Source organism: Solanum lycopersicum, chromosome 10 (genome assembly GCF_036512215.1).
Source record: "Solanum lycopersicum chromosome 10, SLM_r2.1".
NCBI lineage: Eukaryota > Viridiplantae > Streptophyta > Magnoliopsida > Solanales > Solanaceae > Solanum > Solanum lycopersicum.
In genome coordinates this window covers 46,320,220-46,392,308 of record NC_090809.1, presented here as the reverse complement: position 1 = coordinate 46,392,308, position 72,089 = coordinate 46,320,220, and the positions used below count along the sequence as shown (strand labels likewise).

Here is a 72,089-nt window from a genome sequence, read left to right as displayed (position 1 = left end):
AATATTGTAGGTTAGGACTCCCATAACTTAATAAAAAATTGTGGGGTCTAAAATAACCCCCACATTAAACATATTTTTGAGGAGGTTATAGTAATCCCCTCAATGAAACCTCCCAAAACCTGTTTTTTTTTTAGTGAATCTTGAGTACATTTGGTTATCAAGTGTCATTTGCTGAAGAACTTATAGCTAATATCTGAAAAATTCTTAGACATATATAGCTCTTTTTTGAGGATTTTTTCAATAGGGAAGCACCATTCTTCAGGCGATATGGTAATGTTATGATTTACGAGCAACATCTAAAAATGCATAACAATTTTTTAGATGCTTCTCCTATAACATGATCAGTTGAGCATCTTTCGAAGAACTGCAATCAGCCATACTGCAAATACAGTTGATAGAAGTCTCTCGATGATGCGTTCCAAAGTAAATAAGAAATTCTTCTCAATAACTCTTTATGAACTCAGTTGAGTACATATTTTTTTTATTTAAGTCAAACAAGTAATTGATAGTATTACTACTTTTTTCTGAACCACCATGTAGCAAGATTTTAAAAGCTAAGCTTATATATGTCATGTACATGCAGATATGGTAGAAATTAAAGGAGATAATGTTACTAACTTTTGATTTTTTTTTAATTTATACCCTTTAACGCTATGACCCTGAATTTTACAATTAGGATGGGAAATGGAGATGATCGCCGCTTGAAAGTTGTTATTGAATGAATTTACTGCTAACGAATACCCTTGATGTCTAAACCAACTATGATGCATCTTATATTTTTACTTTTTTTCTTTATACATACAAGTAATTCCCTGCTTTGGCTATGTCATGGTACAAGTTCTACTGCTCATTGTGTTGTGAATGCGAGAGAAACACTATTTCTACCTGATATTTGAAGTTGTTGGAAGCGGTTGAGTTGAAACATCAAAAGGTCATATATATTTTACATTTACAGTTTTAGAAATACATGTTTTAAGAGAGAACTTTTAATGAGATTATATGCTAGATGTCCACAAATGTATTTTAGGATGGATAAGATAGTTAACATATATTGTTGGTCAATGGATAAGCTATTACATATCATATATATATATATATATATATATATATATATATATATATATATATATATATATATATATATATATATGGGTTACATTTTTGTTTTAAGATTAGAGTTGGAATGTCTTACTCCTTCTCGAGATGTTGCATTTAATATGTCGGGTCTATGCTTCAAACATGCTTCTCCTTTGCGTCACCACCAAATAAAATGTTTAATTATTTCATTCCCTACTTATTAGATTTCTTTAGTTTTTTGGAAACTATGCACTTGGAGCATCTATAAGTGAGCTCCTAGAAATATAAAATATTGGACCATTAGAGTATGCTGATATACAGTTCGAACTTAAAGCACAAACAGCAAGGAGGTTCTCTCATATATGAATCGTCAAAGATTGTATTATGCATTTTCTCTTGATTCTTGAGTCACAATTTTGGCTTAACACTTTTTGTATGTCAAATGATAATTTGTATCAATGCAGGAGAAAAACCATGTCTGATGGTTCTAAGAATCGACTGAACAATGTTGAACCCTAGCAAAGAACAAGGTTAACATTTAAACATTTCGTCATTTTTTTTTCAATTTTTATATTTTGTTCTTTTACTTAGATTTTGTAGTTTTTTTTTAAAAGAAACTTTTCATGAAAAGTAAGGTTGCACAATATAGATCAATGGTAACCTGAAGCAGGTTTATCTCTATTGAATGAATTTTATGATTATTATTATCTTCATTTCTGATATTGTAGCTAAACTTACTGAAATACATATCTTGCATTTTGATATTTCAAAACTAGAACGGGAACTTGGTTAATCTTGAGTTCTATTTATTTGATCCACCAATCTTGCTTTATGTTAGAGTACTACATGTCGTTGCGATAAATTATGAGGATCTTTTCATAGATCAGCTACACGACATCAATTAAGTTCAAATGTTGCAAATTATTATGGTACTGAAATTTTGTGAACATGCATATATTATGGTTGCTTAAAAGATCCTATACGTTTCAAACCCATCAATTTGAATAGTTAATCTTTTTTTATGTCATTATTTATTCACGATTTGAAACAAAGTTTCGGTGGCAGCTTAACTAGGTCATTATTAATGCTTATTCATATTGTGCAGTTTGAATGAGACACAACAGTTAAAATAAAGCTGAAGTTGTATTCTGACAGCAATCTATTTTATTTGTTTGATTTATTCTTATCAATCAAATGTTGTAAACAGTTTTAGTTTCTTATTTTAGTTAAACTTTCGACAAATAGGAAAGGGCTGTTGATGTTCCTCTATATCTGAGGCCCTTTTGTAGCATCTTTGTAATTATAAATTTGCAGTTCTTACAATTTTGTAATACAAATAATTAACCTTAGATATTTCGTAATAATTGAAATTTATCAAAATTTTCAGTAAGCAATTTGTTGGGCAAATTTGTCATTTCATAAATATTCTAGAATGTTGTTTTTAAGCTATGGCATCAAAAGAAATGGTACTCCCCACGTTTCAAAAAGAATGTCCCTATTTCCTTTTTAGTTTGTTCCAAAAAGAATGACCCCTATCCTTTTTTTGGCAACACTTTAACTTTAACTTTCCACGTGACATGTTTAAATCCACAAGATTAAAGGGAATTTTGCTACTTTTTGACATAACTTTAATTTAGATCCACAAGATTAAAAAGTCTTCTTTCTTTTCTTAAACTCCGTTCCAAGTTAAACTAGGTCATCCTTTTTAAAACGGAAGGAGAAGTAGATTTATAATGACAATACAACCAAAAATCTTTTCTTAAATGTCATGTTTATCCTAATGATGTGACATTTAATATGGACCCACATTTTCATTAGATTTCATTAATGTAATTTAGAATATAACATTATGTCAATGGTTATTGTATATAAAAATGTAATTACTTTTATTATTGTTTTTATTTTTGTGGAGTTAGAAACTAATATTTTAATAAATACATTCAATATTGGGATAATGCCCAAGTACCCCCTCAACCTATGGCTGAAATCTCAGAGACACACTTATACTGTACTAAGGTCCTATTACCCCCCTGAACTTATTTTATTAATAATTTTTTACCCCTTTTTAGCTTAATTTTTCCATTATAAGTGTGTCTCTGGGTAATAGGACCTTAGTATAGTATAAGTGTGTCTCTGGGTAATAGGACCTTAGTATAGTATAAGTGTGAAAGTTTTTCTTAAAATTTTCCTCATATTTTAAGTAAGTACTAAAAAAGAGTAAAAACTCAAATAATGCTGACAAACAGATCATGTGTGAAGAATTATATATACCCCCAGATGAAATTATTTTAAACAATTAAATATTAAGAAATTAACTTCAAATTAATTTTTTTACTTCCGTTAGATGAAAAGTTATTTGTGAGGCATTTTTATAATGTAAATGGTATATGTGATCCACTATAGTAAAAACCTTTTCCGTAGTTATTTACAAGTCAAATAATGTACAATTCACAAAGAGTTATCTTCTCATTAGTCAATGGGGAACTCTTGTCTTAAGCAACTAAATTAACAAGTTACAATTTTGATTATAGCTACTAGAATATAGCTAATTACAACTCATAACATTAGACGACGAAGAGAAACAAGGTTTCAAAGAGAGTGGGAGAGAAAGGAGAGATGTCAGGTACTCATAGCTGATAATAATCGATTTTGATATCACTTGGAGAGAGAAGAGAGAAGAACAAAAAAAATTATAGACACACATTTTCTTAAGATATATTTAAGATTATAAGAGCTATTCATTTATAGAATGATCAGATATATCAGATTGATTTTTTGATAAAGTTTAAATTTGAAAAACTCATTTTCTTTTCAAGTTAAAAATTTCATGTATTAACTCAAAAAGTTTAATTCTTTATCTTTTAAAGTTAGATACATGTTTCAAACTCAATATAAATTTTCAAATACGACTAATTATTCTTTTAAAATTTCACATTATTTATATCTCACCGTGAAAATTTTTTAATATTCTCGTTTACATAGAGCATGTTAAGCGTTACTGTTAAAAATAATTTATTTTTAGAAACAGTTTTTTTTTTTTTTAAAAAAAGGCCTTTTAGAAAAGTGTTTTTGAAAAAAAAAATTATTTTTGGTCAATTCATTCAAAAAGTATTTTTGACAAGCAAATTACATTTGTTGGTGAGCATCATTCGCACCTATTTCATGCTCGTAGACCATAAATATTTCATTACTCTTTTGCATTCTCTCAAATAATTATGTAACACTGTAAAAGTTATAACAAGTTTCATTTGTATGTCAATATCATATGGTTCATGCCTTGTTCCACTTGTGTGTCATTACAAATTTTTAGTGCATTAATTTCGTGCTAAAATCAAACATATTGGAAGTAGTGATGATCAAATATACATCACCTTTTCTTAATTTTGTCTTTTTTTTTTCATATTAAATTGCTTTAAACATTTTCATATGTAGTCGAAAGAAAAGTTTTTGTATTAGGAATAAATAAAAAAAGTATTGATCTCTCCCTTTTTATTAATATTCGGCAAATCAATTCCTACTTTATCATTTATATTTACCTATTTAAAGCAATACAAATTTCATGTTGGTGAAAATAAGAAATTTCAAAAAGTAATGACGTGATTATTAATTTTATTTACATATAAAATAAATGGTTAGTAGATATAAATATGGAATCGATTTAACAAAATATAAATGTGTGAGTCAATTTTTGTATTTAAAAAATCTCAATGATTTTTGGAGAAAAATGATTTCATCTCATGGTTTATATTGTGATATGATATAGTATGACTAAACTCCTACTAAGTGCTTTCCCCCCCCCCCCCCCACAAGTGCAATGTCAATCATGCTCTTACACACATTAATTAATTCTTTAGTTTAAGATATCTCCATTGCTAAAGACGTCGGAAAAGCCTTCGGCATCTTCGCCGGCTTAGCCTCCGACTGATTACCTACTCCGGCCATTCTGCTCATTGGCTCAATAAAAGTGTTCAATAGGCAATGAAAGTACTTGATTTTACCCATTTAAAATAGTAGTCGAGTTAAGTGTTTTATTCATTTTTTTAACTAATTTGTCGATCTACTCATATTCAACTCGACTAGCTCATTTGTCACCCATAGCACTTATAATTGCATTGTCTAAGAGTTTCATAACCCACTCCTATTAATTGCATGTGCAGTGTCTGAGATGCCTAATTTTGAGGCCTACAATGTGTATTATCTTTAGACATCTAATATCCCACTCCATATTGAAAGTATATATAGATTCATTCAGAATTGATTATTAATTAGGATCACCAGCTATTTTGCATCCTATAATATTTACAATTTGTTCATACTAACTGTTAAATGATTTTGTCATATAATAAGGTGATGGCAACAAAACTTCTTCAACTTTTTAGCTTACTCATGTGATGTTGACCATTATAATAACCAAATGTGAAAATTATAAGCCAAGATCCAAATGGTATTATGTCAGAAAAATAATTTTCTACAATGAGGAGCAGGTTACATTTCTCACATAATACTCATCTGGGTCTTGGCTTATTTTATTTTTTTTCACATTTGGTTATCATAATGGTCAAACACCACAAGACTAAGGTTAAAATAATTGTCACCAATGTTGTGGAAAAAGGAGCAGGTTAAATTTCTTTTATTAAATGTAGATTACGTAAGAGTAAATTTTGTATATAAAATTATATGTAGTATTATTATCAAGTTATAAATTAGAGATTTAATTTTATTTTGTAGTATTTAATATCTCACTTTACAGTATTTTATTAGTAATTATATTGTTAACTATAATTTATCAAAAAGAGTTGTTATTACAAATTAAGTAGATAAATTGATAATGAGTAATTAATTTAATGATTAAGAATTTATAACAATATAAATTAAGTAGCTTTGTCAGTCATAATTACTGCATTTATTCAATGTTGTACAACTGAGAATTTAAAGAGTTTAACTTTTTATTGAGTTAAAATTAAAGATAAATAAATTATTAGCATTACTTTGTTTCTTTATTAATTGTTATATTTAATGCAGGTAGCATATTTTTTAATATGAATAGTTGTACTTTTTAGGGAGTTTAATTAAATTTAAATATATGATTAGAATATTTTTAGGGATATTAAACATTTTCAAATTATCATCATTCCCTTAAATATCTCTAGTTAGTTAAAATAATATTTTTTTTTTGAATTAATTCCTTAAAAAACTCAACCAGATAATAACAAATATTTTTGGATTTTCAGAATACTTTCAGATTGTCATTTTAAAACATATTTGGATCAACGTTACAAGTAGTCTTCTTTCCAAAATTTCACGATTATTTTCAAATTGCTTTCAACGTATAAGTCATTTTTTCTAAAAATTCAAGAATATTTACATAGCTGCATATTTGACTTCTTTTTTTTTTAGTAAGTACAATATATGTTTCTATTAAATTATAATATATGTTTTTATATTAATTTTGTATTGAAAATGTATTGCGTTTGTTTAATTTGAGTATTGTATAGGACAGTGAATGATATATTAACTGTATATGAAGTGTGTATGAATTATATGAACTATTATAAATTTGTGTAACGTTGAAGTATTAATTTTTTTTAATAGTGTATGAAGATTATATGAAACGTGTATCATTTGTGTATGAAAGTCCACTTATTTTTTTTCAAAATTACAGTATATTTTTCTAATGAAATTATAATGTATGTTTTGTATTAATTTTGTACAGCGAGTATACCAAAATTTGAAAGATGGAAGGGGTTTGCTGACGTGAAATTCAGAAGGACAAAAATGACTTGCAGTAGATGCCGTCAAGTTGGACAGTATAGAAAGACATGTTCAAAATATCCTGTGCAAAAACAATGATTTCGTAATGTTACATTTGTTATTGTGTTGTTTTGAATGTTAGAAACAAGTTTTGTCTTATTGAGTGCAGTTGTTCTCATTGACATTTATTAAGTTTGGTTTCGTAAAAAATTGTCATATATATATCATTTGTTTATGTTACATATGTCAAAGTTCAATATGACATTCATAATTCATGCAATGTTTATACATTATAAATATACAATGAACTATACTGTCATTCATAAAATGTTCATATAGTATTCATACAATGTTCATATAATATTCATAGAATGTTCATATATGTATCATTTGTTTCTGTTACATATATCCAAGTTGAATATGATATTCATAATTCATACAATGTTTATACATTTTTCATACAATGTTTATATATTTTTGCATATTGCAATCGAAATTTATACAAAAATCATACACATTTAATAAAGTGCAAATATTCATTAAGCATAGTACCATTAAATACAACAGTTAATATATTATGATATATAGAGTTAAATATATGTTATACAACATGCACACATGAGTGTTACAAGATCTCTACTGCTGGATTTTTGTGACAAGTCAAAATCATCTCTTGGTTTCACACACCAAGAAGAGAAGAAGAAGAAGAAGAAGAAGAAGAAGAAGAAGAAGAAATTGATGAACTATGTGATTCTTCACTCACTTCGTCTTGTTCTTCATTAACATTGTATTCAACAACCCAGATCCTAAAAATTTATAGACAAATAAATATTAAAGAATTTGACATAAACAAATATTAAAAAATTTGAAGAAACCTGCATTATCTATACAACGTAAATTTCTCCTAAAATCAAGCAATAACATATAAAAATTAAATAATTTGACAAAAGAATCAAAGAAAAAATAAAAACTTTAAAAAATAAAACTGTTTGATGATCTATACAACACGACTTTTTCCGATAAACATGCAATATTACGAATTTGATGGTCGAAAAATAAAAAACATAATTTTGTGGAAGATTTATAGCGATGTAGTTGAATAAGAATTTTAAGCTTAATCTGATTTTGGGAAATAAGTTTAAAGCTTGAAAGGGTTTCTATCTTTAATTAATTAATAGAGAGAGAAACATGTGCTGCCTTTAATTGATTAATAGAGAAAGAAACGTGAAAAAAGGCGTGCAAAATTAATATGGTAGAAAAAGAAGCATGTAAATAGGAGAGAGGTTGAGTGTATTGGGGGAAGATAAAAGAGTATTGATTGATATGGGGGTGGGTAGTTATTGGGTAACCATATAATATGAAATTAATTAAAATCAAATCCCTAATTTTTATATTTTGTTTTTTAAAAGGTAACTATATAGTATGAAGTTTAATTAATATCTAATAAATAATAATTTATTATTTATATTAAAAACATTAAAAGATAATTGATTAATATTCGATAATTTATTATTTATATTAAAAACTTTAAAAGGTAATTGATTAATCAGTAATAATTTTAAAGGTTTTGTTGATAAAAGGTAAGTGAATAAAAGAAACTGATTATTTAAACATAATAATTATTAGTTAAATAATAAAATAATTTTTTATTAATATATTATTAGTTAATATGCTATAACTTGATAATAATATGCTATAAATAGTTTATTTTTAAATATTTTTTAATTAATATATTATTAATGGTTGTGCTATAAGATAATAATAATATGTTATAAGTAGTTTATTTTTAAAGAGTATGACTAATAACTTGATATTTATCCTCTTAAATGTGTGTGGGATGTTAATTTTTCATTACATTATGAGATTAACAGAAAATGTTTGAAATATTGCATAAAATAATTTTTTTTCTTTCACTAAACTTATTTTAAATACTTACTAAAATAGTGAATTATTTAAATAATTTTTATCTTTTTGTGACTTATTTAGATTTGAAACACGCAATAAATACACATGCTATTAAATGAAGTGTAACGACCTGTTTAGTCGTTTTGAGCAGCAAATTTATTTCTGGAAAAACTGGCTAAGTCGACGGACCCCACGACGAACCGTCATGGGCACGACGGACCGTCGTGGGGGTCTCGTTCCAAAACACTTGGAATTCTGAAACTTGGGTACTGAAATCGACTCTCTGAACTTCGTAACGGAATGGCAGGACGGACCGTCGTGGGCACGACGGACCGTCACACATCTTCCAAAGAAATTTAGTCTCTGAACTCTGTGATGACTCAGCAGGACGGACCATCGTAGGCACGACGGCCCGTCACAGACTGCGTAATCCCAGGCTGAGTCAGATTTCTTTAAATGTTTTAAGGGGCGTTTTGGACTAGTCCTGCTTATAATTATAAAGTTGGTGGTTGAATATTAATAATCCAATTTCTTGAGGGTTAAAGGAGATAACCTTAAATTAATTAGTAGGTTATTTTGTCATCTTTTATACTTAATTATATGTTAATTGGGGTAAAAGAAAGAGGGTTTGAATAAGAAAAATAGAAAGAACAAGGAGAGGGAAAGAGAATCGATCGAGAGAGAGAGGAACGAAAAGGACAACAGAGCTTTGGGGAATTAGCTTGTTTGATCGCAATTCTTCGGTGGAGGTAGGTTATGGTTTTTATGTTATTCGTAGTAAACTCTTAATAGCGAATAATATGTATTGGGTAGTGTTGTAAACTCTTCTATATGCTTAATTATGTGTTTGCATGTTGTGATGATATAATTGTGATGAAATAAGCATGATGAAGCTATTGAATCCTAAATCTTGAAAACCTCTTGTTAATGATGATGCCTTAGTATAAAAGAAGGCTTGATGAACTAAAGTAATGAGATTGATGATGCCCTTGTATAAAAGAAGGATTGATGAATTAACCGAATGAGAATAGTGGAGCGGGTGTCACGAACCGACACGTAGAATTAGGGGATCGGGTGTCACGAACCGACACGTAGAATTAGGGGATCGGGTGTCACGAACCGACACGTAAAATTAGGGGATCGGGTGTCACGAACCGACACGTAGAATTAGGGGATCGGGTGTCACGAACCGACACGTAGAATTAGGGGATCGGGTGTCACGAACCAACACGTAAAATTAGGGGATCGGAGTGTCACGTTCCGACACATAGTAGTAGGGGAGTGGAGTGTCACGTGCCGACACAAGAGGAATAAAGATGATGAATCTTGAAATTATGGTAATAAATTTGAATGAATAAAACCTATTTCCCCAAAATGAGTATGATATGGGGGCTTGAGTCCTCATGAGTGTACTTGACGTTACTTATCAAAGATTCTTGTACATGATGTTGCTATAGATTGAGTATTGTAGTTGATTTATGATATTATCTGATATATATTGTCTTCTATTTTGAGTTGGCCGATGATATCTACTCAGTACCCGTGTTTTGTACTGACCCCTACTTGTATGTTTCTTTTTGTTAAATTGTGGAGTGCAGCAAACGTGTCGTCATCTTCAACTCAACCGCAACTCTAGCCAGTCTTCATTACACCGGATTTCAGGGTGAGCTAATGCTTCTAGCTTGGACTGGATCTTCCTCTTCATGTCGTGATGCCTTGAACTTCCGGCATGGATTAGCTTTTTACTTATTTTAGCTTCTTCGATACTCTTAGATTAGTAATTTGAGGATAGATGTTCTTGTGATGATGACTTCCAGATTTTGGGGATAATAATAAGTGTTTGAGTTTTTAGAAGTTATTTGATTGATTTTGTTAATGAGTTTTAAGTCTTCCGTATTGTTTTCTATTATTATGTTTGAAATGTTGGGGTTTAGATTGGTTGGTTCGCTCACATAGGAGAATAAATGTGGGTGCCACTCACGGCCCGTTTTGGGTCGTGACATGAAGAGGCACCAAATTAGGCAAAGCAGTAGATGGTTCCTTCTTATAATATATTTTAAAAAATTATAGAGAAAAAAAAATAGTCATTAGGCAAATCTCAGACTATTTTTAAAGATAAAATAGCATTATTTTTGCCCAATTATTATTTACTATTAAATGTGGTTACATGTAGATAAAATAAATTTTAGGAAAACATTATTTATTGTATTTCTATTTTGCCCTTGTAAATAATTTTGTGTTTTTAAAAAGTGACTAGGTGATTTTACAAAAAACATATATAATAATAGAAATGCAAATTGTGAAAAACTGAAATTATATCATTATGAGTTAATTCTGAATTGAATATTTTCTGAATTATTGATTTGATGAAAATGATAATAACTTTGTCAAATGCCAGCTTTTAGTACGATATCTTGAAAAAATTACACTGAGTTAGATTGATATTTGTTGTCTCTGTCTTCTTTCAAATTTACATGCGTGTAAAATGTGGCTCAAATATTCTTGACTATTCTGTGTTAAAAGAGAAAATAGTTTACTACTACAATTTTACTTCACTCATACATAATACTAGACGTGAGCAATTGCATTATTTGGTTTAAATTTTTTATTTTTTGGTTTTGTAAAAGTGTAACCCAATTCTATTCAAAATAAATTTGGTTGGTTTGATTTTCCTCTATTCAATTTGACTTTTTCGATTTGGTTATTTGGTTATGTCAATAATTAATAACATAACCAAAGTAATAATATTAAATCCCTTAAATATGCTTTCTAATATAAATTATAAGAAAAACTTAAAACACAATACTTATAAGTATACAGATTATAGATGTTCAAGCGTAATATATATATATATATATATATACACACACACACATATACATATGCAGACGCTACAATACAGTAACAGGCATATACACGTAATTGCAACAAAAGCGCATCGAAACAAACACGTACAGAAAAAGGCATAAGTGTGTCGCATCTAGAAGTCAAAACAAACAAGGAAATTTGAAGCTTGCGTACATATCAAGGTTAATTTAAAAAGGAAAGTTATGTATAAAAAAGTTTGTACAAGTTGTATTCCTTTTTGTACTATACTTATAATTCTTCTCCTTGTACGATAAGGACTTAAGTTCTCACAAGTCTTTAAAAGAGATCAAACGCAGAAGAGATATTCAAGACTTTTACATCGATCCTGAATCAAGAAAGCGAAAGCAAATCAATACGTAAAAGCATGCGAGTTCGAAAGAAAATAATTACAGATTTCGAGAAGTTCTAGACTTAGAAGTTTTCGAGTAAGAAAATTGCTTTGATTCATAGTTTAGAGTCATTGTTTTAGTTTTGTTGTACAAGAAGTAGGTTTGGATTCTTGTAGAGTTAAGTTTGGAGAGGTTTGTAACAAGAGGTGGATTTGGCTTCTTGGAGAGTAGAGTTAGTCGATTATAGTTAATTGATAGTTGTCTTTGTGGTGAGGTTATCGGTTATTGAGTTGTAATCGTAAAAGTCATATTTGAATAAATAAAATGAGGTTTTTCCTTCCTTGATTGAGGAAGGTTTTAGCTTGAAGGTTCGTGCTGTGTTGTAGGAAAATTTATAAGAACCTGGTTCTTGTACCAGGGGTTAGGTTTTTTCAATTGGTACCATAGCAGGTCTTTTCGTTAAAAGATTTACATCTTGAAAAGACTCAATGGCAGCACCACCTACACCACAGAGGAAGCATCACAGACACGACCACCACAGTTTAATGGAAAATACTATGGATGGTGAAAAAATCGCATGATGGATCATCTTATCGGTGGAACCCTGACCTATGGGGAGTCATCCTGGATAGAACGACTATACCTATGAAAACTTTCACTTATTGAATCACCAAAATCCCAAAGGAGAGGAAGGAATGGGATGCTGCAAGGCAACTCACAATCCAGAACAATGCCAAAGCCAAGAAAATCCTAGTGGTATAGGAACAAATGAATACAATCGAATTGCATCATGTCAAGATGCTAAAGCTATATAGGAAACATTACAAACAACTCACGAAGGGACAACACAAGTTAAGAAGTCCAAAATCGATAACTTAAATAGACAATATAAATTGCTTGGAATGGCAGACGGCTCAACTATACAAGACATGCACACTAGGTTCACTTCAATCATTAATGAGATGTATTCCTTGGGAAAGATAGTTTCCAACGGAAAGGCAATAAGGAAACTCTTAAGTGTCCTTCCTGAGTTATGGGAAATCAAAGTTGAAGCTATTACTGAAGCTCGTGCGTTAGATGCACTAGCCATGGATGAACTAACTGGAAATATCATTACATACGAACTCAAGAAAAATCAAGAAAAGGAAATCGGAGGAAAGAGAAAGGAAAGGAACCTGGTTCTAAAGGCTACAGTACCAGAAGACTTCGAGGATGAAATATTGCGCTTATGACCAAAAGGTTCACTAGAATGCTAAAAAGAGGACAGACATTCCAAAAGAAAAGTCCTTAGAAAACCAATGAAAACACTAAAGATCAAGTCTGTCATAAGTATGGAAGCCCAGATCACTTTATCAAATTTTGTCCACTCTGGGCTTTGGAGCAGAAAAGAACAACTTCAGAGAAGGCAAGGGATATCAAGAAACATAAGTTCATTCCTTCAAACAGAAGAATGATGACTCAAGAGGCAGATCTTTCAATGAAGAAAGCCTTCGCAGCAATGGGAAACTCATCCGACGAAGAATCTGATGATGGTGAGATAGAAAATAAATCACTTCTTGCATTAGAACAATCTGATGAATATGACTTTCTTGCCTTAGTGTCCATGAAGATAAAATAAAATAAATGGACACTTACAGATCTCAAGAAACCATCCTAGCCTTTATGGCAGGATCAGATTCAAATGAAGAAGAAGACATGTATGAAAAGGTTAGTCTTCATCACATACAAGACAATCTAAATTCTTACTCAAAAAGGGAGCTAGAATATTTACTTCACACGCTTATTGATGTATATAAATCAACAGACTGAAAAAGAGAACTGATAATGGAACACTATGCATCACTAAGAGAAGAAAATGATAGGCTAGAAAAACAAAACCATCACCTGTTGACTAAAATCACCGAATTAAGCAATAACCTAGAATCAGTTACTAAGATAAATGAAGAGCTAACCAAAGAACTTCACATCACTAAGGCTGAAGTTGAGAATGGAATGAGATGGACCAGATCCTCCATACTACTCGATAATATTCACAAGAGTCGAACTTCTGAGAAACATGGAATAGGTTTTGATAAAAATAATTTTCAAGTAAAAAATCCTAACATTGATTGTCTATGTATGCAATGTGGATTGGTAGGGCATAAGAGTTATAATTGTCACAAAAAATTGGTTGCTCATAAATATAGTCTAACTCTCTAAGAAAACCTCATTCTAAGAATGTCACTGAACAAATCCCAACAACCAAACCACTCCCCAGCTGGGCTAGGAAAAATCTTATTTATCCATTTTTTAAAAAAGCAAAGATCAAAGTGGATTTAGGTACTCAAAACTAACCTTTGAATTTGACTGCAGGGATCAGTGAGAAGGAAGCAAAAGTAATGGTACTTGGATAGTGCATGCTCCAGACACATGACTGGAGATAAAAGCAACTTCCTCTCACTCAGAAACTTTGAAGGAGGAAACGTGGCTTTTGGTAATGGAAAAAGTGGTGAAATTCAGGGAATTGGACAGGTTGGGTATATGCATACTCATGCAATTGACATCGTATACTATGTGAATGGTCTGCAACACAACTTACTTAGTGTGTCTCAAATATGTGAGAAAGGAAAACATGCACTCTTCACAAATAAAGAATGTAGGGTGACAAACACAGAGTCAGGGAAACTAGTTCTACTGGATAGGAGACATAAGAATGTGTATAAAAGAAATATTGTGGAGTCTAAGGAAAATACTCTCAAGTGTCTGAGTGCAGTCTCCGATTTCTCTATTCTCTGGCACAATAGAATGGGACATATAATCATGTTAACAATAAACAAACTCATATCTAAGGACCTGGTTAGGGGACTACCAACAAAAAATTACAGCAATGGTAAAGTATATGGAGCCTGCATTCAAGGAAAACAAGGTCATCCTTCAAACCAAAGTTGACAGTCAGTACTACCAGGCCACTAGAGTTACTTCACATGGATTTATGTGGACCAATGCGTGTACAAAGCAGAGGTGGTAAAAGGTATGTGTTTGTAATAGTCGATGATTATTCAAGATTCACATGGACACTGTTTCTTGCAACAAAGGATGAAACATTCACCATGTTTGAAACCTTTGCAAAGCTGGTCGAGAAGAAATTCAACAAGGAAATAGTGAGCATCTGATCAGATCATGGACTAGAGTTTGAAAATTCACAATTCTTGCAATTATGCGTCTCAAACGGGAGTCAAGCATAACTTTTTTCAGCACCTAGAACACCATAACAAAATGGTGTAGTTGAACAAAAAAATAGAACACTAGAAGATATCGCAAGAACAATAATGATTTCAAGTAAACTTCCAAAACTTATTGGGCTGAAGCAGTAAACACAGGGTGCTATCTCATAAATAGATGCATGATTAGATCAGTATTAAACAAAACATCATATGGATTATTAAAGGGCAGAAAACCAAATTTAGCACATCTTAGGGTCTTTGGATGTGTATGCTTTGTACACAACAATTGCAAGGATAACCTATTGATGCCAAGAGTGATGAAGGAATTTTTCTTGGTTACTCTTCACAAAGCAAAACATACAAGGTACTTAATAAAAGGACAAATCGTGTTGAGGAAAGTGTTCATGTTGTTTTTTATGAAGGTAATAGTGAAATCAAAGGTAATTCAGAAGATGAACAGAATGAATTCATCAGTTCAAAGTCGTCAGAACCAAAAATATAGGAGGAAGAATCCATATCCCCTCATAAAACACCTGGAACAGAAGATCAGTATACTACAGAAACAGGTCCTCCTGTGTCTGAAGAATTTGCCAACATGCAATCTCACAGTCGGAAGCACCAAAGTTCACATCCTCTACAAAATTTTCTTACTCCTCTAAATTAAGGTATTTCTACGAGATCCAAATTACGCAATATGTTGCCTTTTCTGCCTATGTATCTCTGATTGAGCCAAAAAATTTAAAAGAGGCATTATCAGATCCTGACTGGATTAGTGCTATGCAAGAGGAACTAAATCAGTTTGAACGAAGCAGAGTATGGAACCTGGTCCCTAAACCCCAAAATAGAATAGTGGTAGGAACAAGGTGGGTCTTTACGAATAAGCTTGATGAACAAGGACAAATCATACATAACAAAGCCATGCTAGTTGTACAGGGATATAACCACGAAGAGGGGATAGACGATGATTAGAAACCTTCGCACCCGTGGCAAGAATAAAAGGAATTAGAATATTGATAGCATATGTCGCTCATAGGGAATTCAAACTCTATCAGATGGATGTCAAAAGTGCTTTTCTAAATGGTTACCTACAAGAAGAGGTATATGTGAAACAACCTCCCCGTTTTGAAAACAACGAGTACCCTGAGTATGTATACAAATTAGATAAAGCACTTTATGGGCTGAAGCAAGCACCAAGAGCATGGTATGATCGATTGTCCACTTTCTTCTCACACATGGGTACTCTAGAGGGAAAATTAATAATGCACTGTTTCTTCGAAAACAAGGTGAAGATTTATACATAGTTCAGGTTTATGTCGATGATATTATATTTGGAGGAACTAATGATGCACTTGGGGTGGATTTTGCCCAACTAATGAGTAGCGAATTTGAGATGAGTATGATGGGACAACTAAACTTCTTTTTAGGACTCCAAATTAAATATACCCCAGCAAGTACATCAATTCATCAACAGAAATACATGAAAGAACTACTGAAGAAATACGATATGAATGAAGCCAAAACAAATGACACACCCATTGGCACAACAACAAAGTTTGATAAAGATGAACTAGGTTCTCCAGTAAATGACACAAGATACAGAGGGATGATTGGATCACTCCTATATCTCACTGCTAGCAGACCTGATATTGTGTTCAGCGTTGGCTTATATGCAAGTTTTTCAGTCTTGTCTTAAAGAATCTCACCTAAAGGCTGTCAAAATAATTCTGGGATATCTGAAAGGAATAATGAACCTGGTCCTCTGGTATCCAACCGGAGACTCATTCAATCTAGTAGGATTCGCTGATGCAGATTACGCAGGTCATATGGTAGATAGAAAAATCACCTCGGGAATGGCACACTTCTTAGGACCTTGCTTTATATCCTAGGAAACTAGAAAGCAAAATTTAATCGTCTTATCCACCGCTGAGGCAAAATACGTGGCAGCTGCTTCTTGTTGTGCCCAATTTCTTTGGATAAAGTAGCAACTTGAGGATTTTGGTATAACAACTGGTTGTATCCCCATCCGATGTGACAATACTAGTGCTATGAATATGGTTAAGAACCCGGTTCAACACAATCATACCAAACACATAGATATCAGACATCACTTTCTTCGGGATAATGTTGAAAAGGAGTTCATAATGATGACATTCTGCAAAACTGAGGACCAAGTTGCTGATATTTTCACTAAAGTGCTAGAAAGAGAACCATTCCAGAAAAATCAACTCTCTCTAGGACACATTTTTCTAGACTTATTTGTCCAACAAGACTATGACACAGGAGCATTGACTTACTAAGACCATCAGAATATCAGGTATACATTTTCTCCCACATGATATGCTTTTCATGCAATACATTACATAGTTGACTTTGTCTATGAACTAAATTTACATAAGAACCTGGTCCATACAATTTCTCTTAAATACCATTCACTAGCGCAGCAAAACATCACTTAAAAGAACTACCTCTCTCCTCACCTTTCCCGTACGTCATCTCTCTATAGAGAGCTTCAACCGTCACTTCAAAATTCCTCTCAAGTGTCAGAACACCATAATTACTAACCGACTCAAAACCCCAATCCTTCACAAAAGAACACTCTATTCTCGATCCATCTACCAAGAAACCCCAGAAATTCACTTATGGCTAATATCCTCATCGCATATTCCGACGATAAAAACTCATCAATGATGTATCGTCTCAGAGGGAAGAAAATCCCTCCACAGACACATCCCTCACTTTGCCCCCTCAAGATACACCCTCCGTTTATCTTTGCGGCCCGTCACCATGCGCCGTCGGTGAACCTTTCACCCCCTCTTCGTCACCCCCTCTTTCATTAAACCTAAATTTTCAACATCCCCTCTCACCTCCACCATCATCTCAGAAACACATCTCACAAATTATATCTACTTCTCCTCCACCACCATCTCAAAAACCCATCTCCCCAATCACATCTACTTCTCCTCTATAACCATACACACACTGAACTGAACAAGACATTAATGATGTTCCTCTTAATGTCTTGTGTCCCCAGAAACCAAAACGATCTCGCAAACACATTTCCATAAAAAAAAACCTCCTCTCAAGCCCTTCATATAAGTGATAGTATGGCAAAGATGATGGATGGTGCATCATTCAGTGTGAAACATCATCGTCGTCTGGGTAAGTCTTATGTTCATTCGTATATCTCTCCTATAATTCTTGAATCTGAGTCTGATGATCGCTCTAATCTGAACCTTGTGAAACCCAGTCTAAGTCAAAATAAGTCAAAAGAAACATGGAGAAATTCCTAAAAATTGGGAAGGAAAAGTACTTTAAGACTAAATTTGTGCTTAGGGGCGGAACTTTTCATCCTGACATTCTTTCAACAAATATAGTCAAACGTGTGTGTGAATTACTACGATTTTAGTGGTAGGAAGAGTTACTTCTTAATAATAAAATGATCTATGAACACGAGGTTGTAGAATTCACATAAATTTAAGGATGTTGAATGGGTATGTGGTAACATCGACTGTGAAAGGGGTGGAGATAATTTTTGATCCTACTAGGCTTGGTGAGATTTTGCAAATGCCATCTGTGGGTATTAATGATTATCATTGGATTTCTGATGAACACTGTTCTTCCGGCCATGTTTTTCCAAGGACTGGTTACATTGAGAGCTCGAACAATGTTAAAAGGGGTCATGGGACCATTTCACAAGCTTTTATTTGAAATAGTGCATAGAGGAGTGTTATCTAGGGGTCATAAGTGTCACATTGCTTCTTTACGCGACATGGGACTCATGAATGCTCTTGAGTGCAAAGAACATATCGATTGGCCAACACTTATCATTACACACTTAGCTCGAATCATTAATCCTCAATTTGGTTCTCATCATATGAAATTCGATAATCTTCTTACTAAAGTGTTTACTGCATTTGAGGTGCCGCTGGGAGAAGGACGAAATTTAACTTGGGCATACATGTTTACTCAATCAATTCTTGCTGATTTTGGCTTTCCTACTGAACTAGAGATGGTTTCCAATGTCTCTCAACATCCATCTGGTCCTGTTACTCAACTGCTTCGAAGGCTCAAAATTTCAACAGATAAGTGTGCTACTCTAGAAATTGAGAATCAAAATCTACGTGATGAGCTTCGCACTTCTCAAGTGTAGGTTGGTCGTCTATAGGATCAATTAGTGCAACAACAGATTGCCAACAATGCACGAGTGGATAGGGTTCTTGATATGCTTGCCTCTGCTTCAACCAATCCTTTAAAACCTAGGCAGTCTTCGTCTTAATCGTGCCTCCTGTATTTTTGGTTCTTATGTTTTTTTGGATATTGACTATGTCTTGTTATTGTTGTTTTGCTTGAACTGTATATTTTTTGTGGCTCAGTATGATCTTGAAGATGTTGATATCTTTGATTTTCTATTTTGGATTTTGTCTATTACCTATGATTGTCATTTGTCTGTGGCACATACTTGAGTGTTTGTTTATTTTTGATATGTCAAAAATGGGAAATGATTATGATTGTACGGTGGTATTAGTAATCAACATATTCCATAGGTTTGTATGATTATGATTGCACGCTGGTATTAATAATCAACATATTGCATAGGTTTGTCATCATAAAAAACGGGGAATATGATGGCGACTTAGGATAACAATTAGCAAGTTTTGATGATAGACATATTGTACACCAATGCAGAAGCAACAACACACTAATCAACATATTCGATCTAGAAGATACAATACAATAACATCCATATACACGTAATTGCAGCAAAAGCGCGTCGAAATAAAAACGTACAGAAAAAGGCATAAGTGTGTCGCATCTAGAAGTCGAAACAAACAAGGAAACTTGAGGCTTGTGTACATGTCAAGGTTAATTAAAAAAGAAAAGTTATGTATAAAAAGGTTTGTACAAGTTGTATTCCTTTTTATACTATACTTATAATTCTTCTCCTTGTACGATAAGGACTTAAGTTCTCACAAGTCTATAAAAAGAGATCAAACGCAGAAGAGATATTCAAGACTTTTACATTGATCCAGAATCAAGAAAGCGAAAGCGAATCAATACGTAAAAGCAGGCGAGTTCGAAAGCAAATAATTACAGATTTTGAGAAGTTCTAGAGTTAGAAGTTTTCGAGTAAGAAAATTGCTTTGATTCGTATTTAGTCATTGTTTTAGTTTTGTTGTACAATAAATGGGTTTGGCTTCTTGTAGAGTTAAGTTTGGAGAGGTTTGTAACAAGAGATGGGTTTGACCTCTTGGAGAGTAGAGTTAATCGATTATAGTTAATTCAAAGTTGTCTTTGTGGTGAGGTTATCGTTATTGAGTTGTAATTGTAATGTCATATTTGAATAAATAAAATGAGTTTTTTCCTTCCTTGATTGAGGAAGGTTTTAGGTTGAAGGTTCGTGCTCTTTTGTAGGCTCATTTACAAGAACTTGGCTCTTGTTCTAGGAGGAAGGTTTTTTCATGGTCAATTATTATTAATGTCTTAATGATATTGTAATGTGGCGTTGAGAGGAAAAGTGATCAAATTTCATAAACTTTGAATGGCAATTCCTTTTTGTTGTTCGTAGTCTTTTATGCCCAGGGGGACAAACTTTTAATACTTATATTGGTATGGTGACTATAATTTGCATATTGTTAGTCATCAATTTGAACTCCTACACATAAAATTCGAATGCTCACTGGTATCCCTAGAGAATGTAGGAAATATAGAAGGAGAATACTATCTTTATAGAATGCCTTTTCGAAGATGACAAAACTTTTCTTTTTGAAGTGTTGTAGTGAAGATGTCAGCAAGTTATTTTCCTGTCTGACAACAATTGCAACTAAATTTTACATCTTACATTTTTGAATATCTCCTTTTTTATTGAGTTTGGTTTTGTAAATCCACTTTAGAATTACAACTTCTCTTTCTTTGGGTATACTCACACACTCCCAAGTATTATAATTCGCAATCTTCCGATTTTTTCTGTTAAGGCTTTCTTACAAACATCATGTTTTATTGTCTCATCATAATTTTCTTGCTTAACACCAACAAATTTGCATCTTTGACTGTTTTACAAAAAAAAATGTATTGTAAAAGTAAAAATGACTGAGTATCGAAAAATCAATTAATCTTATAATTCAAAAGAAATCAGATATTCAATTTAACAGAGTCGCCACTTGATTTTTTAATAGAATAAAAAAAACTTAAAATTATTTTCAAAATGTTTGACATAGATAAAAATCAGTTGAAAAGGGTTCGAAGTTCAAATGCACATCCCGAGAAGGTGTTAGGCCCTCGGAATGTCCGCTAACCGGGGTTGACCGACAATTTGACTAAAAATGACTTTGAATCTTAAAATAACTTTTTAAATTTTTTTAATTGATTTAAATAAATTCAAATATTTTACTTACTCATTTATTATTATATTTTCCTAAAATTAATTATCTTAAAGAGGAAATTAAACTGAAGAATTATTCTAAAGAGAATAATTTAAACATTTGACAGAACTAATAAATAGAATAAATACTAAGCAAAATTTATATATATAAGTATCTGTATATTATTAAGGGTAAATTTTATGTATAGCAAAAATAAAATTAAGAATTTTGTGCGCTGGCAAAGTTTTCAAAATTCCACTCCGTAGCAAAATTGTAGTTTGCTACGGATGTGCTTTTTCTATAATTTATACATTATAATTATTAAAGATAAAAAGGGTTATAATTTCCGTTGGATGAAAAAGAAAAAAAATCCCTGCAATCAGGTGGATTCTGTTTCAATATAATTTGGATCCTTCTTCGTCTCCTTCAACCGAAAGAATTTCATTTTAGTCTGTTCAAAAAATCGGTCAAGCTATTGAAACTGTCAGTTTATACGAATTGTATAAGTATATGAAACTGTTGAATGGTTATACGAATCTGTCAGTTATATAGATATACCTATTTAGTGTTTTTGGTGAATTGTATAAGTGTATGAAATTGTTGTATATTTATACGAATTCGTCAGTTATATACATATACCTATTTCGTGCTTTTTCGTGAATTGTATATTTGTATAAAGCTTTACTTTGTGTATGTAAAGACTGAAACTGTTGTAAAAGTGTATGAAACTGTTATACGTTTATACAAATTTCCCAGTTCTGTACATATATATCTATTTAGTTATATACAAATACCTAAGATAGATTATACATTTGTACAACCACAACTGTATAAGCAGACAACACAAACACAAAAACAGATACTAAGATAGATTATATATTTATAAAACCACAATTACATAAAACATGAATCAACACAAAAAATATGAATATAATATAAAATTGAAACATATAGACAATGATTATACAGATACCTTATGATGTTCGAATAACCCAGAACCAACAACTTCATTTTTAACTTTTATTTTCTTACTTAACCCACCAACAACATCGGCATGATCTTTCACACCTTCATCTACATATCTAGTTGGGTCATTCCTCAATTTGGATTTGATTTTTTGCATGGTGTTCGATTTAGTCATTGAACCTGAAATCTTCCCAAATACTTGAGTTAGATCCAAGGAAAACGATGGGTATTTAACATATTTTCAACATGCAATGGTATACGTCATGTGAATCTCTTCTATGGAGATTGGACATCCATTGTTTGATCCAAAAATCTGAAGGGATTATGAAGTGAAGTGAAAAATAAGTTTGAAGAAATTGAAAAAAAATAAACAACAATTGATAAAGTGAGATGAGTTTTTTGGCAGTACCTAAAGTTTTTGAAATACTTTAGTAAACCGCAAAGACGTGCTAGAGAAGTTGGAAATTTGAAATTGAATTTGTGGAGGTAATTAAGGAGAAATTGAAGAAAAAAAGAAGAGGTTGTATAATATAAAGGGGAAAGAGAAAAAAGAGGGTTTTGTTTTGGGGGGAAATTTTTGATACAATTCGATGGGCCCTACTATAGCAAATTGAGTGATACTTTGCCCTTTAAAGGGAATAACTGAAAGGAAAGTTAGTGCATATAATTACCTTCATTAGTTTGTTATTCCCCACACTTATCCCTATTATTAAATATGTAAAAATAAAGAGAAACAACTATCATTTGAGAATTAGTTAAACTGGAATCAAAATGCTAGTCAATAACAATATATAAATAATGAGGGAAGAGGAGAGTAGTATTTGAACTTGGCCCAATTTGCCCAAATTCCAAGAGATTGGGCTTTCGGCCCACCTGTCTTATACTAAAATGCCCACAAAATGAACTTGGCCCAAGTTTGTTGGACCTGTGGGAATCTTTGGGCTTTTGGCTCCTCTTTTCCCTTATTTTCCATGATATACACCAAGTGTATATTTGACGTATACATCATGTATACAGATGATTTTTGAACCCCTGGGCATGTATTTCATGAAGATTTTATTTCCTGCGCTTTTACCCTGCAGTAGAAATGTTTTGACCTGTATAATGTATATTCCGACTGTATATCAGTATACACATCCAGTATATCAACCTGTTCTTCAAATTTTGAGGGCCTTAAAAATTAACGTTCAGCGAGCAAATGCTGCTTTTTGACCTATTCGTCAGTTTTCCAGGGGCTGGGTGAAATAAAAAATGGGTCGGGTCAAAATGGTGGAGGCTAGACAATTGGGTAAAAGTGTTTGGGGTGGGGCGGCTTACTTGGGATGGAAAAGGGAATGGGCTGCTGAAAATTTGAATAAAATGGGCTGAATTTTAAGGAAAGTGGGCTCACTATTGGAGAATAGGCTCGAATTGAGTTAAGTTGGAAGTTAAAGAAGCATTAAATTTAATAAATAGTCAAATTGAGTTAAGATAACAAATTCGGCTAAACCTTAAATAAAACGAATTAGTATTAATTAATCAACGAGCTTCCTAATTTTAGCAAAAAAATAAAATAATTATTTTAATTGTAAGAGTGATTCAAAATTTAACAATAATTTAAACTTAACTAGTTTAATAGAATACTTACTAAAAAATAAAATATTTTGAGATGGTTTTTTGAATAATCATAAAATATACTAATTATATACATAATTATGTAATATATATGTGTGTGTGTGTGTGTGTACATATACATATATATATATATGTGTGTGTGTGTGTGTGTGTGTGTGTGTGTGTGTGTGTGTGTGTGTATTCTAAAAATTATAAGAAAATGATAGAAGTATTCAAAATAACGCAAAATTTATATTTTTTCGTAAAATTTATAAAACTAATTATTTTAAATTGTTTGGAAAATTTAAGAAGCTTGAGAACTAATTTATACCGAGGAGGCTCGAAATTTGGTGTCAACAACTGTCCCTCATTTTACTTGGATTGATGCAAGAAGTTCGAGGAAAATAATTGACCAACCACACCTTTATCTTTACTTTAAAGGATTTGATACGGACTTATGGATGACCCTGAATAATGGCTTTCCTATATATCTCAGGCTATATAAGAATTCATACCACTTGTAGTTCGATACGCTTGATTTAACGCATGATTTTGAAAGAATTCAAAGTCACCCCGTCACTGAATTATGAAGGTATCGTGATGCTCAAGAATAAGATTTAAGAGTGAATGTTGGAATACAGCCGAATTTTCAACATTTAGCTCGCCTACATATCCTTGACACTTACGAATCATACTGTTTGTAGTTCGACTCAATCGGTTGGAAAGGAAATCTTATATGCCAAATAACCTTTGTTTAGATGAGTGATAAATGAACTCGAATAAGAAAAAGAGGCTTGCAACCTCTTAGCCATGAATGTGGCGTGCTTCACACCCATAATTAAGAACTTACACAAACATAATTTTCAAAACTCTTGGTGTATTTTCACTCATATTGGAAACTCGCTTCCGGCATATCGAAATTTCCGAATGCGAACTGAAACTAACAAATGGAAGAAAAACTTGCATGCCTTCTGATAGGGGTGTGGTTTGATTGTGGTGGGAGTCGCTCCTTTGCTCGCGTCCTAAGAGTTTGACAATCCTCTTTAGACTATGTACCAGTTCGCTGCTAAGAAAAGCTCCACGTTGTGCTGCATTCTTGTTGATGTCGTCCGCACCTGTGGTTTAATTTGAGAATTCATCCTCTTGGATGCTCTCGACAAAGACTGAAACAACTTGTTAGTAGAAAGTGTAACTAGAAAAGTGGTAGTATCTCTTACTATGCTTTTCATTTACTCTTGATGTGGAAGATGTCTCATAAGTATGTTCAGTATATGTCTCTTTCGAACGCAGTATGTCCGTTACAACTCATCATTTGCTGAGAATTTAGAGATGTCATTTCTTGTTTTCTGCATGGCAAACTCCGGTGATCTCTGCAACGAGCTAGCCAACTCAATAATTATCCAACTGTAATGAGGTGGATGACTCGATGATTATGGCTCGATGATTATGGCTCGATAATAGTCCAACTATAATGAGGTGGATGCTTGATAATATTCCATCTGTAACGAGGTGCATGGCTCAATAATATTCCATCTGTAACGATGTGGATGGATCGATAATAGTCCAACTGTAATGAGGTGGATGGGTTGATAATATTCCAACTATAACAAGTTGGATAGCTAGATAATATTCCTATTGTAATGAGGTGGATAGCTAGATAATAGTCCAAGTAACGAGGTGGATTACTCGATAATATTCTAATTCTAACGAGGTGGATAGCTCGATGATATTCCAACTATAACGAGGTGGATAACTTGATACTGTAACGAGGTGGATAGCTCGATAATAGTCCAACTGTAACGAAGTGGATAGCTTAATAATATTCCAACTGTAACGAGGTGGATGGCTTGATAATATTCCAACTGTAACAAGGTGGATGCTCGATAATATTTCAATATTAATCATAACTAGGAACCTGAAATGGAAAAACAAATATACGAACCACTTATGGGGTGGATCACCCAATAAACTATATGCAAAAGTCATTTATTAGCCAATCAAAACATATAATACACTTATGGGGTGAATACCCAAGAAATTAAAATTCTGACTCTGGCATTGTCAAGAAACATGTACACCTAAATTGCTATGCGACAAACGCACTAAAAAACTAAATTGATGTATATGCACGTCGCGAGTATGATTCTGTTTTTTAAAAGATAGAATTATCGAGGTGAATAACTTAATTCATTCACATTAAAATTAAATTCACTCTCGTCTTCTGTGACAAACTCAACAGAATTAGAGTTTGTTGCAGTCATATTTAATCGTCATCTAAAACTTATAACAATTCGATAATTTTACTATCAAAGAGATACTACGGTCACCATCATCTTTTTAATGTGATGGATAAGTGATTTTCCCCTGCAACACTTCTAAGTTAGTGTCACTTTTGATCATCTTCAAATTTGATGTCGATTTCATATATAATTTTGACTTTATCAATACTATCACCTGCAAAGCTCAACACCAAACATTAGTATAGATGATGAAGTAAAGAATAAAAGTAAAGTTTAAGAGTTGGATTGAGTCATTTGGCTTATCCAGATTTGTCTATGATGAGCCTAATTGTAACTTTGATCATGACTGGCCACTAGTGATCCTCATACACATTGTTTCTTAAAACTTTGAAATAATCCATCAGCGTTTGTCTTCAATATTCCTGCAAAATAGGATTAAAAAATTGTTTAAAAAATCACTTGAGGCAACATAATGAAATAGGGATAAAATGAGAGGGAATGCTTTCTAAGTTTTGTTGATGAGGCCACGATGGGTGCAAATGACGCCTTTTGTCACTCTTGACAGCTTTATATAGCCATTTTTGTGACTTCAATGTTCCTGCATCCAAAGAAAAATTCTTAGTTTGAAAGACTGATTTGTGTTGGTCTTGTCTCCATGCTCCTTCATGCGGTTGGCTTACACGCCCATCCCTCCTTTGTAAGACAATGTGGATGGAATTTTTTAGGACCCTTCTCAAAAATTTCGTCCCGATATGAAATATATTTAACTCTTGTAACTTGCTTTGTTAATTTTGAGGTTGCTCATTATGGAATTTTGAGGCCCCTCCTCAAAATTCAGTCCCAGTTTGCCTCGATAGTATAAGACTTTTAACAAAGGACATTGTTGTGTGGAATTTTTGAGATCATCTCACAAATTTGTCCCAGTTGCACATTTCAATATGATTCTCCATAAAATATCATCTTGGAATTTTGAGATCCACCCAAAAAATCAACCAGTTGCATTTTGATATTTCAGTCTTGACTAGTTGAAGAAGTCCATTTCAAATGAATTTTTGAGATCCTCTCAGAAATTTTGTCCCATTTTCCATTATAAAGAGAAATGGAAATCTTGTTGGGAATATGATCGAGCCTCTATGGCGCCTATATATCTCGTTGAAGTAGAAATCAGGTCAAACGTAGTTTACCCTCAAAGGTTACAGTAATAGGAAATTTATAAAAAAAACATCAACGAGACCCGACATAGGCCGCCTTCGTATTTCATTCATGAGAATTCAGGTCGAACGTAGTTCATTACAAGGGAAGGTGAGACAAAATGGACAAAAGAGATTAAATGTGCATTTTCAAAAGAAAGATAACAATAACTTTATAGGCAGAATTCTAGCCGACGTTAAGCATACTTCTTTCAATCATTTGATGACGAATATCTTCAAATGAATCTATTCAAAGATGTTTGGAAATGCTTAATCAATATTGATCAAATTGTTGTTGATCATGTTTTGAATCTTAGGCTTGAGGGTTGAACAATTTTCAGTTTCGTGTCCAATAACTCTAGAATGATAAGCACATCTGCGGTAAGCCATGTAAAAAATTTCCCCAAAGGGTTGGCTGGTCTTCCTTTAATAGGGTAGAGTATACCCCTTGCTTTCAACCTTTCATAAATTTGAGTTTAAGATTCCCTTAAGAGTGTAAATACTTTAGGAGTCTTCTTAAAGTTTTGACGGAGAAATTTTCCATGATTGACATTATGGTTTTGATATTTCTTTTGGGAAGTTGACCACATATGGGTAGCCCTGACCAAACCTACCTCCTCTGCGTTCCCTTTTGATGTATAGATATCACTAATTATGGTAGTTTTTCCATTAACTCGCAATGCGGTGAAGTTTGTGACCCTTCCATTCTTGAAACTATCTTCCAAAGCTTCTCCCACTTTGACGATCTCGACAAACTTTTGTCCCATCATACAGAACATTCTTTCATAATACTCAGGCTCTTGAATTCGAATGAACATTTCAATGATCTCACGTTCGGACATGGGAGGTTGAACTTTTGCGGCCTCTTTTCTCCAACAAAGAGCGTATTCTAGATAATTTTCTATAGACTTCTGTTTGATCTACTCCAAGTAATAGCGATCTGGGGCATCTTCTACATTATGTTCAAATCTTTCCGTGAAATCTTTTGCAAGTGCATTTTAACTTGTCCAGTGTTTCAATTCTTGTGATGTAAGCTACTCCAGAGCTTCTCCTCTTAGATGCATCAACAATACTTCATTTTTGCCAACTCCCACGAGTTGATCAGAATAAACTTTTAGATGTGTTAGAGGATTTTTAGTTACATTAAAAGTGACAAACTTAGACACTTTAAATCCATCCGGAAGGTCCAAATTCGGATGAATGCATAGATTTTCGTAATTCAGCCCCACCTCTTCTGAAGCACAATCAAGTTCTTTTATCGCTTTCGCAATCTCTTCCTTCATGATCTACTTAGCCTTTTCATCTTTGGCCCTCCACTCCTTCTCCTTCTCTTCGTAGTGGTCAAGTTTGGAATGTGCAGTATAGTGAAGATGTAGTTTTGTTTAGACTTGGATATTAAAAGTGACTTTCGGAAGTAAGGGTTGAGAGTTTGCAAATTTTGAATGTCTATAGAAGAGGTTGTTTGAAGACTGTTAACATTTAAGCTTTGAAGCGGAGGAAGAATTTGAGAGTTATTTGTGTTTTGGTTTTGAAATATAGGGAAAACTTGAGAATTTGTATTCAGTTTCTGGAAAGGGTATAGTGTTTGGTATGGAGTTCTGGCGTGATGAAGATTTGAGGCTGTTAGGTCGATGGTGGAAGCATTTTGAGTAGGGTTGGGGTGGGTTATTCAGGTTATGCTCTGAGTTTGAAGTCAGAGGAGGAAAATGGAGTGGAAGTCTTCCATCGCTTGGAGTGTTGACATCGACCCTCGGAATTGAAAAATTTTGATTTTTATGGAGTTCAACCCTCAACTCAGCAATTTGTTGCATGCAATTAACTCATTTTGTTCAACGGCAGTCGGTTGAGCTATAGCAACTTCAGCCAGGACAGTATTCTCACTATTCAGGGTCATTTTTCTTCTCTCTTTCAACAAATCTTTGAGAACTTTGAATACTCAACAATAAACACAAATCAGTTTTAAGTACCTTACAAAGAAAAATAACTCAAACAACAAACGTGTTAATTTGTGTAGATAGTAGGTAATACAAGATATCACACACAAAGTTTAAGCACAAAAGAGTCGCTTCAGTTGAAGAAAGATTAGCCCACATATATAAAGAAATGATTAGTTAGAGAGGAATTTTTCTATATGATTTTTAGCTTTGTGAATAAAAATGTCGATCTGAGTCAGGACTCAGTCGATTGAATATTTTATCGTCGTACTTCTGGTTTTTGACTGAGACGTAACTCTAATTTCCTTGTAAGAGTTGAAAAAGATAAAATTTCTCAAAATAGGGATCGTACCTTGAAAGGTTGCCTACGAAGCTCACAAAAGAGAATTCAGGTCCTACGTAGTTCGACCCCCTTAAATTTCTTTTGATATTAAATGATGAATCTTTTTCTGATGTGAGAGTAGTATTAAAGAAAATGAAGTTCGATGTTTTTTTTTTTGGAAAACTAAAGATTCAAAGAGTATTTGGACACACTTTTGACAATGACTTGATATTTGTGCTTAGGGGTTCTAAAAAGTATTTAAATAAGAGCGACCTAGAATATCTCCAGATAAAACAACATATTCACATAAGCAGTTATAGCACATAAACAAATATTGCGCGTTCCAAATAAATATTTGATATTTTTGTGCCAAGGGTAGGCCTAGCGATTTGAGGGATGTATACGTCATTGAAACATCTCATTGCCCAAAACACAAATTTATACAAATTTTATTAATAAAGATGAATGGGGATACACATCGGGGAAAATGGGGTACAAAAAAATCAATCTCACGTAGGGGTACAATCATATACTATGCTTCTATGAAAGTACCTTCGCTGTTGAATTTTTTATCGTCTCCGGGTGCCAACGTCTTCGGATAGTAGCTTGTGTAACTCTTTCTTCAACTAGTATAAACTATGATCTAATTCCTACCCCATTAGACAATAATTTTTCAAACAATGTATACATCCTTCAAATTTAAACACATAAGTATGAACGTCTGTTTAGATCGTATGTCATTTTGGACTCATGGTGGTCTTCTAATGGGCCCAACACGCCTTGGGTGTTAGGTCATCTTAGTTCGAAATGCTCTAACTTTTGGATTTGGTTTAGCTCGATCCTAGTTGACTAAGAGTGGCTTTGAGAGACCGGGAGCTCAAGTGGACAACTTAGGGTGGAATTCACGACAACCATTGGACCCGTGACGAATCAATAAATTATTGATCATTCCTGAAAAGGGTTGAGTATAAAAAAATCTGGCTACGGTTTCGCAAACCGTCATTTAATATACTATACATATATATCGAAAGATGCCATGAAATGCAATGACAATTTATCATGATTAAAACTTATTTAATCCCTAGCAGAGTCGTCATTTCTGTTGTACAAAAAAAATATATTGTAAAAGTAAAAATGACTGACTATCGCAAAATCAATTAATCTTACAATTGAAGATAAATAAATTTTTCAATTTAACAGAGTCGCAACTTGATTTTTTAGTAAAATCAAGAAAACTTAAAATTATTTTCAAAAGATTTGAAACAGATAAAAATTAGTTAAAAGGGTTTGAAGTTCAAATGTACATTCCGAGAAGGTGTTAGGCCCTCGGAATGTCCGTTAACTCGCGGTTGACCGGCGATTTGACTAAAAATGACTTTGACACTTTTTTAAAAAAAATTTAACTAAGTTAAATAAATTCAAATTTTTTACTTAATCATTTATTATTATATTTTTCTAAAATTAATTATCTTAAAGAGGAAATTAAACTAAAGAGTTATTCTAAAGAGAATAATTTAAACATTTGACATAACTAATAAATAGAATAAAGACTAAGCAAAATCTATATGTATAAGTATCAGTATATTATTAAATATGTAAATATAAAGAGAAATGGCTATCATTTGAGAATTAATTAAATTGCAATCAAAATGTTAGTCAATAACAATATATAAATAATGAGGAAAGAGGAGAGTAGTATTTGACTTGGGCCAATTTGCCTAAATTCCACGAAAGTGGGCTTTTTGCCCACCTGTCTTATACTAAAATGCCCACAACATGAACTTGGGCCCAAGTTTGCTGGACCTGTGGAAATCATTGGGCTTTTGGCTCCTCTTTTTCCCTATTTTTCATGATATACACCAAGTGTATATCATGAAATTCATGAAGATTTTATTTCCTGCGCTTTTACCCTGCAATAGAAATGTTTTGACCTGTATACTGTATATTTCAACTGTATATCAATGTATACAGATAGTATATCGACTTATTCTTCAACTTTTAGGGGGCCTTAAAAATTAACTTTCAGCGAGAAAATGCTGCTTTTCGACCTGTTCGTCAGTTTTCCAGGGGCTGGGTGAAATAAAAAATGGATCGGGTCAAAGGGGTGGAGGCTGGACAATTGGGTAAAAAATGTTTGGGCTGGGGCGGCTTACTTGGAATGGGGAAGGAAATTGGTTGCTGAAAATTTAAAGTAAAAATTTAAGGAATGCCATAGTGTAATTCAATAATTACACTCTGTCCCGACAAATTTAGTATTTACTAAAAATCCCTTAAAATAGTTGTGTCGTGATACTTTAGACTCTAGTGATACATGGTAAATGATACATGGTAAGTTTAAACTGTTAAGAAAAAAATAGGGAAAAAACAGTGCATTTAAACTTGTTAACTAAAACAGCTTAATTTACGGTAACAGATCATTAATCAGCACTAAATCAGCATGTAATTGGATATTAATTTCAAATTTTGAAAATCAAAGATTATATCATCTATTTTTAATACATTTTTTATAAATAATATGTTAAATTTCGAACTGCAATAATTTTATTGTTGTTATTGTGGATGTTTCAAGATGAATATATCAATTTTGATGAGACATTCCGGAATTTGGGTGAACGAATTGCAGTGTGGAAGTTACAAAATCGACGGAATCGTTGTTGGAGATTCAATTTTATTTTCTAATCTCAAAGCAGCAATTGCAGCCGAGTTGGATATTGATGTATCAAAGATAGAAATTGAAATTCGATACATTGTACAAGGTAACTCCTGTCCGATGAAGCTTAAGAACGATATTAGTGTTAAACTACATTTTGAACTGAAAAAAACGATCCTGGATTTTCAATGTATCCATTATGTATTGACACAATTGAAAAGAATGGTGGTACTGTACATAACTTTGATGGAACAAGTGGAGAAATTACGTGTGTAGAAGGCACAACACATGATACACAGGCTTTGGCAATGGTTGAAACTAGATTATTTGATTCATATGAAAATGCAGAAGTTGGAGTTACAAATGTTATAATCAATTCAGATTTTGTTGATGTGAAGACAGGTCAGATATATAAGGACAAAAGCAACACTTGTAGATGTGATGACGAAATATAAGATAAAGAACAACTTCAATTGCAAAGTAAAGAGGTCTGATCAACAAAGGTATGATAGTGTTTGATATTTTAATGTATCATTTGTTCTTTGATATTGTAATTAGTACATGAAACATTACTATTTTAAATGAAAACCTACATGTATCATTTGTTCTTTGATATTTTAATGTATCATCATTTCAGTAATTTGTTTTGATACATTGAAATAACTATTTTGATACTTTAATATACTACTGCTAATATAGTAAGGACTATATCAATTTAAACAATCATATCACAACTAGTGGATACTTTTTATTAATGTATCACCATTTAATTAATTTCTTAAAAATTGGTTGATACTTTTTGTGTAATTCATTTTTTGATTACTTTAAACATTATTGGTTAATATATTATATGATGCAATTACTATATGTAGTAATATGCTTAAAAATGTACGCAGCTATGTGTTGGTATGTTTTTCAGACAAATGTGGTTGGACTATGAAGTCGTCCTGCAGGAAAAAATCTGATATATTCATTGTTAGAAGTTTCAATAGTGAACATACTTGTCCGATGAGGGAGAGGGTATTAACCAAAGTCCAAGCAATAGTCGGATTTGTAAGTGGAGTGACTGCTCCAAAATTGGTCAATCATAAACGAATTTATACTCCAAGAGATATAATTGATGATATTAGAGAATATTATGGGGTTGAAATATCTTACCAGCAAGCATGGCGTGCTAAATAACGTGCACTCTCCATGATTAGGGGAAAACCATCTGCAGAATATAGACGGATACCGCGATACATACACATGTTAAAAACTGTGTATCCAAATTCTTATATAAGAATGCATAAGACCGAAGAGGATGAATTTATGTATTTGTTCATCGCCTTAAGACCATTCATTAGGGGATTTAAATACTGCAGACCAGTAGTTGTTGTGGATGGTGCACATCTAAGTGGAGCTTACAAAGGGACATTTGTATCAGCAAGCACACTTGATGGCGCATGCATTTTTTTTATAGTAATGATGTGTTTTTATATATTACATATCAAATAATATAATTTGTGTGTAATCAGGTTGCATATTTCCATTAGCATATGGTGTTGTTGATACCAAAAATGATTGTTCGTGGACATGGTTTTTCAAACAGTTCAAACATGCATTTGGCGGTAGAAAAGATATGTGTGTTGTTTCAGATAGAAATGAGAGTATCATGAAAAGTGTGAGGATTGTGTTCCCAAATGTACCTCATTATGCATGCATCTAGCAACTTTGGAAGAATGTATGTGCAAACTTCAAAAGGAGCAGAAAGGCCATAAGTGATCTATTCTACTCTATGGCCAAGGCATATAGAAAAGAAAATTTTGATAAGTTGATGGCTAAGGTTGATAGAATTGATCACAGGGTTAAGGAGTACCTTGAATATGCAGGTTATGAAAAGAGGTCAAAAGTTCATGCAACAGTAAACAGAGGTAGAATGATGACTTCAAACATTGCAAAATGTATCAATGGTTGTCTTGTTGAAGCATGCCAATTAACTATATTAGAATTCTCGGAAGAGGTTAGAATTCTTTTTGGATCTTTGCATTTCAAAAACAGAGAAAAATCCTCATACACAAAGGACACATTGGGGAGAAAATTTGAGGAATTGTTGATTATAAACGCCGCTAAAAGTTCAAAAATGGAGGTATGTATCATTATATAATACTTTATATTATATATATCTAATTCAGTGTATCATTCTGCATTTTTGAACATGATTTGTTTTTTAAAAATTATATATTTAAAATTTTTAATGTACACAGTTTGTTCCATCATCTGAATTTATTTTCTCAGCTTATGAAAATGGAAGAAGATATATTGTTTGTCTTGAGCGGAAAATATGTTCTTGTGGTAGATTTCAACTAGATGAGATACCTTGTTCACATGCAATCGCTGTATTGAAAAAAAATAATGTAACATATATGAATCCGTTGCTCTGATTATTACAAGCCTGATGCATTGGCAAAAACATATGAAATTCCAATGGTACCAATGCCAGATAAGGAAGATTGGTCAGATCCTAATAATGTGGTAGCTGAAACTGTGTATCCACCTAGATACAGAAGATCATCTGGACGACCAAGAAAAAGAAGAAGAAAGAATGCAGATGAAAAGATTTTGGTGAACACAAACTGTTGTGGACAATGTGGACAAGAAGGACACAACAAAAGAACTTGTACTTTCTACCCAAAAGAGAAGTGAATTAGTCGTAATGTTTCTATGATATCAAGAATAATTTATAACGTAAACATTTTAATGATTTTCAGTTTTCATTACAGTTGCAAATTAAACACTTTTGGTTTAGATAAATAAACTTAATAACCTGTGTTAATTAAATTTGAAGTCATGCTTTTGATTATAAATACTTTGTTATTATTGGTGTTGATAAATATATTTGTGTCAATATTTCTTTTTCATATAAAATTTTATAAATCTTATGTTACACTAAGATATATAAATTTAAGAATTATTAGGTAACATATTGTACATGATACATATGGTTTATCCAATGTATCATGTACTTTTAGTGTGTGTTTGGTACATGTGTATCATTTGCTTTGCACAAAGTATCATCTCCATTAGATAAAAAATAAAAAATCTTATTGAGGTTAGTGTGTACTTTATAATGACTATAAATCATTTATCATGTGATTTTATATAATTTAACTTGTGTAATGCTTTTTTTTATATGCTTTTCTTGAAATATACAGTAAATAACTTTACTTTTAAAAAATAATACCAATTCATATAACTATGCTATTCATTGTACCTAAATATCATGTAAAATTTAAGGATTATAGGGTAACATATTGTACATGATACATATGGTTTAGCCAATATATCAGTTATTTTTAGTGTGTGTTTGGTATATATGTATCATTTGGTTTTGCCCAATGTATCATCTCCATTAAATAAAAAATTTAAAAATCTTTATTTCTATGTTTAATTATAAATACTTTGACTATACTTTATCAAAAGAAATTAAACCTGTGTGACGCTATAATTTGTCTGATATTTATATTTTCAAGATAAAAATATTTGTTACGTAATGTTAAAAAAAATACTCATGGAAATTGACAAACCCAAAAAAAATAACATTAAAAAGGATCAAAATACTTGTTCAATAACATATAAAAACAATAAATATAACATTAAAATATTGTTTTATCATAAAATACTACACTATGTGAACTAAATCTTCTTCTGGTGGTGGTGTGACTATGCCCCTGGATTTTGGTGGATCATCATTATCGCTAACATATCCGCACTTAGCCTTCTCACTTCCATAACTCCACAGCAATGCTCCATATCTTTGACGTAGGTAATCAGGACTAAAATCAACATATGATATATTGATTTGGTCACTCATATACTCGGCAAATGCAGTAACATACAACCCACAGTCTCTACAAAAAATACAGAATAAATTAAAAACTTAATGATACATTAAAAGGGACAAAGGAAAAATTCTTGATACTTACAGGCTATCGCAGTCCTCTTTAGGGATGTCTTGTGAAAATTCAATCATGAAAGGAACTTGAGGCTCCAGAAGTGAACCAGTAATGTTGTCTTTGTATGCATGACAATCAGCAAATTTTGTGCGTTCATTTTCTTCAAAAATCCAGTGTCCAGTAGGTAAGAAGGAAGCATTTAGACAACATTTTTATCTCATGAGGAATTGCTTTTTTCCTTGTGCTAATTGATGAGTCAAAAACTCTTATCACCCTGTTTTTCAAATCAACAACAGCCAGCACCCAATGGAATTCTTGATCAAAGTTAATTGGGATGTAGACCTCATCTACAAGATGCCATGGTAAAGCAGCTGGTATTCCAAAACCTTTGATGATGTTAATTATTGACCTCTCATGTACAGATACAACTGAAGCGCGATTAATATGTTCTAGTGTAGTAAGACTATCATCATCATCGTCCATGTAATATCTATCATAACAGTTTTGTACATGTGACATGAACAAGCAGTGGGTTGTTGTGTATCTGTATTGATCCATGCTGCAAAGTTTAATTTTTTACGAAGATAGTAAAAATCACATCGATGTGCTATAAACAAAATGAAAACATAGTAAGAAATGATATACATCTAAACAATATAAAAAAATATAATTATTAAAAAATAGTATGATACTTTTGCTAATTAAATAGTATTATACTTCAATAGAATGTATCATTGCTAATTAAATAGTATGATACTTCTACAGAATGTATCATGTTATTATAATATAATTATGACTGATACATATTTGATAAATAGTTTAAGATTTTTACCTCATCAGACCAACATTTGTTTGGCTGTGACATGGCATAAAACCAATTCTTGTTCATTGTAAAAGCAACAACAAAGTCCATCATCGTAAATCCAAAAGAAGAAGATTTTGATCTGTATTTATCGTCCGATGGGTTCCTGCATATATGATACATAAGTTTGAATATATATACATGATACATAACACTCACTTAATTACAATTTTTATATAACAAAGTATCATGAATTAGTTATATAAAAATGATTATGCCTAAAACTTGCAAAAATAATGTACAAAACTTACTTATTGTTATGATTTTTTAGAAGCCCCCTTGACAACCAATTCATGTTATCCTCAGTAAGTTTCGGCGAAACTTGATCTGTAATGCCACATCCTTCGAACGGGAAATGGAGTCGAGTCATATCCTTTAATTTCTCTTTTCCCTTCTCGCTTGACCCAAAAAAAGTACAATATGGAGATTGAATCCTTCTCGAAGGCATTCTATTTCTATGCGCAGGAGTGACTGAATCGGTTCTAACACCAATCTCCATTGTTGGAATATCAGTGGGTAATTTATTGTCGGTCAACAAGTACTGGCTGCTAGTTATATTCTGTGGATTGTAAGAATATAATAGTCTAGCATTAGTAGGATCTTTACTCAAATCTTTGATAAGCGCATCTATTGCTGCTTGAGTTGATGGCGATATTGTTGTTGAAGTGGAAGGTTCCTGTATAATATGATGTAATGATTTTTAAAATAAATTTGTGTGTAATGAAATTGTGTGTCTTAAATCAAAATTGAAAAATCTACCGATACATCCATTGTTGTTTTTTCGGGCAAAACATGAGGGATGTTGTGTTGAACATTGTCATCAACATCTTGCTCCATGATATGTTCATTTAAATCTTGGTTCGACTGATGTGCGCCACCATCCTGAATATGCAGTTTTGAAATAAAAAATTGTTAATATTATTTGTGCTGATACGTAACATTGATTATAATCACATGATACATAGTCTTGAGTAAATGTGCATGATACATGACAGCAATTAAAATGAATAAGAAAGTGTCCATGATATGTTTATTTAAATCTTGGTGCAGGGGATGTGCGTCACCATCCTGAATATGCAGTTTAGAAATAAAAATTGTTAATATAATTTGTGTTGATAAGTAATAGTGATTATGTTCACATGATACATAGCATTGACTATATGTGCATGATACACGACATATATTAAAATGGAAAAATAAAGTGTCCAATGTATCATAAACATTACCTTTGGAGTATCACTGACTAGTTGTTCACCCTCATTTACAGCAACACCAACACCATCCTCAGCAACATCCCCTGCATCTTCGACGATTTGATGTTCACCATTTTTACCAGAAAAACCAACACCATCCTCAGCTACACCACCCATATCAGAAAGATCAATTGGTATTTGCTGAGATGTTTGTTTGTCAGACTGAAATGTGATTGTATTAGCCTGAAAAATGATGTTTTCCTTGCCTATAGATTGCTTCAACTGGGAGTGATTTTCTTTTATCAATATAATCAGTTCCTCAAATTTCTTGTCAACCTACAAATTGTAGATACATTTAGGATAAAAAAATTTGTTCTAAAATATCAAAATAATTTACTTACGTAAGTTTTCAAATGTCCTTTCAACTCTTCAAAATATGGAATTATATTGTTGAAATTTTGTAAATCTGCAGACCCATGAACATCAGCAACCGGGTTCGGAGACACGTCTGGAACAGAACCATGTACATCAGCAGCCAATTTTGGTCACACGTCTGGAACAGAATCATGTACATCATCGGCATTCGAATTTGCAGGGAGATTTGACATGGAAACATGTACATCATCATCCGGTGTCAGAGACACATTTGATTGATCAGGCTGGTTCTGTTCTGACACCTTATTTTTTTGTATAATCACTTTTTTTCTTCTTTTTGGCGGTGGTGGAGGAGATGTATCAGACACTCTAGAATATGTCATCAATAACTGTTCGGGAGGTTTTGTGGAGAAATTATCAAAATCATCTTTCTCATTTGGTTGTACTAATGGTAATGATGAAGAATGAGCATGTTCAACTTGAGCAAGGTCAAAAGCTTCAATTTCCTCTGCTGTTGGGACAATGTTTGAACATGCATTCTGAATGTATCACAACACATAAGATAATTTAACTGTTAATACAATAATATTTCACAATGTATCACAAGACATAAATAACTATATTTCATAGACAAAAATAAAATTTTACCTCTTGGAAAATGGTAGACATAAGCATTTCAAACTTTACCTTATCAAACATAACTCTCCAATTGCACATTCTTGGGATGACATTTCGTTCTTTCACAGCTATTTCAGAATTTAAATTGGATGCACATTCGTATATCCAAACGTTAAGTGCATAGGGCATCCCATATAATTGATACAACTTTTTACTAACATCAAAATCCTGTCTAAGTGAACCAATTAGTTTTGAAAATGATAGATGACCCCAAGGAAAATGTTGATATCTACCATCTTCAACCATTAGAAAGTCCACAATAGATATAGTTGTATTATCAAGAGTAGCTAATACAAATGTATGAATAAAGAACAGTATAGACATTTGGAGTGCATCCTGATTGTTCTCTCAATTACCCATCTTAAACCGTTAAACTAGTTAATGCTTTGTAACACTATTCACTGCATCAGGAAAATACTTTTGAAAAAGCATACAATTAGTTGGTTCTGGGTATTTGAAATCATTGGTATTTCCTCTGACCATAAGTCCTGTTAATAATGCAAATTCATCTATACCAAATTTTAGGACACACCCGTTTGAATGTCTAATATGCAACACATTAGGGTTGCTTTGTTCCAACTCTAAAAGCAATAAGCACTTAGTTATTTGGCCCTGAAAATTACATTTAAAAATATCTAAAAAGGGTCCAAAAATTGTATCCTTAAACATTTGGATAACATTCTCCCCTATGTATTTTTCAAAGTCCTTTAGGAAATTGTTATTAAAATTGACAGCAAAGCTTATGGGATGTGTTGGTATCTTTTTTATCTTGTACTTCAGTGGCTGCAATTTGAAAAAAAAATTATAACGATATTGAAATATAAATACTAAATAAAACAACTAATACCTTAATGATACATGATATCAGTTTTCAGAAATTCATACTACATGAAAAACATGTGATACATATCTAATACATGTATCAGTGCATCGACTAAACATTATAACATGTGATACATATCTAATACATGTATCAGTGCATCGACTAAACACTATACACACTTATTCTATATGTATCATCAAGCACAGTTGATGACGCAGTTATTAAACTTAGTGAATGATACATTATAACAATTTTCAAAACCTCATGATACATAGAAAATATTATGATACACAACAAATTCATGTATCAATGCATCATCTTAAACACTATACACACTGATTCAAAATGTATCAGCAAGCACACTTGATGGCAGTTATTGAAATTAATCACTGATACATGATAAAAAATTTAAAAAACCCTTGATACATAGGAAATCATATGATACACATCTAATTCATGTGTCAAAGCATAGACTAAACGTTATAATCCACTTAGTACTCATGTATTAAACCTATTGTCTGATACATGATAATAATTTTCATGATTTTTTATACATATTGGATTCCTTAAATTTTTTACTAATTTCAACAACAGTTTTAAGTACAAAAATACAAACCCAAAACAATGTAGGCCTAACAACAATGTTTGCTGCTTCTTTTCTCTTTTTTTTGTTGTATTTTGACAACCTTTGATTTTGATGTTTCACCAGAGTCATTGTTTGAATCCTTCTGAAGATTCATAGGATCATGCAAAGACTTTTTTCTATTTTCTTTCAAAATTTTCATCGTCGGAATCATATATCCTTCTATTAATTAACGGATCCATAACTATGATGTAATAGAACAATTAACCAAAACAAAAAAAGGAAGAAAAGAAGAACTGATGATGGAGTAAGAAGAAAAAAAAGAAACCAATAAAGGATGCTGGGTTAAGAAGAAGAAAGACGGTGATGGATTAAGAAGAAAAATAAGAAACCAATAAAAGATGTTGGGTTAAGAAGAAGAAAAACGATGATGGAGAAAGAAGAACTGAAGATGTGATGGAGTAAGAAAAACAATAAGAACGGGAGAGAAATTGTCCAGTTTTTTGAAATTTCAAATTTTTTGAATTTTGAAATTCAAAATTTCAAAATTGGGTGTTTTAATTAAAATTAATAATTCAAAATTCAAAAACTGATTTAGAAGATTGAGTGTTTTAATGGAGAAAAAATAGGCATTACATTGGGTAATTGTATATTATAGGAGAGAGAATGTTATGTATCTATACACTTCTACTAAAATTAAAAAAAAGAATTATGTAATATTTAAAAAAAGAAGGGAAAATTAGTAAATATAAAACTTATAGTTGTGTATTTAAGTTATTTTTCCAAATTTAAATAAAATGGGCTGAATTTTAAGAAAAATGGGCTCACTATTGGAGAATAGGCCCAAAATTGAGTTAAGTTGAAAGCTAAAGATGGATTAAATTTAATAAATAGTCAAATTGAGTTAAGATAAGAAATTCGGCTAAACCTTAAATAAAACGAATTAGTATTAATTAATTAAAGAGCTTCCTAATTTTAGCAAAAAATAAAATAATTATTTTAATTGTAAAATAGTGATTCAAAATATATCTATAATTTAAACTAAACTAGTTTAATAGAATATTTACTAAAAAATTAAAATATTTTGAGATGTTTTTTTGAATAATCATAAAATATACTAATTATATACATAATTATGTAAAATATATATATTATCTAAAAATTATAAGAAATGGCAAAAGTATTCTAAATAACGTAAAATTTATATTTTTTTGTAAAATTTATAAAACTAATTATTTTAAATTGTTTGGAAAATTTATGAAGCTCGAGAACTAATTTATACCGAGGAGAGTCGAAATTGAGTCTCAACATTGACAAATGTCAGACAACATTTTTATTCCCCTTGGAGGTGGTTCTTCATCATCTGAATATGAGATTTCTCTTCCTTGAAGGACATGCATCTTCCTCTTTTTGATTTGACACATATAAAGATATGGTATAAATATTATTTACCTTATTCTTAGTATGTATCTCAGAAAGGTCTTGCACCATGTCTTTTTGCTTGAAAAGTTTCAAATCATGAAAATTCAAGTGACAAAAATTTTCATTTCAAAGCCATGAATTATATAGAACTTCATTTTTTAATGGATCGTAATGAAATTGTAAAGGAAATTTTCTTTTTATCATCTCTACTTCAATAATGACTTGATTTGACTCAATTTAATCATAAATCTAGCAATAATTATCTCTAAACGTAAGAGAATAACCATTTTCCTTGAATTGACCAATACTAAGCAAATTTTCTTCTCATTCAAGAACATAAAGCACATCATGAATTTGCTTACTGCTTTCTTTTATATTGATTGAAATGGTAGCTTTACCTTTTGCATCAATTAAGCCTCCATTCTCCATTCTCACTTTAGTAGTGATGCTACTATTAATTGAGAGGAAAACTTTCAATTAAATATCACTAATTTGTATTCATCCCAGAGGTATGTCAGCTAGTTATGTATTTTATTTATAGAAACAATAACTTTCTATTAGTTTATTTTGTTTTTATAGTTTTTTTTTCAATTTTTTGTATTCATTCTCAATTCAAATTCAAACTACTATGTATGCTATTAATATTTGTATTCATTCAAAATCTCATGTTGCATAGTTTATGAATCTTTATTTGTTCCTATTTATATTCATCTCAAAGGTAAGCCAACTAGATATGTATTTTATTTAAGAATAATTGCAACAAATTTTCTCGTATTCTTTTTTAATTTTATATTTCATTCTCAGTTTTTCATCATATTATTTTTATTTTTTATACACTAATATACAAAATACAATATAAAAATAGAAAGAATACAAATACAAATAATATACATATTGGCATGAATACGACTTTTGAAAGGAAACGACTCTGAAGAGAAAAATAAATACACAGTGAAATAATATACGAATACAAATATATTTCTTAAATAGCTACACATTTATTTGACATGCATGTTGGAATGAATATAAACTTATCAAGAAATACAAGTTTCATTATACAATATACAACAAGAAAACTAGAATGAATACATATACAAATGATATACAATATTGGAATGAATACAATTTAAGCAAGAATACAAAATTTTGAAAAATAAAATAAATATAATGTGAGAAAAGTATGTCAACTATAGGTGTACAAATTTCTAAATTTAAAAATTTAAATTTAATAGATAAAACTATAATGTATTATCATAAAGTTTCATAACAATAATTAGTGAAAATTGGATGTTGAATTTTTTGATTTCGTGATTTTCATAACAACAATTAGTGAAATTTGTATATTGAAAATTTAATAGATGTGATATTTCTTTAATTTTGTAATTTTGAAAACAATAATTAGTGAAAATTGGATATTTATTTTGATAAATAAAAGTGTTTAGAGACAAAAAAAATATTTAATTTTTTTAGAATAATGGTGAAAGACAAGTTTTTTAGAACAATAGTGAAAGAAGAAGAAAAAGGAGAACTTGGTGTATTTTGATATATTGTAACTGATGATATTTTTAAGTATTTGTTGCCCCTAAGTTCCTCCAATATGTTATATAAAAATTGCATTATTTAAATAACAATAAATAATAAAAACATAAATAAGATACAAAACTAACTAAAATTTTTACATTTTTACTAAATATTAAAAATATTGCTAATGAACCCTTTTAAAAAAAAATTCTATTATTATTTAAATAGAAGGGTTCATAATATAAACTCGTACGAGGGTCGCGCGACCCTTTTGGCTTTTTTTATTATACTTTCAACACAATATGCATCAACAAAGATAAAAAGGAAATTAAACTTGGCAAATTTACATTTACTGCTGCCATACTTCAATCTGCAAACATGGGGAAAAAAACATAGCATTTACAACGAATGCGGTTTCAAAGCACCGTAAGTTCTTGGCGCTGGCGCATTCTCATTTTCGTTCTGTTGATTCTGCTTATAACTGCCAACGCTACAAGGAACAAATCCCAATGACTTTTCGTCAGGACAAGATCTTGGCTTACAGAAAAATGCAGCACATTCCTCTGCTGATCTTTGCATTGGCAAGCCTGGAATGCAATTCATCTTGATATCAAGTACTCTTTTCTCAATTAACTTCTTGCATTCCGGTCCAACTTCATTGAAGTAATTGTAACTCAACGTCAAATTTTTCAAGTTACAGAGCTTGCACACTAGTTCAGGTACAGCTCCGTAGAACTGATTTTGTGCCAAATTAAGTATCTCTATCTTAGCTAAACATCCGAATGAATGAGGTATTTTTCCTGTTAGCTGATTTTTGCTAACATCGAAAACTGTGGCTTTACTTAAAAGCCCAATTTCATAAGGCAAGCATCCTGTAAGCTGGTTGTTTAAGAACAGTACTTCACGTAATGATTTACAAGCTTGACCAATGCTACGAGGAATTGGACCGGTGAATTTGTTGTTTGCTAAAGTTAAGTAAAGAACTGGTGTTGATCCCAAGTTATCAGGAAGTTTTTGGATTAAATTGTTGTTGTTGATGAATAAAACATCGAGATTTAACATGAACAGTTGAGGGGAAACCAACCCGGAAAATGAATTGAACCTTAGGTCTAAGAAATACAATTTTTTGGCACCAAAAACAATGTTATTTGGAAATTCACCATTATATTTGTTGTTGCTAAGGTCTAACTCATAGAGATAACGAAGATTCGCAATTTTCTTGGGGATTGTACCTTTAAAATTGTTGGTGTTTGCGTGAAAGATTGTTATGTCTGGTAATTCGTCAATAAAGCCGTCAATAGTAAGGTCAGGGCCATCGAATTTGTACTGATTGAAGTCCACAGCAGCTAATGCTTTAACCTTTAAGTCAGGAACCGTGGCACAACGAAAACCTTTGTACTTGTTGCAAACATCAGAGCCATTCCATGTTTTTGTAATACCTAAAGGGTCATGTGTGATTTTGGACTTCAGCTTTTGGATGACATGATAGGCAATCTCGACACGTTTACTTTCAAAGAGGAGTGATGGTGGTGGAGGACAAGGAGGTTCTGGTGGCGGAGGAGGTGGTGGACAATCTTGATTATCCGGTGGTGGTGGACTACCACCACCTCCGCCGATAATTATCTCCAAAGCTTGTCTAGTTTGGCCAAGAGTTGGAGTAGCAAGGACTAGACAATTTTGGAAAAATAATTGAAGGATAAAAATAATAGAGATAATAATGGTAGCCATTTGGTTAAGGCAATGAATTATGGAGTTGTACAAAGATCAATTATATTAGTATTGATTCATAGTCACGAGAACAATAACAGTACATATTATTTTATCCTCAAATAACCAAGTTGTTGCCCTCTCACTTTCAATTATGAAAATTTTTGTCCATTTTTGACTTGTCAATGATTCTATCAATTATTATTTTTATTGTATGGAAATAGTGGATAAAAAAAATAAAAATTTAAATAATGAACATATTTAATTATCTATAGCTAGGAGCAGACATATCTGACGGATAGCAGCTATTATTATTATTCAGCTTCCATTGTATCGATCACATGAATTATCAACTTTATGGTAAACTGCAACTTGAACTTACTAGCTGCCTGTTTGACACTTTATCTCCTTTTAACCAATTTGTTTGAATGATGATAATTTTGATACATAAATCAATTAACACAAATATTGGTCCATATATTGAACTTTTTTTAAGCCACTATATTTCTAGTATCTTTTGTTTTGTTTTGAAATAGGATCACTATTGGGCACGTGTCTCTTTTGTTCCTTTTTATTGGAAACATGATGTAATTATGCTATTTAAAATACATAATCTCTAAAAAATATTTACAATTTAAATTAATTATAAAATCTCTTTTATCCTTTTTTTACTATCCGGATACATCACTCTCCCTCTTAATATTTGGATACATTATTCTAACTCTATCAGATACAAAACAATTTTGTTTGTGTACAACATATTTGAATGATAATTTTGAAAGAATTAGAATTGTCCGAAAATTGAAAATGTTTAAGTGAAATTTTGATTAAAAAAATAAATAATATCTATTAATCATCTTAAAATTTAGTGGTTTATCAAATTATTCGAAATGTAAAAAAATATTTAAATATAGTTTAAGTGTGTCTCTGAGATTTCGATAATATCTAGGGGTACTTATGCATTTTTCCTTTTAAAATCGAAGAGAGTTAAACTAATAACAGTAAAAAGGGAGGTGGAGTTGTGGTAAAAATGACATTAAAAGTGAGAAGTTACAATGAAAATGACAATGAATTTTTGAAGAAGAAGGAAGAAAGAAAAAGATAAAATTTTAATAATGAGAAAAGTTAAAATAATAAGAAAAACAAGAAATATATTTTATAGCAAAATACTTGTAAAAATAAATTATATTCGTTTTTTAGTTTATTCACGCTCTTTAAGAGAGTACATACACTCTTCATACCATGTGGACAAAAAATGATGTAATAATATAAGTATAGGATCATTTAGGGGGTTACAGGATGCTCGCATAGTTTAAGTGTCTTTTTGAATATTCGCGACATCTCCAGATGTCACTTTATGTCTTTTCTCAATTTTCAAATAATATATGTTATCCCTCTTATTCCCATTCATGTGACATGAATGAAATTTTGAGAGTTATTCAAATTGTTAATATATTTTTAAATATTTGAAGTTGTTAATTGTTGTGATTTATAGTATTACTATTCAAAATGTACAAGTACATCTTCAACCTATGTCCCAGAGACACACTTATACTATACTAAGGTCCTATTACCCCCTTAACTTATTTTATAAGTAGTTTTCTATCCCTTTTCGACCTATGCTAGCTTGAAAAAAGAAAGTTAACCAGCGTTGGGCCCACAAGATAGTGTCACGTAGGTTAAAAAGGGTAGAAAATTATTAGTAAAATAAGTTCAGGGGGTAATAGGACCTTAGTAAGTATAAGTGTGTCTCTGAAATTTTGAGCATATGTTGAGAGGATACTTGTGCATTATCCCTATTTTTTAAATGCATAATATACTAAAAAAATTATGTTAAAAGAAAAATAATAGAGAAATTCAAAGCTTTGAGGCATGAAAAATCAATATTTTTCAAGAGTCATTGCATGTATATTATTTTAGGAATGAAAAACAATTATCTATCACGATACAACAAAGCCAAAACATATATGCAATTGAATTCGCTACTTATGGGAATGCTAGATATTTATAGAACTTAAGATATGAGTTTTCATAATAATCATATTCTATCATGAATATAAATGACTTTTTCATAATAATTATGTTCTTTCATTAACAGAGACTTTTATAACAGTTATCTTATTTCGTAAACAAATTATTTTTTCTAAAATAGACACTTATAATCTGAACAATCAAAACTTTAAGTTCTCCTTTTTTTAAAGGAAATTTTTTTGTTACTTCCTATCTAAACATAAAAAAAATTTCATTTAAAATTTAAATATTAAATAAATTACTAGTTCCTAATAAATTACGAAAAAATAAATTTTTAAATTTAACCAAAAAAAAATACTACAAAGTTACTATTAAAATTTATATAAGTTAATTATTACCTTATATAGGCATGACTTTCAAAAGTTAGTAAATTTTCTTTTTAAATGTGAATGAAATAACGTTAAAACTTTGACTATATTTTAGAACATTGAATTAAACTACATGGAATTTATTATCTACCAATAAAAATTTGAAAACAAAAATCAAGGTATTATATTATAACAAATGACTTAACATTTTATGATTTTGTAATGAATTGAAGAGATTAAGGTGCAAAACATTAAAATAAAATTAAATAGCATAGCATGTATGGTATATAGACAATTGTCAAAGATGTTAAATAAATTATTATCTTGCAAATAACTCAAAAAAAATAATGAGTTATATATATTAAATGTTTGAATAGTATATTGTGTATTTCATAACATAACAATTCCTCACAACCTTGTATTCATATTTACTCCATATAATGATTTTTAAATCGTCGATCTCACTTAAATTAAATGTTCCTTTAAAAAGAATTCCTCTTTTTTGGCTAAGTTGATTGGAAAACAATAATTAACAAAAAAAGTATAAATAAGAAGTTACTTAGCCTTAAGCATGTATCAATTTTTTAAATTTGCTAATAGCAATCAGATTAAAAGTGTTAAATTTAGTAATCATCTATGTATTCTAATTTTGAATGTGCGAAATTAAAAGTAATAAGAAAATGGGATAGGTGCAATTTGAAAAAGATGGAATATTTTATCTGTTTCAAATTTTATAAATATACATAAATCGCATCATAGATTTAGTTTGAAGCCATGATATGATCTCAGATATTATTTCTTCATGACCAATCTTCTCCATGATTGTGCACTAAAAGAGAGCCGTAGGAAAATTTGCTCCATGATTGTGCACAAAAAGAGAGCTATAGGAAAATTTGCCCTATTACTTAAATATTCCCATAAAGTTAAATAGAATTCAAATTTTCAAATATTTGTATTGTTAGATTACCATTCCATAAGTAATTATTTTTTATAAAAAAATTAATCCTATTAAGTTTTATCTAAATTGAAAAAGAAACATGATATATTAGTATTTCCTTATTCACATGGAAACTTTTAAACGGACAAAACTACAAACCCAAAAAGAAAAGTTACTGCCCAAGGAACTTAAAAAATAGTGAAACTAAAAATAATAGTCAAAATATGATAAATTTTTCAATTTTAATATTCTATATATGAATAGTTTAAAAATTGTGACTAGAATATTAAATAACTACATATATTTTTAATTTGAGATCATAAATTTATTTTTTTTTAAAAAAATTCATATAAATTAAACTAAAAATTAAATTGAAAGGGAGGAACTACTAATTAGCACTTTTACCGTCCCTGCTCAATTATTGTAGCAAGGTATACTTGTAATGGCTGATTCAAATATGACATATTAATTTTGGTAGAGCTGTCAATATCATCTCATATGCTTTGAAATTTGATGGGATATGTCGAGCTAGCTCTTTTTTATGTTGATTTGAAAATGGTCGGCTCAGTCCACAAGCACATGAGCTATAGTTTTTTTGCAGTCAATCCTCTTTAAAAATATTATCGTAAATATCGATAAAACAATATTACATAGTGTTAGAGTTATTACCTGTTAATTGAATACGCAAATAAAATTATCTTTATAGTATTTATTAAGTTTGATTGGAAGTAAATGCATAAATAACTAAATAGAAATATTAACCTATCAATAATCATAATAAAACACAAAAACTATCACAATATTTCATAGTTTATGTGTGACTATGACCTATATATGGATTCCGTAGAAATTTTAGGAAATTTTTATTTTATGTAACATATATTTTATAAATATAATTTATATTCAAATTATAATATTTTAAACTTTAAACAGATTTTGAGTTAAAACTTTTGTTATTTTTAATACTCTATTTTATTTTTATTTTTTCATTAATTTTATTTTAGTCCACGGTTAGCCCTATTCATATTTGTGAAGCCATTTTCGGTGGTTGGATAAGAGTCAATTATTAGTAGATCAAAATCTGACGCTGTACTACTGTTACTGCAACTATGTTACTACTGTTACTGCAACTATGTGTGCTGCTTTCACTTTTTAATTTCTGCATTGTGTTTACGAGACGAAACAATGAGGTGTTTGTGTTGAATCTGGTTAGATAAGTTTCAGTTTCATTTTGGCGTAACTTTGTTTTGGATACGAAGACTGGATTCCCAAATTGTACAAAAAGTAACGTGAGTGCTACTTTTAGCTTGGTGTATTGTTTACATGTATTGCTTCCACTATCCATTACCAAAACCTTTTTCCCTTTCGGTGGTTGGTACATGAGTCCAATTATTTCAAATCCAAATCAATATAAATACGATTTATAGCTATGAATTTAATATATGACTCATATATCTAATACCTAACTTATGTATTGTTTACTATGTATTAACCAGATAACTTGAAAAAATTATTAACACGCGCTAGGCCTAAAAGATAGTGTTACCTAGGTCGAAAAGGAGTAGAAAATTATTTATGAAATAAATTTGGGGGCTAATAAGACATTAGTACAGTATAAGTGTATCAAATTTCGCACATAGATTGGGAGATACTTATGCATTTTCTCTAAAACTTTCCGTCACTATATTTACTGTGTATAAAACTTTAAAATTCACCATTTTAGCTTAGAAAGATTAGACAGTGACTTTTCTAGTCATATCAAGAATTATCATGGACACCCATATACATGAAACCAGTAAAATGATTGTTTTCAGCTTGTACATATTTGATTTCATAAATAAATTTAAAATAAAATTTGATAAAAACTTATAAAATCATACCCAAATAAACCGTGAACACTCCTACTCTAAGTTCTCTACAACTCTTTGACTATTCTAGGTCTTCATGAAAATTTTTAAATATTAATTTAGAGTTTGTTTGACACTGTGAATGAAAACTATCTATTTCTATAAGCATCTTTAAAAAAAGTTTTTAAAAATGTGATATTGGATTAAAATAATTTGTGTTTAACTAATTCATTTGAAAAGTGTTTTTGATAATGACTGATTTTAAAAAAAAGTATTTTTGAGAATCAAATAATTAAACATGTTGAAGCAGACACGTCAACATAGAACTAAAAGTCAGAGTTAAAAACTCTATAATTTCAAAAAGATTATACACTAATTATATTAAAGTAGAACAAAAGAAATAAGTTTAACAAAAAATTTTCTGAAACACGCTGAAGCAGGTACGTTACGTTGATTTTAAATTTTTTAGCTTTGTAGGATTTCATAATTTCGAAAAATATTATACACTAATTAAATTAAAGTAAAACAAAAATTAAAGTAAAACAAAAGTGATCGATTTTTTTTCCAGAAAAACGTTGAAGCAGACACACTGATAAGAACATGCCTGCTTGAGCACTAACTCCTTCATATATTTATACTACAAAAAATAGCTCGTGTCAGCGCGAACCCAACATTTATATATATTACTAATGTTTAAAAATAAATCTAAATCCCTAATTATTTAGAAGTATAGTATGCATTTGCAAAAGATTTTATTCAAATAGTCAAATTCCAATATTTAAAATAATAACCACATCAAATTGAACCGAATCAACTATCATGTTTCTTTAATTAAAACTATAGGTCGGATACATTTTTATTTTATAAAAATAAATTTAAAATAAAATTAATTATTAGTATTTCATATAATTATTTAATAAACACGATATATTATACATAAATATTTTTTTACTTAATTTGCTAATATGAACAAGTGTAAGAGCAAATATTTTAATATAAGATTTGAATTAAAAAACAATTAAATATGTAGGTTATTATAATTAATTGATATGAATTGATTTCACAAGAAATCCCAATAAATTGGAGAATAACACTTTTATCGTATTATTGATTTTTCTCATTATTTATTTATTTCCACAAATTACTTTCTCAATATAACATTGAAGTGTATATATATATATTCTCTTTTTTCAATTTTATTTGTCACATTCATCTACTAAGAAATTTAATGATTAACATAACTATTTTTTTTTTCATAAAATGCTTCTATTAATTAATATATAATTCTTGAAAATAATTTTTAAAAATGAATAATTAAAAATAAAAATAAAATATAAAAAAATTATTTTCGTTCACTTGAATAATAACAAGTAAAAATAAAATCTACATTTTCATAATGAATAAATAACACAAAATAATATTTAATTTATGCCCAATACATAAAAATATTGTGCTTCTATTCACCAAACAAATTTAAAAATACTATATAAAATACTATATAAAGAAGGGAAGACTAAAAATTAATGGGACCCATCCTATATTCAGCTTCCATGAGGGTATGCTTTGTGATTTGGTGGTAAAAGGATGGGTTTTTTTAGAGCTTTTGATGGAGTCTAATTAACAAAGCATAAAAGATAATTATGCTAAGCAACTTTATCTAATAAAACCTTTTGAAGAATTGAATATCCTCAAACTTTTATTTAATATCCAACAATTGACATGTTGCAAGTTACAAACTCTTTTTTCTAATATTTTCATATATATATATATATATATATATATATATATATATATATACTATTATTATAGAAAAGGCTAGTTCAACATGTGTGGTTGTCGTCAATTTTAAAAAAGTTAAAAGTTAAATTAGTCATTACATATAATATCATACATAGGTGGCATGAGATGGACATACAATATCAAACGTGTGCTCTGCACATTACTCCATCTATCTACCTTGAAAATTGCAGTACCAGTTACTTTGAGGTTATTTACTAAGGCATATTATTCTATATGTTAATATAAACATGTTATTTTTCCATCTGTGTATCAAAGAACTATTGAGCTGTAAACTGTGTCTTGCACATGATATTATGTTGAGCAAGTTATGTTGCCAATAACGGATATGAGATATTTTGCCAATGTAGGTTAGAAGAAATTGGAGCACTTCAGAAGACATTGTTGACTAATAATCAACAGCTCAGGCGTATCTTCACAAGCCCTTGGTTGCATGCAGGGCTTTTCCATCTGATCATTAACCTGTCCTCAGTAATCTTTGTGGGACTTCACTTAGAGCAAGAATTCGGATCATGTAAGAATATTCTTGTAATATGTTCTTTCATTGAGAAAGTTGTTAATTGAATCTTTGATTGAAGCTCCTAGCTCTTGTGGGTTTGTTTTGGAGTTTTTGTGGGTTTATTTTGGAGCTTTTTTGGAGCTTGTTGGCAATGACATTAAAAATTTTCCCAATAGATTCTGATACTACTCCACCGACTTGTGTATATAACTAGCGTTGCGATACTGTATTGGTTTGGTTTTAGTATATCTTTTATCTCTTTATGATCTTTTAAATAAAAGAAATTGCAACAACTGAATTTTAGTTGAGTGAAGATTCTATGTAGTTGTAACTGTGTTAGTGGAGTTAAGGAAAATTCTTATAAAGCAGAATAGGACAGGAGATTGATTCAGTTCCTTATGGGATTGAATGAGGTGTATACTGCGATTCGAGGAAGCATTCTCATGATGAATCCTTTGCAATAACTTGCACAAGCATTCTCATTATTAGTGCAGGACGAAAAACAACGAGAAATCAAGCCTAACAATCAGTTGTTCATGGAGTCGACTTCTCTTAATGTGCATGGTTCAGGAGGAGCAAGTACCTCCAAACAACCTCGATAGACTCAACAAAGTTATCCTCCTTCAGCAGGCATTTCTTCTTCAGCAGGAAATAACAGTTTCAGAACCAATTATTCTCAGACCTCCAACACTTACAATAACAATCGGGGTCGTGTGGTGTGTGACTACTGCAACAAGATAGGACACACCATAAATAAGTGCTATAAACTCCATGGATACCCACAAACAAATAATCAGAATTCTTACAATAATAACTAGAATTTTCAGAATGGATATCGCAACAATTACAATCAGAATACCAGGTTTAACAAAGGCAAAGGACTCATGGCTGATGTGCATGGTCCTTCATTTGATGTGATGTCAAGTGGAGCTGAGGAACAAGGGGGTAGACATGATACACATTCCAAATTGACTAGGCAACAGTATGAACAATGCATGAGTCTGTTGCAACAATTTCAAGCTGAAAATCATGGAGAATCTGTTAAAGGCATGGACCTTATGTGCGGCAACGTGAACCTTGCAGGTATGATAGTCTGTACTTCCTCTGTTGATTTTGGAATATTATCCTGCAGGTGTTTCAAAAACAAGTCTAACTCTTGGAATTGTCCAAGCAAAAAACTCATGATGAAAGAGTACTTTTGTGGGTCTTGAAGGTTGGGTGTTTGTTAATGAGGAAGGGAATAAGCAACAGTATATCAAAGATTGTACTTTTGGTGTGTATTGAAGTTCAGGTTGAAAAAAACATACTTTTAATGGATTTGAGGGAATCAAAACGTTGTTAGTTGTGTGTTGGTGGGGAAAGTTAAGCTACAGTCATCAAAGATTGTTCTTTTGGTGTCTTTTTTGAGGTTTAGATTGGAAAGAAACATACTTCTTGTGAAATCTTGTTAATTCAATTCTTGATTGAAATTAGATACTTATTAGATTATCACTAGACTTTCCAACCTTGAAATTTTATTGTTAATTCAATTCTTGATTGAAGTTGGAGAATTATAAGATTAGCAGTTCACTTTCCAACCTTGAATTTTTTCTTGTTAATTCGATTATTGATTGAAGATAGTGAATTATTAGCTTTGTAGTGTTATTTTCAAAGTTGCAGCATTGAATCTAGAAAACTGAAATACTTTCCAACCTCAAAAACAGTCAATGTAGTTGAAGCGGTTTCCTTTTCCTTTGTCCAGAAGTTCTCAATTTGTTTGATTGTATTTACATGATCAGATAGATGATATTCAGAACAAATATTGTCGGAAAAGGTAAACTTCTCGGGTAACTATCTAAATATTGGGAGAACTTCTATGTTTCAATTCTTGATTAAAAAAAAAAAGAAGAAGAAAATTCAATTCTTGATTATCACTGTTATTTTTAAGTGATTGCTGCATTGGATCAGGAAAACTGAAACACTTTCTGACCATGGAATTGTTCTTGTTATTCAATTCGTGATCGAAGTTAGAGGCACACTATCCAACCTTAAAAATTAGTTTTGTGTTTGTAAGTCCCCCAAAATAGTTAATGTTCTGAAGTTCTAAATATGTTTATTTGTATGTCAATCTGGAGACTCTGACTTTTGTGTGTATGTGCACTCTTTGATCTTTGCTTCATCGTCTTGAAACAACTATTATCACAGTATGGAGCCAGACCAAGTTGTTGCTGGATTGGTTGGAATGGGATTTTCGTTATCTGATATTGCTAATGCTCTAGAAGTAGTGGGTCCATCAATGATAGTTTGATTGATTATTGCTGCTGTCTTGCCTTAGTTTTCAAGAAATTGTGGCTGCTGAGAACTTTATGAATTGTTTCGCAATGATTTTGGAATTTCTATCTTTTGTCAAGTTAAGGATAAAATATTCAGCAGCATCAAGACCTTATAGGATTCCACTAGGAAGTTACTTCAGTTCAGATAAAAAAGATATGCAAAATAGGACATCTCAGCATGCCAAGAACCTACTATATATAGACATATAGGAAACCAATCTGGCTCTCAAATTAACAGATGTGTATTTGATTACGTGCGCTCTTTCTATCCTCAATTGTACCAAGCCATTGTCACCCACATTTTACAATTAAAAATCAACAAGCAGAGACCCAATTAAACTGGTGACCCTCTAATGTAAAACCAAGAGGATAGCTTCATCTATTTCTAAATGAAACCAAAATTAAGTGAACAAAAAATGATGGAGGAAGACTGAAAGGTATTCTCTTCACAACTTATTTTTACTTGATTCATACTACAACTTATTTTTACTTGATTCATACTACCACGAACGCAAATACACATTCATTTTGTTAATTAGAATCCTGATCTAACTCTAATAAACCAAACTACATTCATTTGTCATTCTATTTCTCCAACAATTGATACCTTCAAATGTTGATGACTCTTCTGATGTTGTTGGCGCAAACTTTTGTTGTCTACTTCTTCAAAATTCTCAAGTACAATCCAAAATGATTACACTATATTTTGATCTTACATGTTGTCTTTAATTCTGAAATACTCCATTCACTAACAAATTTTAGAATTGTTGATCCAGTGATCCACATTTACTATAGTATATTCATTCTTAAATAATCCAATCACTTTAAGTTGTACTAAATTCATTTTTCCTCTTATTTCACAGGTAATTTTTATCTGGAGCTGCCCAACTCTGAAAAGCAGCCAAAAGGCAGATGTATGTAAATATAATAGGATGTAAATATCTAAATAATACAGCCAGAAAAACAAACTAAACAATTGCCAACTATATTTACAATATCTAACGATCTCTATATATCTATGTATCTCCATATGTACATTTAGCCGGCTCATACATTTTTATAGATCCAACAAACAAAAATCTTTCAACGTTGGGCCCGTGCAAGCACGGGCCACCTCTATCTAGTATATATATATATATATATATGAATTAATAGTTTGGGTCAGCACGAACAAATTTTTTATATAAACTACTAATGTTCTGATTAAATAAATCTCTAGTTATTTAGAAGTATAGTATGCATTTGCAAAAGATGTTTTTCGAATACTAAAATTCCAAAAATTAAAGTAATGATCACATTAAATTGAAACAAATCAGTTATCAAATTTCTTTAATTAAAATTATAGGTCAGATAAATTTTCATTTTATAAAAAATAAATTATAAAATATTAATAAAATTGAACATTAGTATTTCATATAATTATTTAACAAAAATATATATTATACATAAACAGTTTTTCACTTAATTGTTAATATGAACAAGTGTAGGAGATAAATATTTTAATATAAGATTTAAATACAAAAAATAATTGTATAAGTTATTTATTATAATTAATTAATATGATTTAATTCACAAAAAATCCCAACAAATTGGAAAATAACACTTTTATCGTATTATTGTTTTTTCTCATTATTTATTATTTTTCACAAGTTACTTTCTCAATATAACTTTGAAGTATATATATTCTCTTGTTCAATTTTATTTGTAACATTCATCTATTAAGAAAATAATAATTAATATAATTATTTTTTTCACAAAATACTTTTATCAATTAATATTGAATTGTTGAAACTAACTTTTTATAACGAGTAATTAAAATTTCAAGTAAAATATAAGAAAATTATTGTCCTCACTTTGCATTTCAATAACAAGAAGTAAAATAAAATTATCTTTTAAATTTTAATATTAATAAATAAAATTATCACATAAAATAATATTTAATTTATGCCCAATATAAAAAAATACTGTGCTTCTATTCACCAACAAATTTATAAAATACTTTATAAAGATGGGAAGATTAATGACTAATGGGACTCATCCTATCATCAGCTTCCATAAGGGTATGTTTCGTAATTAGGTGGTAAAAGCCTAAAAGGGTGAGCTTTTTTCTTAGAGCTTTTGATGGAGTTCAAATGTTCAATTACTAAAGCATAAAAGAATAAAATATGACTATACTAAGCAACTTTATCTAATAAAACCTTGTGAAAACTCAAATACCCTCAAACTTTTACTAATACCCAAAAATTGACATGTAGAAAATTAGATTATACTATATAGAAAACTAAAAAAATTGATACGTTGAAAGTTATAAATTCTCTCTTCTACTATATACTAGAGGGGTATAGCTCGTGTCGAACACGGGCTCATATTTAATATTTTAAAATAATGTTTGCTTTGTAGTCATTTGATGTAAAAAAGGATAAAATTAAAAAAAAAACATAAAGACGTAACTACTTCAATATAAAAGTAGGTCGCATAAGTACTTAATTTACATGGGAGAATGCCTTCCCAAATAATATATGCATTGCATATATCCAAAACAAAACTACACCAATAATGACTAATAAATTTGAACTTGGATAATCAAGTTCAAGACAAACAATACATTGTTTCATCTCTTTACACAAAAGGAAGAAAACGTCAAATGAAAGCAGACCCAGGAAATCAACATTTTAGTTATTGAACAATCAAAAATATCAATAAAGAGTAGAAAAAGATAAAGTAGTACATGAAAAATGTACAAAGAAAATTTCCGGTATGATTGAAGCAAGTAGAATTCATAACTCATATATGACATATTGAAGCAAGCAGAAGTCATATATGACAATTTTTTCCCATAAATTTTCTATTGTCGTTCAAAGCTTCTTGGCTCACTTCCCACTTCTTTTTCCAGAAAGCTTGTATGTTGTTTAAAATTTATACATGCAATATAAAAGTATCAGAGAACAAACAATTAAGTTCTACAATGATTTACACTACTCCTTTAAGTTGTCATGATTTGCTATACCATCAAAAGTAATTTTACGATTGACATACTTCGTACTTTATCTTTTCTGTCAAAGAAGATCGAAGACAATACTTCAGATGAAAGAAAGATGAAAATTGTGAGAGGAAAAATTGTAGCGTAATTTTACTGCCAACATTTTAACTCAACAATCAATTTCATTTAACTTACCCTCTCAAAGTACCCATGATTACTTGGTGGATGGAGCCAATGCTCATAAAGAACACTAGAATATTTAAGGACAGTAAAAGAAAGTCAATCAAAAATTTTATCACTGTACATTAGACATTGAATGATGATACATTTCCGATGGAAATCAGTAAAGTCTGAAAGCAGAATAAAGATTGGGATAGTAACCAAGAAAAGAACATTAATTGCAAGTAGATTAAAAGATAAATCGATCTATATTTAGATTATGCGTTTCAGTCACATCATAAGGGCATCAACTTGGTGGAAATTAATATTGTTAACCAAGATACTTCGCTACAATGATGAAAAATCAAATCTCAGACAATAGGCTTTGAAATACAAAAAGAGCTGCTCAAAAAGCTCTCTTCATAAGTGAAACTCAATCAAACAAAACATTAGTCTAGGTTATAAATTCATTGTGTTGTAACTACCATTTACCTCATAAAATTGAATGTTATGATTATATCCCCCCCCCCCTTATATCCTCCCCCCTCCCTAAACTCCTCTTTCCAACCCCCATAATAACCAATTAATCAGTTTATGCCTAAATCACCATGCCCAAAGAACTTCAACTTCTTATTTGGTAAAATCCTTAACTACATAAGTAATCACTGATATTATTGGCCCTATCCATATTTATCATCACTAAATGATTTATTTTATAAGACCTACACACCTTCATCATCTAGGTGCTTTATTGTTGCATTTTCATGGCCACATACGCCTCAGTTACCTAATACAACAGTAACATATTGTTGTGATGAAAAGATGAAACCAAAAATCTAACAATAAAGAACATCAAGTTTAACGTGAAAAAACCCTTCAAACCAAAGGTAACCACCACGAGATCGATAAGATCCTAATTGCTTCACTATACCAATAAGAGGTTTATAAATATTCTTCTAATGGATACACAACAAGTGCCAAAAGAGAATAAACAATATCTACACAAACAAAAGATAAATAGAAAGAAACACCACTCAAACTAAGCTTCTGTTCAGGACCTAAAACAGGATTTTGCTGACTTCCGAATCCTATCTCCACCGTTCAACTCAACCAATAAGATGTCAGGAACACTTAGTCAAAATTTCAGTTCGATCCAACGGTTAATTAATCAATAAACATGATCTGAATGTTGATGATCGGAGAAAAAGACTGCAGCAAAAGAACCCTTTTCTTTCTCTCTTTTTCTCTTGTTGAAAACTCTCTCAAAAACCTCTCTTATGTTCTAATGTCTTTCAAAGACAATATCAATGAGCAATTAATTATTCTCTCAAGACAATCCTCTATTTATAGAGTTGTGATTTTCCTTACAAAGCCAAAACCAACTACAAATAGGATTACTATTCCAATCCTTTTCCTAATAGAATTGGAAACCAAATAAAGAGAATAATTCCAATCCTTTTACAAGTAGGGTTAGGCCATGGGCCTTTGGCTGGAACATGGGCAATAGCCCAACAAACTCCCCCTCCAGCCAAGGGGCCAAATGGACTTGAAGTGGAGCAACTTTAGACAGGCTTCCTGCTTGCCACACTTCTACAAAACTCATGATTGTCTACGATGAGTTCTTTCCACTTATCTCTATGAGTATCTAAGATGACTTCATCATAACCTTCAGGTTCTCCCATATTAGTCAATAGAATATACTCATCATGAGAATAACCTGTTGAGCTTGTTAGGACCGAAAATAAGCAGGTGTAAATGCAGAAGATAGCAAAGTAAACCTCAAAAGACCACGAGTAAGAAGACAATGAGAAATATACCAAAAGACATAAAGATTTAATGTGGTTCGGTCAATCTACCTACGTCCACAAAGAAGATGAGCAATCCACTATAAATATGAGAGTACAAAATAAAGAGAGAAACAATTTCTACCAATTCACTCAGAATACATGGGAGGTTTACACAAGTGATAACGTATCAAACTTGTGACCCATAAATTCTCCCTCTAACCAAAACTCTCAAAGCCCTTAAAGACTACATTGTGAGTGCTGATTAAGTTAGAAGGAACATTCCTCTATTTATAGAGTCCTAAAACTTTTCCTACCAGAAAAAGGATTAGTCAATCCAAAACTTTTTTCTAAAAGGAAAACCTATTTATGGTAAGAAATCAGGGCAAATAAAACCCAACAAATCTCTCCCTTGGCCTGAATTTCTGATAAAATAAATTTGTCCACCTTCTTTACTTAATAATCAACAACTTGCTTCTCCTCTCCATAATCTCCTTTGCAAAATTTATGTCTCAACACAGAGAACCTCTCTGAAATAATTTTTCCAACAAAATCTTCATTACTGTCAAAAAGGTTGCGATTAGAACTACACCCGTCAAGATTAACACCTCCTTCTAACCTGATTCAATCATCAATTATCGAACCACTAAATCTGACTCTATCATTGAATCTGGCTCTGTTACCACTTGTTAGGACCGAAAATAAGCAAGTGTGAACGCGGAAGCTAGCAAAGCAAACCTTGAAAGATCAAGATTAAGAAGACAACGAGAAATATACCAAAGGATACAAAGATTTAACATGATTCGGTCAATCGACCTACGTCCACAAAGGAGATGAGCAATCCACTATAAATATGAGAGTACAAAATACATAGAGAAACAACCTCAACCAATTCACTCGGAATACATGGGAGGTTCACACAAGTGATAACGTATCAAGCTTGTGACCCATAAATTCTCCCCCTAACCAAAACTCTCAAAGCCTTTAAGACTACATTGTGAATTCTAATTAAGTTAGAAGAAACATGTCTCTATTTATAGAGTCCTAAACCTTTTCCTACTAGAAAAAGGATTAGTCAATCCAAAACCTTTTTCTAAAAGGAAAACCTATTTATAGTAAGAAATTTAGGACAAATAAAACCTAACACATATTCATTAAGTCCACAAGTAGACTTTGAGGAGAGTAAAATGTGTGCAAATCTTACCGCTATCTTGTAAGGTAGAGAGGTTGTTTTTGAATGAACTCATCTTAAAGAAAACAAAAACAACAAGATAGTAAGAAAGTAGAGGCTCTAAGCCAAACCTGCAAAGCAAAAATACCAAAATTAATGGTCGTATATGCATATACTATTAACTATTGAAATCTTTAAAGTGTTCGAGTTTTTTCTTATCTTTTCCTTTTTGACAAGTCTCAATGCTTTATCTTTTTTCTGCTCTAAAAACTACAATATACACTTTCTATACATTTTACATACTCCAAAATTTTCAGATCCTGGAAGAGGTTGAACAACAACATATATGCTTTAAGTTAGGAGTGAAAATTATTCTCTGAGTAAGGAATCTCACTCAACTCTATGTTAGCAAAGCCAACAAATCTCTTGTACCCATTCTACCAATTATATATCATAATGACTGCTAAATTTTTATAGACTTCAAATCTCCTTTGTCTTGCCTGCTGCTTTTCTTCATATTATTACCCTTTCCAATCTGCTTAATTGGATCTATTATACAACCATTCACTCCACTGCATTGCGTAGAATCATGCCTCTTATTTGTGGCTGCATGTATGCGGCAGCTGTCCCACCAACAATTAATATACATGTTGTAATCATTAGATCTTTCCTTTCAGAAGTCAGAATGCTCACCTATGTTCACCTATGGATAGACCATGCTTAGAGTGTGTGTAAATAATATGTAGTCACTATTGCCAACAGAACAACCAAAGTAGCATTGATATTGTCTTTTCTTAATAATTTACACTCTTTAAAGGTGCACTCCCAAACATATCTGCATACATTTATCACACAAACAAATTACATAAACAAAGTATTATTAAGGAAAGTTTATTTAAATAAAAAATATCTTACACATTCTTTGTAGCAGGAAAAAGACTTCTGAAAATTAAAAAACGACGTCTAAATCTACTCTTCATCTTCCTCGTCACAATTTTCATAAATCTCGTCGCCTTTAATCCAAATCCAACTGTTTCTTATTTTCAGTTAAATCATCAAAATTAGAATAAACTATTTATTTCTGATTAGTAATAGATAAAAGTCATAAAAACATATTAAGCTTAAAGGTGACCAAAATAATTGACAGACTATAAGTGTGTTACTGACGTTGAAATTTTGCTGACACAACCTCCGAGTTGTTCTCAATGTCATTAGGTGTTATAAAATTTACCAAGAAGATGTAGATATAATCATTCCTGTAAGTACCAAAAAAATGTTATAATTATACAAATTGAAATAGAAAAATGCAATATTGAAGCAGTATGAATAGACAAATATAAGTTCTGAGTAAGCGACTTATAAAGTTTTCTTTTTTATTTGGACCATTGACTTATATCTTCGGCTTAATGTTATCTTGTTATCAATGAATTGAAGCTAGCACTCATAATGAGGACATGTTCCATATGCTTCAACTTCTCTATAATCTAAGAAAATCATCTTCTGATATTCTAACCAGAATCTGCATCATGTCTTTCTGAAGTCCTCTTCATTGAATTTCAAATTAATTCTCCGTATGTTTTGAATCATACTTGTTCACCTACCTGACCATCAATTACTTCACCTATATATCTCCTAGTACTAATAGCAGTAGCACAAATATCCATTTGAGAATGTGCACAAATGCATGTTGTTGGGTTTTCATGGAACTCTCTCCTGCCTGGCTTTATGTTTATTGGCTCGCCCATGAAACCTATTTTAGACATTCGAATTTGTGAGGCAAACTCTTGTCATGCCATGTTATTTCGATGAAAGAGCAAACTATTAAGCTTCTAAGCATTGGAGCGGATAGTTGTCTTCTGACCAAAATATTTTCAGAAATACGAAAAGGATTTTAAAAACTTTACCCTTTCCTAAAGTAACATACCAACAAATAAAGTAATATGGTATTTGAGTAAAGAATATGACATTTCTAGGAGTATCATTATGACAAAAATCAGTTACCAAAAGAGCCAAATGCTTAGAAAGTTTCACAATAGCCTTTAATGAAATCCAAACTAAACGAAGTTGTGCCATCTTTATCCAAGGAGCAGTTTGACTATCTTTTTTATTCCACTAAATAAAAGCATAATAATTATTTATCTGTCATTATATCTATATCAGTAAATAAATAAATACTCTGCATTAATAAGGATTGGAGCAAAAAAATAACGAAATAAGGATAAAAACTCACCTTGAATTGAAAAATACAACAAGAGACGTAACAACCAAACTGCACCAAAGAGAAACAAATATGGTAAGAAGCAGCAGTGGGATAAACAATATTAGAGGTAGTCGATTGCTTTACTAAATCAAATAGATAAACAAAGACAGATTAAAGAGGAAGTTAGATAGGAAAAACTAAAAATCAACAAGATATAATAACAGAGTATGTCGATTTCTGTCTCATTTGTGAGTTTCAAGCCTTTCGCTATTACAATTTTTCAAACTCCAATTTTAAAATTTAGGTTATAAATGCGGTGGTTTCTCATGTTCTGGAGGATAATTTTACTCTTGTATGTATATGAACACTTACCTTATTCACCATCTTCCATAGCATCGGGATATCGCTCCTGTGAGCTATTAAGAATTGAAGATGGAGTACCTAGAATTAAACATAGCAATGGGCGATACTTAGCTTACAAAGAAAATGGTGTACCAAGATGGTGATGTGACAGGACGACCATCAGGGGTGACACATAACTTCGAAGGTAGAGGTTGTATTGCACGTTTAGCATCCTTAAAAAAATTTCTCACCTAGACCCATCTAAAAGGACTGCTACAATTTTCTCAAACATCCCTAAAAAATTCCTCCATTTTAAGCTTGGAATGAAATATTAAAAGCAAGAAAACACTTGCTCTACGATAGGAACATATATGCTATGATGGACAGAAACATATATGCTATGATGCTCAGGTCAAAAATGTCGAAAAAGAAAGACGTTTCTATGATAATTTTATTCATCTCTCGACTTTACTTTTCATTCAACCAATTTCAATTTGGACAATGAAATTTAGTTTTTCTTTTTTGCAGCTGTGATTCAACTTTAAATTGAAAAGTTTAAAGGTTCATTAATGCTACCACGAGTGTTGCAATAAAAAGTAAATTGAAAAGTTTAAAGTGTATTTCCATCCTATTGGTGTTATATGATAATAGAAACTTCTCCTATTGAGTTTACAAGTTTAATATAAAGAACTTATGACTTACATGCTCTATGATGATATTTTTTGAAAGTTAGCTTTCTCTTCTTCACATATAAATGATGGTTATATTTTAAGGGGACTCGCTGAAAGTACCAATTAATTCTTTTATTCAACTTTTTTGGCAAGTGTTCAAAAGTTATTGCGTGAGATCGTATGAAAAGATTGTTGGTGTTCTTACGTATGAAACAGTCTCCATGTTCTAAGGTATGAAGCTTACATTTAATATGTCTCTCATTTTTCTTGATTTTGGTGTCTCTGCATATTGTTTGCATCAGACGTTTTAGGTTGAGCTTTAGTGGTGGAGTAGTAGTTCTATTCTAAATTATTGCCTTTAAGCCGTCATGTTATGTAGATTAGGTGAACCTCAACGGGGATCCTGTTTTTTCTCGTGACATATTTCTTTTTTCGAGGCGTTTTTTTTTTATCTCAATCTGGCCATTTATATCTACTGATTGTTGAACCCAAAAAAAACTGTTGATTGTGTTCGCCATGTCCTTATGCACTCTAAGCTAGCATAATATTATGTGTTAATTATTGTCATTGTCTTATTGGTTCTACGTGATTATCCCAATTTCACACATTTGTTTTGTTGCTATTTTATTTTGGTCTCATGTTTTTCATATGCATAGTTAGGATCTGGTGGCTTATACTAGTATGATGTTGTAGCTTTCTGTGGATGAGCTGCATTATTTTGACTGTAGTTGATTTATACTTTTCGTTAATAGAATTCAAATATATTACTAAGTTGAGTTGAAAATTGGCCTTGCGGAAACTATAATTCTGCTGAATAACATATATTCTTGCAGGAACAAGCTTGCTCTTTACTATATATTTTAGGACTATACTAAGATATATGTGTTAGGTTGTGGAGCCTGATTAATATATATAACTGTTTACGCGATTTAATGCTATGGTTTGCACTAGACCTGATATAGAACATGCAGTGGGAGTTGTTAGCAGGTACATGGCGAACCCTGGGAAAGAGCATTGGGAAGCTGTGAAGTGGCTTCTGAGATATTTGAGAGGTACATCCAGTACTTCACTTTGTTTTGGCGAAGGCAATGTGACTCTACAGGGTTTTGTGGATGCTGATCTTGGTGGGGATGTTGACTCAAGCAAGAGTACATCCGGGTACATTTACACCATAGGTAGAACAATAATGAGATGGATGTCTAGGCTTCAGAAATGTGTTTGTCTTTCATCTACTGAAGCTGAGTATGTGGCAATAGCTGAAGCTGGGAAAGAGATGATATTGCTGGCAGATTATCTTGAGGAATTGGGCAAGAAGCAGATTGAGAAGATTCATTACTCCGATAGCCAGAGGGCCATACAGTTGGTTAAAAACAGTCTATCATTCGAAGACAAAGCACATCAGAAGGCGATACCATTTCACTCACAGGACAGTGAAGGATGGTGATATGTGCTTGGAGAAGATAGAGGGTGCAAAGAACCCGACAGACATGTTGACGAAATGTGTTGATGTTGGGAAACTGGGGTTATGCAAAACCTTGGTTGGTCTTCTGTAGTTGTTGCTACAGATGTTGCAGTGCGGTAAAGATGGTGACGATGAAGAGTTTTTGTTGAGAATGTATATTTTTGGATGACTGAGTCAGTCTCCAAGTGGGAGAATTGTTAGGTTGTGGATAAGCGGCTTATAAATTTTTTTTTTTATCTGGACCATTGGCTTATATCTTCGGCTTACCGTTATCTTGTTATCAATGAATTGAAGCTAGCACTCATAATGAGGACATGATCCATATGCTTCAACTTCTCTATAATCTAAGAAAATCATCTTCTGATATTCTAACAAGAATCTGCATCATGTCTTTCCTAAGTCCTCTTTATTGAATTTAAAATTAATTCTCCGTATGATCTAAATCATACTTGTTCACCTAACTGACCATCAATTACTTCACCTATATATCTCCTAGTACTAATAGCAGTAGCACAAATATCCATTTGAGAATGTGCACAAATGCATGTTGTTGGGTTTTCATGGAACTCTCTCCTGCTTTGCTTTACGTCTATTGAATCACCCATGAAACCTATTTGAGACATTCGAATTTGTGAGGAAAACTCTTGTCATGCCATGTTATTTCGATGAAGGAGCAAACTACTAGGCTTCTACGCATTTGAGCGGATAGTTGGCTTCTGACCAAAATATTTTCAGAAATGCGAAAAGGATTTTAAAAACTTTACCCTTTCCTGATGTAACAGACCAACAAATAAAGTAATATGGTATTTGAGTAAAGAATATGACATTTCTAGGAGTATCATTTGGACAAAAATCAGTTACCAAAAGAGCCAAATGCTTAGAATGTTTCAAAATAGCCTTTAATGAAATCCAAACTAAACGAAGTTGTGCCATCTTTATCCAAGGAGCAATTTGACTATCTTTTTTATTCCAGTAAATAAAATCATAATAATTTTTTATCTGTCATTATATCTATATTAGTAAATAAATAAATACTCTGCATTAATAAGGATTGGAGCAAAAAAATAATGAAATAAGGAAAAAAAACTCACCTTAAATTGAAAAATACAACAAGAGACGTAACAAACAAACTGCACCAAAGAGAAACAAATATGGTAAGAAGCAGCGGTGGGATAAACAATATTAGAGGTAGTCGTTTGCTTTACTGAATCAAATAGAGAAACAAAGACATATTAAAGAGGAAGCTAGATAGGAAAAACTAAAAAATCAACAAGATATAATGACAGAGTATATCAATTTCTGTCTCATTTGTGAGTTTCAAGCCTATCGCTATTACAATTTTTCAAACTCCAATTTCAAAATTTAGGTTAAAATCTAAAAATTTCAATGGAAGTATAAAGTGAAAAAAGTTACCTGCATGTAAGGCTTCACCTATAAACGTATAGCAACAACATAGAAAAGAAGGAGAAATAAGAAATAACCATTGTTGGAAGAAGAAAACAATGAAGGTGTGAAAGAGGAGTGAAGGATGAAGAAGAACCAACATAATGTGGAGGAACTAATATTAAGCCTATAGGATAGCTGGATTCACACCTAATGAACACATGTATGTATCAGTACATTAATTATTCAAGAGGCATTGTTGTCGTACATCTTATATTGCTTTTAGTCCAATTATGCAAAGCATTGCAAAAGGTAAAATGGGCCCAAGTTAATGGTAAAATTTTCTTAACTTTTAGTACAACTCTTTGATGTTGTGTTAGTCCATTCCAACTCTCACTTCTAACTAAGTAAGTATATATAACCATTGTTGGAAGAAGAAAACAATGAAGGTGTGAAAGAGGAGTGAAGGATGAAGAAGAACCAACATAATGTGGAGGAACTAATATTAAGCCTATAGGATAGCTAATGAACACATGTATGTATCAGTACATTAATTATTCAAGAGGCATTGTTGTCGTACATTCTATATTGCTTTTAATCCAATTATGCAAAGCATTGCAAAAGGTAAAATGGGCCCAAGTTAATGGTAAAATTTTCTTAACTTTTAGTACTACTCTTTGATGTTGTGTTAGTCCATTCCAACTCTCATTCTATATATATATATATATATATATAAACACTAGCCACCCCTTTGTCCATCTTGAAAGAGACTTAATTCAATAAAGCACTTAGATAATGAAACTTGATTTCAATTTTGATTTGGTTCAGTTTGATTATTAGTCATACACGAAAATAAAAATAAAGATTCATTCAAAACAGGAAAAAAGTGATAACAATCCATTCAAAATGAAAAATACCTAGGACAACATATATTATAGAACTTTCGTTCACTATATTTACCATATATAAAACTTCACAATTCACCATTTTAGTCTAGAAGAAAGATATAGTGACATTTCTAGTCCCGTAAAAATTATCATAGACACTCATATACATGTAACCAATAAAATGATTGTTTCCGTCTTGTACATTTTTTCTTTCATAAATAGATTAAAAACAAAATTTGATGAAAACATATATAATTAGATCCTTAAAATTATTTGTAAAAATAATATATTATGCATAAATAATAATAAAATATATGTATATATTTTTTCTATTTTGTTATTTCTTCAGTTTTTTTAAAAATAAACAAAACCAAACTAAATACTATTGATTTTTAAAAATCTAAAATCATACCCAAATAAACGGTGAAAAATCCTACTCAGGGCTAACTCAAGAGTATTGGGAGCCTAAAACGAAACTTTAAGAGAGGGGCCGCCTAATTTATCCTTTTTCATCATATGTGCTTTTATTTAAAATCTACTTTTTTAGCTATTTTAGACGCAAATTCATTAAATGTTGCTTTATAATCAATTTGTATTAGACTTAAGTCATCAGCGGTGCCTTAAAATTGTCCGCATAAATCACTTAGATATCTCAACTAATACTAGTACCAACTGAACACTTTTACCTATACAAAAACCGTTCCTATTAGACATTTTTTGATAATCAGCAAAAAGTGTGAAGAGTTTGTGATACACTTGGGGTGACGTGACAAAGTGACTCATTAAAAAATAACATTTGACATTGGACCACAAAAATTATAAAAACAGACACATTGAATATCTATTTTTTAAAAAAAGAAAAAGAAAAAAAATGACCTTACCCCACCCCAAACCAACCCCCTTTCATTTTCATCTTCTTCCCCAAAACACATTCTTTCTCAAATTACAAAATCTTATTCTTTTTAAATACTAAGAGTGAAGAAGAAAGAAAATTTTCTTGGCGGTTATTCAACTCTACATCGATTACAAAATAAAATTGATAGCTCCAAAATTATTTTTTTAAAATTTTTTGATATCATTTTTGATAAATTTAATGAACACATGAATTTGAGTAAAAATCTTTATTTGAAAATTGTGATAAATAAATATCGGCTAACTTTTTTTATACGTAAAAATCATTATCTTCTTTCATCTTCATATTTGTTCCTTGTTTCTATGAAATTTGAAATAAATCATACGAAGACTTTCTTTCAAATTTGAATCTTCATAGTTGATTTTCATTTATCTTCATATTTAAAAGATATAATTTTTTTGTATATTAAAGAAGAAAAGAAAACAATGTTTGAGCTAAAATGAAGAAAGTTTTATAAACTAAACTATGAAGAAGATGATAGGTAGGGAGTGGGGTGCTTTTCTTTTTTAAGTTAATTATAATGCCAAGTGACAATAAAAGAAGAAAAAACGTAAAATTAAAATAAAAAAGACACTATTTTAAGTCTTTTCACGCGCGGGAAGTGCAATACACATATTTTGCCATATCATCATTTTGTGTCTAATAGGTACATGTTTTGAACAATTTAGGTATTCAATATGTATAAGTCTTAGTTGAAATGTCTAAGTGAATTATGCAGACAACTTTGAGGGGCGGTCGATGATTTAAGCCTTTGTTTTAATAATTACTTTTAAATGATTACATAGCTAATTCATTCAATCTATTTTTGAAACATTGTTGATCTTTAAGAAGATCTAATCAATTTTGATTTCGAAAAAAAAAAAAACGGTTGAGGCAACAATTACATGAACTATCAATATTATCCTACAAACAATATGCATATATGAAAAAGAATTAAGTCTATTTATTTGATTGAGTATTTTCATTACACAATTATCGTCTAATTATATTATTTCTTTTTAACACTTTTATTTAAAAATAAATAAATCTAAACCATCAATATCAGAATAACTATTATGTGTTAGAGAAACTTCAAGGATAAGACAATATTTTTTTTTTTAAAAAATAATCATCATCCAGTAATCTCAATATTTTACCACTAAATAAGAAATCAAAAATAATTTTATATGCCTCAATTGGTTCAAATATATTTTAAAGTGAAAAAATAGTTTGATCTACTCAACATATATAAAGTAATCAACTCTAAAGATTCTTCAAGGGACTTGGTAATTTTGTTATCCATATTTTCATAAAATTGTTTCTTATTGAAATCAGATTTATGTTCATGTCATATGCAATTATTTTAGTAGAAATCATAGCATTAATAGTACATATAAGTTATTTTTTTTAAAAGCAACATATATAAGTTATTATTTTTTAAAAATTCGGACCCAAAAAGTATGAGGCCCCAAGCGATAGCTTTAGTGGCCTAGGGGTTAAGACGGCCCTGCTCCTACTCTCAGTTCTCTACAACTCTTTGACTATTCTAGGTCTTCATGAAATATTTTAAATATTAATTAAGAGTTTGTTTGATATTGCTATTAAAAATTGCTTATTTCTAGAAAAAATTTTAAATATATATTTTTTAAAAAAGTGTTTCTGAAAACAAAAATAATTTGTGTTTGACTAATTTATTTAAAAAGTTCTTTTGATAAGTATATAATGTTTGGCTAATCTTTTTCAAAAAGTGCTTCTATGATTCAAATTATGAAAATCACAAATATCAATATAATTTTAATATTAAGATTATTTTATAGAGAGAGTATTTATGTATCTACTCTAAAATCTTTAAATTAAATTAATATGTGTAGATATTCAAAATTTTAATCAATATTACCTTTTTTTCTAATCCTTCAAAATAATACGTAAAATAATATATAAATGTAAAATAAAAAAAATTTGTTGTAAAAAAAGAAAATATAAAATCTGAAATCAAACTTAACCAAACATATGAGATACGTTAATTAATTAATAAGGCATAAATTGATAAATATGTATATTATATATGAAAGAGATATATTTGGTGGTGAATTAAAAAAATGATTGCTTCTACTTTTATTTTTTATTTTTTAAGAAGTAAAGATTTTTAGTTTTTCCAACTGCAGAAAATTGTTTGTGCTTATTTACTTATTTGCTAAATGTCTTAAATTTTTCAAAATAAGTGTTTTTTTGGCCTCTTAGCAACAATTCAAACATGTTCTAATTAAATTGACGATGAATTCATCACATAAATTATACGTTTTCTCATTGTGTATTTTAATCCAATCGTATAAAAATAATTTTGCTCTAACTTGTAGTGCCATTGTGTGACGCACCGACAGATTTGTATGGAGAAAGTTAATAAGCAGAAGAATCCACTAATTTTTAGTTATGATTAAAATTTGAAACAGTAAAAATGAAATGAAATGAAATAAAAATGAGAATCAAATGACATGAAATGTATGGGGAATGTTCAATTTGTATTGGATAGCTCTAAAGTATTTAGACTTTTTCTTCGTTTAATACAAAGGAAAAAAATAGTAACAAAGGAAGAAGAAAGAAAAAGGTCATTGAAAAAGGTCTCTAAATGTTTACAACATGGAAAGACTTTCTCTAAAGGAAGATTTCATTAATATTACTTTAGATTATGACTTGTTCGTTTGACAAAAGTTCAAGATGTGGAAACATTTTCTTGTAGAAATGCAGGGTAAGATTGTTCAATAGATTCTTGTGTTCTAATCCTTTGAATTAAGGACCCACGTCTAGAGATAGCTTAGTGCAGTGATCTCCCTTCATATATAGTACTTAACAAGGGGTCTCATATTTGATTCTTGGTTAAGTGTTTATTAAGCCTTGTGTTGCTCGAACTCTTATAAAATGACATTAGGCGTGTATCGATTCT

The 72,089-nt window shown here is 31.0% G+C and overlaps 2 protein-coding genes, 3 long non-coding RNA genes and 1 pseudogene across 8 annotated transcripts; 3 read left to right on the top strand and 3 right to left on the bottom strand.

Moving 5' to 3' along the window:
• Positions 1-5,357: 5,357 nt before the first annotated feature.
• Positions 5,358-7,070, top strand: LOC138339170 (uncharacterized). The gene is made up of 2 exons (XR_011212197.1): positions 5,358-5,695; positions 6,791-7,070. It is a non-coding gene; the product is annotated as an uncharacterized lncRNA (long non-coding RNA).
• A 27,094-nt stretch (positions 7,071-34,164) lies between these two features.
• LOC138338871 (uncharacterized) lies at positions 34,165-35,072 on the top strand (annotated as a pseudogene).
• A 976-nt stretch (positions 35,073-36,048) lies between these two features.
• LOC138338870 (uncharacterized) lies at positions 36,049-39,790 on the bottom strand. The gene is made up of 10 exons (XM_069289954.1): positions 39,787-39,790; positions 39,401-39,717; positions 38,929-39,291; positions 38,411-38,713; positions 37,944-38,066; positions 37,436-37,860; positions 36,665-36,812; positions 36,587-36,596; positions 36,353-36,482; positions 36,049-36,277 (listed from the first exon to the last, which is right to left on the bottom strand). The coding sequence occupies exons 1-10, from the start codon at positions 39,788-39,790 to the stop codon at positions 36,049-36,051; spliced, it is 2,052 nt and encodes a 683-aa protein (XP_069146055.1).
• Positions 39,791-43,974: 4,184 nt separating this feature from the next.
• On the bottom strand, positions 43,975-45,601 carry LOC101253330 (uncharacterized protein At4g06744-like). Its single transcript, XM_004248710.5, has one exon. It carries the CDS (start codon positions 45,505-45,507, stop codon positions 44,179-44,181), a length of 1,329 nt encoding a protein of 442 aa, XP_004248758.1. The 5' UTR covers positions 45,508-45,601; the 3' UTR covers positions 43,975-44,178.
• Positions 45,602-52,450: 6,849 nt separating this feature from the next.
• Positions 52,451-56,279, top strand: LOC101253633 (uncharacterized). Of its 2 annotated transcripts, XR_011212086.1 has the most exons (3): positions 52,451-52,595; positions 52,757-55,654; positions 56,081-56,279. It is a non-coding gene; the product is annotated as an uncharacterized lncRNA (long non-coding RNA). The 2 variants fall into 2 exon arrangements; XR_003244085.2 differs by lacking the exon at positions 52,451-52,595 and having other exon boundaries at positions 52,602-55,654.
• Positions 56,280-61,456: 5,177 nt separating this feature from the next.
• On the bottom strand, positions 61,457-68,130 carry LOC101250458 (uncharacterized). 3 transcript variants are annotated; one of them, XR_011212126.1, is made up of 6 exons: positions 67,400-68,130; positions 67,078-67,116; positions 63,884-63,952; positions 63,542-63,580; positions 62,005-62,567; positions 61,457-61,934 (listed from the first exon to the last, which is right to left on the bottom strand). It is a non-coding gene; the product is annotated as an uncharacterized lncRNA (long non-coding RNA). The 3 variants fall into 3 exon arrangements; XR_011212125.1 differs by having other exon boundaries at positions 61,457-62,146; positions 62,227-62,567; XR_011212124.1 differs by having other exon boundaries at positions 61,457-62,567.
• Positions 68,131-72,089: the final 3,959 nt, after the last annotated feature.

What these genes read in the sequence shown, in the direction of transcription:
- LOC138338870 (XM_069289954.1), bottom strand. An exon ending in TACATGATTCTGTTCCAGAC is followed by an intron (nt 38,714 to 38,928) that starts GTGTGACCAAAA and finishes TACAATTTGTAG; the next exon opens with GTTGACAAGAAATTTGAGGA. An exon ending in AAAGAGGACTGCGATAGCCT is followed by an intron (nt 36,278 to 36,352) that starts GTAAGTATCAAG and finishes TATTTTTTGTAG; the next exon opens with AGACTGTGGGTTGTATGTTA.
- LOC101253330 (XM_004248710.5), bottom strand. Translation starts at nt 45,507, where the DNA reads ATGGCTACCATTATTATCTCTATTATTTTTATCCTTCAATTATTTTTC.